The 60,948-nt window shown below is 30.3% G+C and overlaps 3 protein-coding genes and 1 long non-coding RNA gene across 4 annotated transcripts; 1 reads left to right on the forward strand and 3 right to left on the reverse strand.

The window, feature by feature from the left end:
* Positions 1–22,831: 22,831 nt before the first annotated feature.
* LOC131598682 (uncharacterized) lies at positions 22,832–24,536 on the reverse strand. Its single transcript, XR_009282365.1, has 3 exons — positions 24,211–24,536; positions 23,397–23,665; positions 22,832–23,147 (listed from the first exon to the last, which is right to left on the reverse strand). It is a non-coding gene; the product is annotated as an uncharacterized LOC131598682 (long non-coding RNA).
* Positions 24,537–32,722: 8,186 nt separating this feature from the next.
* LOC131594283 (hexokinase-1-like) lies at positions 32,723–36,542 on the forward strand. The gene is made up of 9 exons (XM_058866369.1): positions 32,723–33,188; positions 33,948–34,098; positions 34,188–34,370; positions 34,497–34,571; positions 34,709–34,864; positions 34,939–35,037; positions 35,116–35,246; positions 35,574–35,655; positions 35,837–36,542. Exons 1-9 carry the CDS (start codon positions 32,923–32,925, stop codon positions 36,182–36,184), a joined length of 1,491 nt encoding a protein of 496 aa, XP_058722352.1. The 5' UTR covers positions 32,723–32,922; the 3' UTR covers positions 36,185–36,542.
* A 145-nt stretch (positions 36,543–36,687) lies between these two features.
* Positions 36,688–40,232, reverse strand: LOC131594282 (receptor-like protein kinase 5). Its single transcript, XM_058866368.1, has 2 exons — positions 37,540–40,232; positions 36,688–37,448 (listed from the first exon to the last, which is right to left on the reverse strand). The coding sequence occupies exons 1-2, from the start codon at positions 40,151–40,153 to the stop codon at positions 37,045–37,047; spliced, it is 3,018 nt and encodes a 1,005-aa protein (XP_058722351.1). The 5' UTR covers positions 40,154–40,232; the 3' UTR covers positions 36,688–37,044.
* Positions 40,233–53,926: 13,694 nt separating this feature from the next.
* On the reverse strand, positions 53,927–58,476 carry LOC131594284 (receptor-like protein kinase HSL1). The gene is made up of 3 exons (XM_058866370.1): positions 57,283–58,476; positions 55,607–57,190; positions 53,927–54,569 (listed from the first exon to the last, which is right to left on the reverse strand). Exons 1-3 carry the CDS (start codon positions 58,328–58,330, stop codon positions 54,154–54,156), a joined length of 3,048 nt encoding a protein of 1,015 aa, XP_058722353.1. The 5' UTR covers positions 58,331–58,476; the 3' UTR covers positions 53,927–54,153.
* Between the last annotated feature and the right edge of the window lie 2,472 nt (positions 58,477–60,948).

Consider the following 60,948-nt stretch of genomic DNA (forward strand, 5'->3'; position numbering starts at 1 on the left):
ATAATTGTCGGAGTTAGTTGCGATGCCTCTTTTTCGTCAAATAGAAACCCAAGGATTTGCTATCCCTAACCTCAGAAATGCACTTTTTGTGGTTAAGTCTCATGTTGTATTGTCGGGATTGCTTGGATACGTTGGTAAAGTGGTCATAAAGCAATTGTTTTTTGCTAGATTTTATATATTGTTCATTTATACTTCTAACATCTCACCAATTTATTCTTCAAAAAATTTGTTCATTATTCTTGGGTACATAGCATTCGCGTTCTTCAAGTCGAAGGGTGTGACATTTATATAAATAATTGACGTGCTCCATCATGAAAGCAGTCTTGTTTGTGAATGCTTCATGCATAGGAATTTGTTTGTACCAGATGTAGACATCCATAAATGAGATTATTTTGTACCGTTGGAGCTGTCATTCAATTTATTGATGTTGGGAAGCAGATATAAATCTTTGTGGAAAGCTCGGTTGAGATCTATATAGTTGATGCACATCCTCAACTTTCCTGGCGCCTTTTTAACCAGTTGGACATTAGATAATCGTTCAATGTAATTAGAAATGAAGTTAACTTGTAGAAACCCCTTGACAATGCTACTAGTGGCCTCGACATTTTTGGGGGATTTTCACCTTCTTCTTTGAGCCACATATCTGACGGATGGATCAATGTTCAATTGATGGCTAACCACTGCGGGGTTAATATCGAGCACCTCATCAGGAGAAATCACAAAGAGATCGGTGTTAACTTTAAGGCACTTAATAAGTTCTATTTGTATTGGCACTAGTAGACTTGCTTTTATCTTCTTCATTTTGAATAGATTTTCACCAACTTGCGTTACTTCAATTCCCAATCTAGAATTGGTTGTTTTCCTCTTTGCCTCATTCGAGAGGTTACGCTCGTCGTCTATTGTTGCTTTGTCTACCCATGCGACAAAATCCATTATATTTATGTCGTTCAACTTTGGTTGGGGGACTACAATTCTTCTTGCTTTCCGCTCCGGCCAGAGGGTGATCGTTGTTGGGTCATTAAGTAACATCTTATATATTTAGCAGGCTCTTAATAGGTCAACTTGGATGGTAACTAGCTCCTCATAGATGTTATGGTATTTAATCTTTAGGTGGACAATCAAATCCACTATGTAGAGCGATGTGAGAAAATTCTTCCTAAGATGCAGTTGTAGACTTTTTCGCAGGGGATCATTGTCCTTGCATTCCTCCCTTCTTCGAAGGAGACTGATAGCACTATAGTGCCCCAAGGATGAGTCACATTATCGCTGAATTCCTAGAGATCTATTCCTTTGTAAGGTAATACTCTTCCTTTGTCTAGCCTTAATTTTTCAAAGAGTAGGCGTTCATGATGTCACATGAGCCTCCTTCGTTATTCACAATTCTCGGTAATATGTGATTTATTATTATGGAGATTATCACCAACTTAAGCACTTCGTTAGGGGGACCTAACCTAACTCTTCTTAAGATTGATCTATCGTCTTTTGACATCCCTTTCCTAGTGTTTTTTTAGATCTGAAAAGTCTCTTTTCACAAATATCTTGGTTGAATCTTTTCGGATGGATGATTCATTTGTAATCGAAGAGATAAAAAGATGTGATAATGAGGGGGGATGTTATAATCAGAGCGGAGATATCACTTGTAAAATCGAATGTTGCTATTATCAATCGAAAGAATTATCAGTGAATAACGTAATGGAAAGTATCCGACGAATTCAGCGTAGAAATTCGTAAAAATCAAAAGATGATTTCCACATAAGACGCCACTAATTCGATGTAAAAAAGAAGATTGATGATGTGGTCTTCCGATGCGGTGATGTTAATCTTAGGTACGGTAGAGTAGGAATGTGCCAGAAAGATTCACACTCCAACACTAAAGTCAATGAAGTTAAAGAGATGTAACTTGCAAGAATGAAGAGAAAAGTACATGTCATGATGCGTGAACGAGCTTATATAAGATGAGTGGTTAAAATACTTTCGTTTGGCCCGACGCATAATACGAAACACCGTCTTATCAGATCCAATAATTGATGATGAACGGATGCTACAAATTTTGTGTGTGTTCTTTTGACGAGACTTACCTTTTCATCACACTTTTTGCAAATTATTTTAGATTGAACCTTTGATATTTGACCGGTTGAGCCTGTTCTGAAACAATCTCCTTTACATAAATTATTGAAAGATCTAAGTTTCTTATGATTGGTATTTAGTGTCAATCTGACTTTTTCTATAATATTTTTCTATATATAATGATAAAATTATCTTTTAATTATTATTTTTAGTTGTCTCATCAAATATTGAATTAAGACAAAATATATCATATTGTGCTGCTAATTTAATTCTTTTTAGTAGTTTTATGTTTTTGCATGCCAACTACTTGCTGGAGCTGTTTTAATCGTATGTGGACTTATATGAAAAATAATGATAATCGTGCTTAAACAAAGCTTCGCATTGTAGTCACATACATAGGTTAATTGGTGAGCTAAGAGACATAGGAATAAATTGATTGTTCAAATAGTAATTATGTAACCATTAACTACTTTATTGTAAAATGAATGATTTAATTGAGAAATTTATATATATATATATATATATATATATATATATATATATATATATATATATATATATATATATATATATATATATATATATATATATATATATATATATATAAAATTGTATTAAATAAAATAAATATCATAATATTTTGAAATTAATTACTATGCACTGTCAGCGTAAATTTTTTTACACAATCAGTGCATCACAACCATTCATAAATATTATTTTATAAATAATTAAAATAGAAATTAAATTTCAATAAGCATTTAACAACGATCACAATCTACTGACGGTGTGTTTTACACTGTCAGTACATATCAATTAAATTCTAATATCTTTTCCTAATAAAATTATTATTATAAATTAATGCATTCCTCTTTATTGTAAATACAAATTTGATGTTGAAATGACATTAAAATAAGTATTATTAGTTACATTATGAATTGAAAACTATTACTTATATTAAAATAAATTATTTTTATAAATATGTTATTCTTTTGGAAGAAAGAGAATAGTATTCATTTAAATAGATTAATTAAATACATTATTGAAAGAATAAAAAATTAAACTTATTTATAATAGTGATTGAAGAATATATAAAAAAAAAATGTATGTACAAAATATATTCCATTAAGTTAACAATTAATTGTGCTAAAACTTATTACACTATAACATATCTCAAAAAATAAAACATTAAATATATTCTCACACAAATATACTATAGTTGATGAAAAGATGTTGATGTGGCAATGTAATTTGAGGGTTTGTGTTTGGGGAACAAGGTCATATTTATTTGATAGTATGGTGGGTGGGACCAATCTCCAGAAATGAGTGGGGCATCTTTTCTTGGGTGATGAGCAAGATAACCATATGGTGTGGCAATCCATATAACCACTTGATTTCATATAACAATTCAATTTCGCACTAGTCTTTTGTTTTCACAAAACATTTGATGTATACCTAATCTGATCTAGTATCATGCATGTACACTTTGACAGAAAAAATCATTAAAAAAATTATATGATACATGAGGAAAAATTATATGATATATTAGAGGAATAGGATGAAATAATCGATTTTGCTTTGTGGAAAATTCAAATACAAAAGTTTCATCGTTTACGTATGGATTGTTGAGAATAATGCAAGTGTGAGTGTGGATAATAGTCCCACATTGGAAATGTGTGTGGTGACTTGAGCATATATAAGTGGGAGAACCCACTCACCTATCACCTTAAGGTTTTAGGTGGAGAAGTGGTGTCACTCCCACAAAGGTGTGTTGCTCAAAGGAATGTCCCGGAAATTATCAATGCTCCCGAACTCGACTCCCCCGATGTTGCGCCAACAAATGGTATCAGAGCCTGGTTCGAGAAAGGGACCGGCTAAAACTTGTAGTTGAAAGTCAACAGATACATGTAGTTGAAGAGAGTCAACAGATACATGTAGTTGAAGTCAACGGATACAAGTGTATGTGGAAGTGGAGTTTCCACATGGAGGGGGAGCATTGTAGACTCACACTTGAGGGGGAGTGTTGAGAATAATGCAAGTGTGAGTGTGGATAATAGTCCCACATTGGAAATGTGTGTGGTGACTTGAGCATATATAAGTGGGAGAACCCACTCACCTATCACCTTAAGGTTTTAGGTGGAGAAGTGGTGTCACTCCCACAAAGGTGTGTTGCTCAAAGGAATGTCCCGGAAATTATCAATGCTCCCGAACTCGACTCCCCCGATGTTGCGCCAACATGGATGAACATACGAAAGTAATTGCAAGTATTTTCAATGGTATTGTTTATTAAAAATTATTGGAATCAAGATTGATGATAAATATAAACTTTGAGACTCATATGGCCTCTTCCACCTTCCTATGAGCATAATTTGTTTTGATATGTGAGAAGGAAAATTTGAGTTTTGAAAAAGTTGCTAGTAAAATTATTTTTGAAGAAACAAGATTGAAGGGTGAGATTAATACTTCATTAAACTCAATGTTGTTTGCTAGAGGAATGTCTTATGTGAAGAAAATAATAAAACGGGGGTGATATACTGGAAATGTGGAAAGATTGGGCACATAAAGTATAAGTGTCCTATTATGAGTCAAATGATAGAAATGTTTCCCTCGCTATGGGAGATGATGATTTTCTTTTTGAAAAATTGAGAAGTGCGTCCTCATAGCATTTCCGTTGTCATGAGAAAAAACGAGGTATGCTAGCGGATTAACACATGGACATTGATCCAAAGTGTGTTGTCAGATCATGTCGATGGTTGAAAAAATTTCTACCCAACAAGAAAGTTACACAATAAGTTTTTAACCTAATTTTTGACATGTGAAAATTATTGGAGTCATTTAACTTCAAGTGGATTATATTATTATTTCGGTGGATTATAATAGTTTTAGAACTACGATTGTCAGTGAAGAAAATGTGTAAATTCTTGGAGTGGTGTGACTTCAAAGTGATTATACTCTTTATTGTGGAGAATGATTATTGATGAAGAAAGTGAAATCTTATGTATTATTTTCAACTAAGATGGAGATTGTCGGGGTTGGTTAAAAATATACATGTTAAAAAAGTTCCACATTGTTTAATTTTGTAAATAAAAAGAGAGTCTAAGACTATATAAATGATTCAAGTTCTTCTTTACAAAATGCAACAGTAAAAAATACTTTAATTTTGGATTTGACTTTTTATATTTTCTCCTATACTTGTTGTAAAGAATAATTAAATATTTGTTAGGGTGACTCTTCAGTTTATGGTGGTGGTTGGTGCTTTTGTGTCTTCTTAAAAAATTTGCAAGGGTTTATTTTAAATTGTTGGTTGATGGTTGTGTGTCTTGCTTCTGATTTTTTTTATTCTTTTCAAATTTGTTGAAATATGTAGTTTTCAAGGTGTTTGGATTAATGTCACCACAACAATGATTTTATTTTGTTTTAAGATCTTATCGTCGTCTTGCCTAGTTTAAGATTTTTCGATTATGGTCCATTGTCGTCTGGGTTTGTTTGTCTTGAAAGAGTTGTTAATGACTGTGTTGATTTTTTTTAGGAAATTGTTGATAGGTGAATAAGTTGGTGTTGGTTTTGGTTGTTAGTTGTTAGTTCATTTGCTATTATTTAACACTATGAATATTCTGTTGTAAAGAATACTTAAATATTTGTTAGGGTGATTCTTCATTGGACTATTTCAAACTTTTCATAGTGGTGGTTGGTGCTTTTGTGTCTTCTTAAAAAATTTGCAAGGGTTTGTTTTAAATTGTCGGTTGATGGTTGTGTGTCTTGCTTCTGATTTTTTATTCTTTTCAAATTTGTTGAAATATGAAGTTTTCAGGGTGTTTGGATTAATGTCACCATAACAATGATTTTATTTTGTTTCACGATCTTATCGTCGTCTTGCTTAATTTAAGATTTTTCGATTATGATCTATTGTCATCTAGGTTTGTTTGCCTTAAAAAAGTTGTTTATAATTGCGTTAATTTTTCACAGACAATTATTGACATGTGAATCGGTTGATATTAGTTGTCAGTTTATTCGCTTTTACTTAAACTGTGACGATTCACACAAAACTTTTTTTCTATCTTATTTTAAACTCGTATGCAAGTTTGCTAATAATATATGTGATGTGTATGCTTTTGCTTTTCTTTAAACCATTTTTATTGTAATCTTAGTTGCCCTATATATTCTATTTGAATTTGAATGTTTACTTTTAAACCCTTTCGATTATAATAGCATATTTCATGTTTGAAGATAAGCACATGGTATAGATTCCAACACTGATTTAAATGTGAGATCAAAATTCACTTTTAAAATGGTCGTAAATTAAACATTTTATATTTTATCTTGCCACACTTGCTTTCCTATACTCATGCAAGCTATCTTATGCTTATATGTGTATATATATCACATGCATACAACATTCTAGTGATGCATTATGTGAATAAAATAACAATCACCAACAAAGAATTTTCTTCTCTCAATGCTAATGTATGGGGTTCAAGATATATATTATTTTGATTTAGATAATATTAATAATTCTTCACATACCTTTTAATTCATCATAACTCCATTATTATATTTATTTTAATTAGTTAGTCATTTAATAAAGAACTATATATATATATATATATATATATATATATATATATATATATATATATATATATATATATATATATATATATAATATTAAATTTAGAGTTCTTTATAGGGATTTTGATTAATTCGGATATGCATATTCGAAAATATCTCAAAAATTAAATTTTTTTGGGTTATTAATTAATTCATATATTATTAAATTAATATAATTTATAAATTATAAATAATAATAATAATGATAATTATCAATATTTTTATTCTAATTTCAATTAAAATTAATAAATAAATTTCATATTAATAATTACTAAAACTGTAACTAATACACAATAACTATAATTATATAAAAAATAAATACATTAATAATTATTCAGAAAAATTTTAAAATAAAAGAAGAATAAAATTATTTACTATTTTATTTATAATTTAATATAAATTTCAAATTACATAGTTTTTCAAAATAATAAATAAAAATAAAAAATATAAAAATTATTTTAATAATTAATTATGATAAAAAATCATTTTTCATTTAGTTTAAAAAAATTAAAATAAAATTTTTTCTTAATTTTATTTAATGAATAAATAAATTATATATTTAATTGTATAATAATTTTATATAAGTTAGAATGTTTTTAATTTATATTTGTTTATAAAATGATATTTTATAACCATAAAATTGTTTTTGAAAATTAGTTTATAAAATAATTTTTTTTATGTCTCATAAAAGATAGAAAATAAATATCTTTATTATTATATTATTATTAATTTTCTATATAAAAATAAAATATTAATTTAAATATTTATTAGGTTAATATTATTATTATTATATCTTGATTATAATGATATATATATTTAATAATTTATTTTATTTAATACAATTAATTATGCTATTAATTGTATTGATTCACCTTGATATTAATTTTTTAATAATTATTGAATTTTTTCGAAAATGCATTTTTGAAACATTCTAAGATCAAAATTTAGAATATTTTGGATATGCATCTCCGAAGGCACCCCCTCTCTAAAAAAAAAAGTTGGTTTCGGAAATGCATCTACGAAAATACCTTTTTTTGTGTTTTCGGAAATATATCTTCGAAAACACCATTTTTTTTCAGAAAAAAGTGATTTCGAAGATGTATTTCCAAAATATAGAGGCATTCTGTGAATTTCGCCGCGAGTGACAAAATGGTTAGGGGGTTAATAAAAAAATTATATATATATATATATATATATATATATTTATATAGAGAGGAGAAATATATTTACTCCAAGAGTAAGTATAGAAGACTTACTCCGAATCTTAACCATTGATTATCATTAAACTAACGGCTGTAATTAATTTTTTATGTAGAAAAATATTTTTAAAAATAATTATATTAAATGATTAATTAAAACCGTTAGATTAATGAAAGTCAATGGTTAAGATTCAGAGTAAGTCTTCTATACTTACTCTTGGAGTAAATATATCCCTCCTTTTATATATATATATATATATATATATATATATATATATATATATATATATATATATATATATATATATATAGAGAGGAGGGTTATATTTACTTCAGGAGTTAGTTATTATAACTTACTCCAAATCTAGACCATTGATTCTTCTCAATCTAATGGTTAAAAATAATAAGTAATAGTTTTCTCTCTCCACATTCAATTACTTATTATTTTTAACCACTAGATTGAAAAGAATTAATGGTCTAGATTTGGAGTAAGTTATACTCCTGGAGTAAATATAACCCTCCTTTTTATATATATATATATATATATATATATATATATATATATATATATATATATATATATATATATATATATATATATATATATATATATATATATATATATATATATATATATATATATATATATATATATATATATATATATATGATACAAATAAAACAAAATTCAAGATCTAGAAGTACACATGGCGTCACCCTATGACTAGACATAGTAAATAACTAAAAGCAACAACTTTGATTCTCATATAATCTTTTTTCCATTCTGTGAGATATCACTTTTCAGGACTCATCAGCTTTCATTGCCAAAAAGGTCAATTGAAAGGTGTATCAATGGTTGAACACAACACAGTGCACACCAAACTATATAATATTTATTAACCCTAGCTTGAATAAAAGAGGAAAAATAATGATATTTAATTTAAAAAGTCTATTTTAACAGCTGCACAAGGATGTGTTATAAATTATAATTATTTTCTTTTTCTATCAAAAGAAGAGAAAAATGTAGAATGATTCAAAAGTGGCAACAATTAAGGAATATTGGTTACATAGAAAGTTGGGATGGATGGACTGAAAAGGATGTGTTTAAGGTATTGGCGTGTATGATGACTCATGAAAACTTGGCAGATTATTTTTTAATCCAAGTCATATAAAGTTGTATAATGTAAACTCTAAAGTCTGTGAGATGTAAATATAGTTGTTAAGAATCTTACATCAAATAATACCTTTGTATGATCAGACAGCAATCTTCCACTTTATGATTTAGTTTTTTTAAAATGAGTTAGACTGACACATTTTCTTGAAAATGAGTTAGATCGAATTACATTTTTTTTAATATAGCATAAGAGTTTTAATTAAGATTTGATAGACAATTTACTATCGGTCACCAATCATTTATTTTTATATTTCAAATGTCTAATTTTGGATCCGATAGTAAGTTAAAAATCTCCCATCAAACTATATGTGAGGACAATTTTTGAGTTAAAGTCAAAGCCTATCATGAACTCGGACAACTAGGCACACAACCTAAAGCCTCTAAAAATAAGGCCTCAAAATTATTTTTAAAAAATTATAAATTAAAATAAATTTATAAATATTAATTGTTTAATTTAATATACAATATAAACTATTTAGAATAGTGATAAAGAAACTTGTTTTTGACTCGAAGGCCATTGGCTTAGTGTTTACAACTTTACTTGTGCCTCAGGCCAATTTTTAAAATGGGCACATTTCTTTTGAATAGGAGTTGCTATTTTACCAACTTCCAAATATTCTACAATAAAAACAGTTACATGCATAGTGTTCATCTAACAAATCATAAGTCATAAATGTCAAAAGAATTTTAGAAAAATAAAGCAATTCAAGAATAAAAAAATTGCACGTGATGCATGATAGGATGTCTCAAAAGAGGGTCTTTGCAGAGCCAGCTACCTGCCTAACACTCACAGCTCATTTCCAGACCCCATATATTACAATAGTGACCATTCATTCCAAAGAAAATCAATCTCGATCGCACCGATATTTCAGATCGAAGGCATAGCCAATGTCTAACACAGACGCGATTCAGATACATCTGATCGATCACATTCAAATTATTATTTATATAATCGTGTAAGTGTTGATGTCGTATCAAATATATGTGTCGAAAATACATGTAGATCTTTCAAATATAACTTAAAATAATAATTATAACAAAATGAAATTGTAGTGTTATCTTTGTTGAGATTGGAATAAAGTGATATAGAAATATGAATGTACTTTTATGATTTAACATAAATTGGATCTTGTTTTCTTTTCTTACTTTGTTGTGTGTAAGGCTGATTTTTATAACTTTAGTTTCTAACATGGAAGCTATATGTGTTATTATCAATGTGCTGTATGTTACCAAATTTGTCAAAGAAAAAAAGAACAAAAGAGAACAACTTAGAGTTAATAGAGACCCACACTCATGTCATATCCCACGTGGGGTGTGCATAACATGCACATGGTAATGAGACATTCTTGTCTAAATCACAACCTTCATCAACTAACTCATTTCTTTAATCTATTTTTTCATAGGCTCACTCATCAACTCAAGCCTTCAAGCTCTTTGGCTTGTTTTTTAGCCAACTATCTACATAGACACGAATACACATAAATTTTGTTTATTTAAATTTTATTAAAAAAAACCATAACCATTATCAAATGATTATAAAAATAATATTAGGTTTCCAACATATAATTACCTTTAATCACATCTAGATTCAGATTCATACTACACTCACACCTCTCAAATCGTATATTTTAGTATATCTTAGAGCATTCTAATACAAGAATATAAGATAATATAAAAAAATTTTAAACTGTAGATTGGTACATTTGATAACGATAAATTTAAATTTATTGTTGTATATAACATTGAACCTCTTCTTCATTTACAAGATTTCAAGATATATTTTCAATCTACATCAATAGAGTTTATAATCCATACATTCATATAGTTAATATATCAATTCTTATTTTGAGATGATCTAAGTCAGTGTACCAGGTTGACGCAGGTTACACTTTAAAAATTTTAGTCAAAAACTGAGTCGGTAACTAAGTGCAACTGGTTGACACAATATGCATATGATTATACTCCTTGTAAATGTCAAACAGTAGTAAAGTGCAACCCGTTAACATAAAATGTCAACCGATTACACCTGTAGTATTTTAGTTTAAAATGAAGTCAATAATAAAGTACACTGGTTGACATAATATGTCAAGCGGTTACACCTAGGAGTTTTCAGTTTAATTTTTTAGTTATTTATACCTTATTATGTGTAGTGCATATATATCTTTTAGATATCTTGTGGATGAATGATTGCATATTTTCACCTTCAATTACACTTTCTCTAATTCTCTCTCACTCTTTTCCTGTCCATCCTCAATTACTCAATTATTTACCAACCTTGTGGTTCCAAGTTCTAACATTTGGCATCAAGAGCTTGGTTTGATCCATCAAACACCTAATGTTTAATTATGACTTCTGTCTCCAATGAAAGAATTCATGCAAATCTAGTCATCCTTGATGCGAAGAACTACGACAATTGGTACAAGCAAATAAAGGCGTTGTTTGGCTACCAAGATGTTCTTCAGGTGATCAAGAGCGGTGCGAATCCTCTTGTTAAAGGTGCTACTCCAGATCAAAGAGCATCGCATAAGGAAGAAAAGAAGAAATATTTCCAAATGTTGTTTCTAAAATATCAATGTGATGATACGAATAATTTCAAAAAAGTTGGTGATTTCGAATCGTTGAAGCAAGTGTGGGAAATCTTGGAGAAGGCATATGTAGGGGATGACATCGCGAAATTTGTGAGGTTACAAACTCACAAACGCCAGATTGAGTTGATTCAAATGGAGGAGAATGAGGCCATAATTGAGTTCACGACGAGAATTACTCGGTTCGTGAACCAAGTAAAAGCATATGGAGAAACAATTATGGAGTAGCATGTTGTCGCAAAAATCTTGCGTTCTTTGACGATAAGATTTGATAGCATAGTCATAGTGATTGAGAAATCGAAAAAATTTAACTACATTGAGCGAAGAAGAATTCCAAAGCTCTCTTAAGGCACATAACCAGAGAATGGAGGAAAGAAATATTGATAAGTCAAAGGTGGAGATCGCTTTGCAAGCCCGTTTTGATGACACAAACAAGAAGGCGAAAGGGAAGTTTCCCATAAGCAGAGGTAGAGGAAACTTTCAGAATTTTGGCGGAAAAGAGTCTCAAAGTTCTAAGAATTTGACATTCCAAAAGGGTGAAAACAATGGCAGTGAAGTTGCTAAATCAAACAACTCTAGAGGGGGTAATCTATGGGTATAGATGGAAGAAGAATGGTTGACAAGAGCAGTGTGTAGTGCTATAATTCTTAAAAGACTGGCCATTTTGAAGAAAGAACCTTAAGAAGATAAAGCTAGTGTTACAAGGCAATAGTTTGATGAGGAGAACATATTCTTGGTCATGATCACATATGGAGAATGCTGCAACAAGAGTTCAAAAAACCCTGTAGAATGAAAGTGTAACCAATTGCAGTTTTATACCAACCAATTACATGTTGAAGAAAATGCAATGGTGACTTTGAAGCAAGCAGTGAAGTGCAATGATCTATGGTATTTGGAATCTAGACGTCCAACGCATATGACAGTGGGAAAGATTGGTTTGTTACAATCAACTGTGCTATGAAGAACAAAGTGAAGTTCGCATAAGATACCACTCTAGCGGCGGAAGAGATCGATGATATATCAATCGAGAGAAAGGATGGTAGAAATTCTTTAACAAAGGATGTGTTGTATATTTCCGAAATAAAATTTAATCTTCTAAGTCGATGGTTGAAAGTTAAAGTGGTCTCAAGATCAAAGTTCTCAAAATAGATGGTAGAGGCATAATACATGAGGTAGTACTGCCTTATACATCTCACCAAAATGGTGTTGCCGAAAGGAAGAACCGGTTGATTTTGAACACAGTGAGAAGTATGTTGAATAGGTGACCAACAAAGTAGCTTGAGAACATACATTGGAGGAAGCATGGTCTGGGTTTAAACCAAATCAAAATCACTTGAGAGTATTCGACTTGGTAGAATATCGTCATGTGCCGGGACATCTTAGAAAGAAGTTGGACGATATGGGAGAATTGATGATTCTGGTGGGGTATCACTCCACCGGAAATTACAAGTTGTATGATGCAACAAGCAGAAGGATTGTAATCAGCTGAGACATCATTTTTGACAAGGGGCTGACAAGGCGAAGGTTGTGAGGTTACAAACTCACAAACTTTTGCTCAAGTTGATTTACATGGAGGATAAAAGACCATGATTTACAACGAGAAAATTACAGTTGGTGAATCAAGTAAAAATGTTTGGAGAAACAACTATGGAGCAGTATGTTATTGCGAAAATCTTGCGTTCTTTGATGGCAAGATTTGATAATATAGTTTTAGAAACTGAGGAATCGAAGGATCTTGCAACAATGGGCAAAGAGGAGTTGCAGATCTCTCTTAAGGCACATGAACAGAGAATGGAGGAAAGGAGTATTGATAATTCAAAGGAGGATATCACTTTGCAATTCCATTTCATTGAGAAAGACAAGAATGCAAAAAGAAAGTTGCCTATGAGCAGAAATAGAGGAAACTTTCAAAATTTTGGTGGAAGAGAGTTCCAAAGTTCCAAGAATTCATCATTCTAAAAGGGTGAAAACAATGGAAATAGGGTTGTTGGATCAAAAAACTCTAGAGGTGGAAATCTAAAGGGTAAAGGTTGAAGAAGAATGGTTGACAAATGCAGCGTGTAGTGCTATTATTGTCAAAAGCTTAGTCGTTTTGCAAGAGGGTGCAATTCTAACAAAAAAGAACCTCAAGAAGATGAAGCTAATGTTACAAGGCAAGAGTCTGATGAGGAAAACACACTCTTAGTCATGATCATAGATGGAGAATGCAACAACTACATGTTGCAAGATATCTGCAATAGAAGTTTGAATAATGTTGCAGGCTTGAAGTGTAACCAGCTGCACAATTATGTAAATCAACTACATGATGAAGAAAACGCAATGGTGTCTTTGAAAGAAATAGTTTATTGAAGTGATCAATTGTATTTAGACTCAGGATGTTCAACACATATGACATGGAGTAAAGACTGGTTTGTTACAATCAATCGTGCCATGAAGAACAAGGTTAGTTCGCAAATGACACCACTCTTGTGGCGGAAGGGATTGGTGATGTATGAATCTAGAGAAGTGATGGTAGACATTATTTGATAAAGGATGTGGTGTATATTCCTGAAATGAAGTGTAATTTTCTAATTATTAGTCAATTGCATAAGAAGTATTACAAGACTCATATTAAGAATAAGGCATTACAACTTTTGGACTTAAACATAGTTTTGGTCCTAAGAGCTCCTATGGCTCCTAATAGAACTTTCAAGGTTGAGTTGAAGGTTATAGAGCATAGGTGTATTTCTATATTGGCTAGTAATGAAGATTGGATATGACACTATAGGCTAGGGAATCTTAACTTCTGAGATCTTAATGTATTGAAAAGAACCGAATGGTAACAGGGCTTACATTGATTAATTTACCTGGCTAAAATTTGTGAAGCATGTGTGCAAGCGAAGTAACATAAGGGAAAAATAATAAAGGATACATGGTGTAGAATCACGTGTCACCTTGAGGTGGTGTATTCAGATGTGCACCGACCGAAGCAAGTTTATTCGATTGGTGGAGAAGCGGTGTCCATAATTGCATATTTATTGAATAGGTGTCCAACAAATAAGCTTGAAAAGATAATACCAGAGGAAGCATGGTATGGATTTAAACTAAATATGAATCACTTCTTAGTTTTCAGTTTGGAAGCATATTGACATGTTAGAAAGAAGTCAGATGATAATGGAGAATTGATGATTCTTGTAGGGTATCACTCCACCGGTGGTTATAAGTTTTATGAAGCATCAAATAGAAGGATTATGATCATCCGGTTTTCCATTTTTGACGAAATTAAAGAAGTGCAGCAGGGTGCAACCAGCTGGCATAAAATTGCAACTGGTTACACTGGTGAAAAGTTTGTTTTTGCAATGCGGAAAAGTGCATAACCAGCCCCCGTTTAAGCCCGTATGGAAGAAACTGTGACAAGATCAACAAGGCAAAGAGGTTTGCCTCCAAGACTCCAAGATTGTGAGCTATTATAGGATAATGAAGTCGATGACAATAGTGATTTCGTCTAATTTGCACTTATGGTCGAATCTGAACCCATTAAAATAAGGGAGGCCTTGAGTGATCTAAAATAAACTTGTGCTATGAAAAACAAGTTGGAATAACAACATGACTTGGGAGCTAGTTGATCTACCAGATGGAAAGAAGCCAATTGATGTAAGATGGATGTACAAAGTAAAGGCAAATCCCAATGATGGAATAATCTAGCATAAAGCTCGATTAGTTGCAAATGGATTCTTACAAAGAGGTGGCATATTCTTTGAAGAGGTATTTGCACCGGTGGCTAGAATTGAAACCATTCAGTTAGTTATTGGTATTGCAAATAACAACAATTGATCCATCTAATAAATGGATGTCAAATCTCCATTTTTTAATGGATCGCTTGAAGAGGAAGAAAAGCCCTCTGGTTTTGTTGTGAAAGCCAAGAGTGAAAGTTCTACAAATTGATGAAAGTGTTGTACGGTTTGAGATAATTTCCAAGAGCTTGGAACAAGAGGATATATGATTTATTAAAGGAAATTGTATTCAAGAAATGTGTATCCGAACATGGTGTGTATGTTTAGATTGATACTAATGAAGGGGTGATAAATTTTTGTCTTTATAAAGACGATTTTTAGATTATGGGCCGCGATAAAGAATGCATTTCTAGGATCAAGAGTGAGCTTACATAAGAGTTTGAGATGACATACCTTGGCCTCATGACATACTTCCTTGGTATTGAGTTTTACAAGTCCAAGAAGAGACTGATCATACACCAAAGGAGGTATGCGTTTGAGATTTTGGAGAAGTTTGAAATGGAGAATTGCAATGAGGGTGTTACTCTGTCTGAACCGAGGCTGCAGTTATCGAAGAATGCGGATGTGCAAGATGTTAATCCAACTCAGTATAAGAGGCTGATTGGATCCTTGTGTTACTTGTGCAATACGCGACCTGATTTAGCGTTTAGTGTTAGTATTGTGAGCAGATTCATGGAGATACCAAATGTATCTCACTTGGCAGCAATTAAGAGAATTTTGAGATACATCAAAGGTTTGATTGACTGCAGAATTATATTTCTCACAACAGGTAAAGGTAGAAATTGTAAGTTGCTCGATCGGTTATTTCGAGTCAAACTCATGCAGAGTTAAAGATGACAAAAAAATCCACTGTTGGATACATCTTTATGTATGGAGAAACACCAATCTCTTGTTGTTCTAAGAAGGAACCAATTGTGGCGCTCTCTTTTTGTTAGGTTGAGTACATTGCAGCATCTATGTGTGCGTGTCAGACTGTATGGTTGATAAATTTGATGAAGGAGTTGTTCGTCAAAGAGTGTGAAACTGTGACTTTAATTAATAAAAACGTTTTCGCTATAAACCTTGCTAAGAATCTCATTGCACATGGGATAAGCAAACTTATAAAGATGAGATTTTACTAATTGAGAGAGTTTAAAAGTGAAGAAAAATTGAAGATGGGGTATTGCAAAAGTGAAGAACAAACTGCTGATTTGCTAACCAAAGGAGTAACAATTGAATTGCTTAAGAGATTGAAGAACCACATGAGTATGGAAAACTTTGAGGACTTGAACTTAGGTGGTGTGTTGAGAAAATGGGGTAGTTCAAGAAAGTATAACCGGTTAAGTAAATTTGTAACCGCTTACACCTATTAGTAGTACTAAAATATCAGACTGAGATTTAGCTTCATCGATTACATCGATTGTGTAATCAGTTATACCCCTTCCCGTTTTTGTATTTTTGCGACAGTGATTGAGCGTAATCGATTACACCAAATGTGTAATCAGTTAAACGTTTGAAACATTTGTTTTTTTCATTAGTTAGTTAGCTAAATTATTTTGTATGATTGTTTAAATATCTTTGCTGAATCATTAATGTTAATATGCCATATTTTTACCATAATTATTTTATTCTTTTATTCTCTCCGTCTCTCTATTATTCATCATTATTCTTGTGATTGGGGTTATTACTCAACAAATTACACATGTAATAACACCTATCTCACGGGAGACACTTTAATACCTTCAATGTAAAGTTTCTACTTTTTGTATAGTATCACAAATCAACTAACAAGATGTGTCACCAATTCTTGCCACCTTTTTTCCATTTAAGCTAATAAGAATTTATTAATTTTGAACATTCATTTTCTAGTGACACATATAGTCAACCACAAATTTGATGATTAGTATTGAATCAATATAGTGGTTAGTTCAGCATCAGATCCTTACCAGAAAACATACCCCACCTCAAAAGAAACGACAGAAAATATAACAGTTGATATTCCTTGTAGGGTAGCTTTTTAATTTAATTAAATTTTAGTGTTGTTTTAGATCCAATATCAAAATATAAAAGTTTTGATTCCTTAAACTTAATAGAGTACTAGCGGGATACCCGTGCTATCGCACGGGGCCGTTTGAGTTTAATATTACGTGGATAAGATCTATCTTATAAAGTTATTTCGTATATATTTAAACAATACACATATTAATTGGATGACTATTGGAATAAAAATTAAACATGTAATATGTTAAATAATAGTTAACGATGTAAGAGCTAATAATACATCCAAATTTTAGCTCTTTAACTAAAACAATAATTACACGTCGCAATATGTCATTTGTCCGTTTTTAAATTTGTTTTAAGGATCATAAACATTCACCAAATCACAAATATAAACAAAAAATATGTAGCAATCTTTATGCATTGATTAAAGTAATATAACAACACTATACTTATTTGATCCAATATAAAAATACTTAGAACCCGTTTATAAAAACACTTATTTGATCCAACGCTGGGTAAAATAATTTTATAAAAATAATTAGTATATTTTTCTTGTTTATTAAAATATTTGTAACTTGTTTCCGTTTATAAAAATAATTGTATCACCAATATACTTTTTCTCATTTATAAAAATACTTTTAACTTATTCACGTTTATAAATATAATTGTATTAATAGTAGACTTTTTCCGTTAATAAAGTTATTTGCAATTTATTTCCGTTTATAAAAATAATTGTATCAACAATAGCCTTTTTTCGTGTATAAAAAAAATTGTATCAACAATATACTATTTTTGTTTATAAAAATATTTGTAGTTTATTCCCGTTTATAAAAATATTTGTATCAACAATAGACTTATTTTCGTTTATAAAAATATATGTAACTTATTTCCGTTTATTAAATCAATTGTATCAATAGTTGACTATTCCCGTTTATGCAAATATTTGTAATTTATTCCGGTTTATAAAATCAACTCTATCACCATTAGACTTTTACTTTTTCCTGTTTATAAAAATATTTGTAATTTATTCCCTTTTATAAAATCAATTGTATTAACAATTGCTTTTTTTCCGGTTATAAAAATACTTATAACTTATTCCAGCTTATAAATATAATTGTATCAACAATATTTTTTTTCTAATTTATTTAAATATTTGTAACTTATTTCCCTTTATTAATATAAGTGTATCAACAATAGTATTTTCCCTTTTATAAAATATTTGTAATTTATTTCCGTTTATAAAATAAGTTAACGGTAAACTTTTCTCCGTTTATAAAATATAAAATATTTATAACTTATTCAAATTTATAAAATATTTGTAACTTATTCAACTTTAAAAATATTTGTAACTTATTCAACTTTAAAAATATTTGTATCAACAATAATTTTTTCCCTTTATAAAAATATTTGCATCAAAAATAGATCTTTTTTTATAAAAATGTTTATATCCAAGATACATCTTTTCCCGTATTTAAAAAGAATGTCATTTTAAAAAAAAGGATCAACAACATACATTAAAAAATAAAGTAACAGTTACTTTTAATTTGTGATAAAATAATTTTTTAACTTCTAAATTATAAAAAAATTTGTTTAAATTTTTTATTTTGTTTTAGTATTTTTATAACTTAGAAGATTAAAAAATGTTAAATTTTTTAATTTAATATTTGAACGTGGGCACCAACTATAATTTATAAATTGGTTCATTAATTGAGGCTAAACTTTTTAAAATAGATGGTAATGTTTTTAATTTAAACGTGTTTCATATTCTTATTAATTTTCTCATAAAAATCTAAAACAATAAAAAAATATCTTTTAACCTAAGGACCAATATATGTTATAAACGTATCACATTAAAATAAATAAGTAATAAATTGTAATTACAATATTAAATGATATTTTAACCTTTATTATAGTTGTTATAATTTAATTGCATTTAAGATCTAAACTATTAAAAATTGAAATTGAAACTTAAAAAACTACATTGAAAATTTGCATTTATTAAATGATAATTTGACCATTATTATATTATTAATTATTTGAATTTGCATTAAAAGTAAGTGAATTATTCATAAATATGGTAATTTACATTTATTATTTTTTTTAAAATGCTATAATATTAATAACATTAATAAAGTTTTAATGATATAAATTTCTTCCATTTTAAAATAAATATTTTTCATATTAATTTTTAAACTTATTTTAAAATAGAGTATTTAATATTATAAATTATATATTAATTTTTAATATTTTTATATGTATTTAAAAATAGAAGTAAAAATTTATATTTAAAATTATCAAATTTTAAACTATTTTTAGTAGAGATGTTTCATATATATCTACAAAAGCTCAAAATAAATTAATCAAAGACTGTTTTTGTAAGATTATTTTTTTTATATGATTAAATACATACATAAAAATAAAAAATCATATTTAAACTTCATTTCATAAAAAAGATTAAATTCTTTTATTACAACTTTTATTGTTATAAAAATAATTTATTAAATTTTGTAGGTGTAAACTTGTTATTATCAGTCAAACAAAACAAATGAACGTGATATATAAATCAAAATATTTTGACAATTAAAATTGTTTAAAAAATAATTAAACTATAATTTTTAGTATAATAAAGTCTATATACAAACATCATAAACGGATTGATTTGCATAAAAAAAATAACGCGTAAAATTATCATAATATGATTTAACGGATTGATTTGCATAAAAAAATAACGTGTGAAATTATCATAATATAACTTAGTTTCCAATTCAATAATAATGGTTGAATTTTTATCGTATATAAAAATATATGTAACTTATTTCTATTTTAAAAATAATTGTAAAACTAAATATTTGTCATATCATCTTAAATTTATTTATTCAATAGTAATAAATATATATCTCATAATTAATTATGTTTATAAATAATTATTGTCTATTAGTGATAAATATTGAATTTTTTATATATAAATAATTATCATATATGAGTGATAAATATTGTTGTCAAATAAAACAAAGATTTTAACTAATTAAAGAAATATTATACAAAAAAAAAAGAAGACAAATTTAGTCACTTATATTTTTCATTCTTTTATAAAATTTTATGGATGAAATAAAATATTTGTTTTATTATATTATGAAGATAAAAATACATTTTCATATTTCATTAAAATTAAATGTTATAATTATTGTAAGTGAATTTAATAAATTAATTTAAAAACATATAAATAAGATAATAAATTAATTTAGAATCACTCTAAGGTCGTACCATTTTTTTAATTATTCATTTTTCATTTTTTACATTAATGTGTGTTTTTAAGAATATAGTATTTGAATATTTCAATTATTTATTTTTAATTTATTATAAAATGATTTTTTAATTCTAAATTATAAAATCAATTTGACTTTTCTTTTGTATTTTGGTTATTGTTTAAATTGAGAAACATTTTCCAAATTTTAATCACTTATTATTTTAATTTGTGAATACATTTATCTATTGAGAAAGTATGATTAATATTGGAGAATAATAATTTTAATAATACATTCGGTTTTGCTTTAATATAAATTTATTATAGATAATAAAAAATTACATTATTAAATAATAATATAATATTTATTATTGTAGATATCAGTATGAAAAAAAATAAAAAATTAGCTATAAGAATGTCAAAAAATAAATTATAATATTAAATAATAATTTAACATTTATTATTGTAGATATTAGTAGAAAAATCACAAAGTAGATTTAAGAATATCGAAAGAGAAAACGAAAGAAAAGAGAGAGTAAAATTGTTTTTATTGATTACTAAGTTTTTCTTCTTAATAATGATTTATTATTTATTCTTTATTTAATTTATTTAATTTGACAATTTATTTGTAGTGTAATTTAGAATGGCTCAATTAAATAGTGGCTTAATTTTTCACAATGATTGTAGTATAATTTAGAATGACTCAATTAAATTATCATGACTACCCATTAACATATTTTTAACATTGATTGTAGTATACATATTTAATTTTGAAATAAAAAAAAGTTATAAGTTGTAGTAAAAAGTTATAAATGTTAGATATGAGTTACTACTTTCTTAAAAAAAAAAACACTTTTGCAAAAACTAAATTATTAGATATTTGATAGGATTATAAAACCTTATTTATTGGGAATAGCGTTATTTATTGGGAAGAGATTTTATAGAGTGCCTACTTGTTCGGTTTCAAATACAAATATTAAATGTGATTTTAATAGGGTTTAAATGCATTTAGAAATTTAGAAACAAATCTGGATTAAAAAGGTAGGTAGATATTACCCAAAAAAAATAAAAAGAACAATTTTATGGCCTAATATTATGTATGATATGATTTTTCCCGTCCATAATAATTATTAAATAAAAATAAAAATAAAAATATATAAAAATAAAAATATGAATAGAAATAAAAATTGGATCCTCTATCTTAGTTTTAAGTTTTAAATTAAATTGCTTTTAACAACGAAAAATTAAATTTATATTGAAAAAAATTAAATTTATATTAAAAAGTGAGAAAGATAGCATTAATAGCTATATGAATTTCTATTTTTTATTGTTTCAAATCATAATGAGTTAAGTTTTTTTTTCTTGTATTATGTCATAATATTAGATATAATTTGTTTATCACATTGGTTTAAATAAATATTTTATAATAAAAATCATAACTAATCGAATGAATCAATTTTTATAGTACCAAAACTATCTTGACAAATTTTTATCGTCCCCAGTATTTTTTATCAAAAACAAAAATTTGTAATATTTTTTTGTATAACTAATTATATTTTATAAGAAAATAAGATTATTATTGTCGTTCAATTAAGTTTCCCTTTCTCATAAATACTTTTTCGTTTTTATAAATATCAAAAAAAAAATTTAAGTCAACAAAATATATATTAAAAGATAAATTAATTATTGAAGGAGATATCATAAAATAATCTATTATTGAAAGATATATCACATTAATTATTGCAAAATAATATATTAAATTCAACGTTTTTAAATTAACATTATCTCAATTATTTAAAATAATTTGAATTCAAAATTAAATCAATATTTTTATTTATTTATTAGATTTAAAATAAAAATGAATTATCTTAATTAGAAAGGTTTAGGTCAATTTTTACTTCCTGTATTCCATTTTGAATCGATATAGAACCTACTATTTATTTTGAATATATTGGAATGCATACAGTTAGCAAATGATAGCTATAATCTTTTTCGTAGAATGCAGAGAAATAGTAGGTTATTAATTCCAATTATATAGACATTAAGTAATTTATTTAAAACCCGTCAAAAAAAATTATCTATTCAAAAGTAAAGATATTCTAGGATTTATACATAATTAATTAATATAACTATATAAATTAAAAAAACAAATAATATAAGACCCAATACTGAAACGAAACATCCTTGTTAAATAAACATAAAATTAAATAAATAACTTGTTTAATGCCTATAATCAACATAGTGTTAATGAGATATGCTGCAGTAACGAAACGATTGAAAAAAGTGAATTAAAAATGGAGTAACAGATGAAGATGGCCTTGTCGGTGAAGTTGAAAATTTTGTCCGAGTTGGAAGTCTTTGTTGCAGAAAAGGTGATTGCTTCAGCTTTTGGATCTGAAATGATATATTATAGGGTTTCGGTATGAGATAAATATGAAGAGTGAATATGTAGAAGTCTTCATAATATGCAGCAAACAGAGAGGTCATAGCTTTGGCAAACATTTGAATATTGCACAATACCTACATAAGTCAAAAGAGTAAATAACTATTAAAATCAAAATCAAATACAAAGTTAAAAGTTGAACAAAGTTAAAAGTTGCAAGAATATCATGTGTAGAATATCAAAATCAATGAAATCACACACCTTATGACCATCTAAAAACAAAAACAAAGTTAAAAGTTGAACAATGTATAAAATATTTATAGAAATCACTAAACAATTTTCTTCAATTTGCTTATTTACGATAAAAAGGTTTAATATTTTCTTACCTTTTCTTATAGCGCTTGTAAGATTTTCTCATGGCCAATATCAGTAGTTTTCTTCAGAAACTCAAACATGGTTTTGCAGGAGAACTCAAATGTAGGAACCACAGATGTTTCAAAACTGGATTTGATTGTATCCTGCAGCGCTCAAAGCTCTGGATTTGCATATTTTATAATACCGACAATTTCCTGCCAAAGAACGAACAACTCCCCCATTAGGCATCTACGAAAGGATGTGATGTAGTGTCTTGAAATACTGTCTTTTCTGCTGTAAACTGTAGAGAGAAAATCAAATCGAATACATGACCATCAATAAAACAAAAATTGAATAAAATCAGAATGGGTTCATAGTGATTCCAGATCTAGTATGTAGAAGATTAGAATAAATGATTCCAGATCCTAAATTCCCTCTCTTAGAACCCTAAAATTCCAATATCAAAAACATTAGAGCATATGTTAACAGAAAACAGAAATACATTTGATTGAAAGTGAAATTAGGGAAGAAGAAAATGAATATGCGGGGAAAGATGAACTTCACAGTGAAAAGAAAAATTAGGGAAACTGAAAATTGAAACTTTGTGGATTCATCCTTAAAAAACTAAAAACATATCTTCATCCTTAAAAAACTAAAAACAGATCCAGCAGAATGCAGATCTACAATAGGGCCAGCCATGAACTAATATGTTGAATCTACAAAGAAAACGAAGAGATAGTAAGAAAACAGTATTGATATTGCTGCAAAAACGTTTGACATAAAAGGATTTCATAGTGGGTAATACCGAAATTAGGGTTTCAAATTCATAGATTTTAAACTTCATACCGTCAAAACAATGCTAAAGCGTGCTCCAATGATGGCTGAGTCCATATATGCAGTGATATGTTGAATCTACAAAGAAAAGAAAGACATGTTAACAAAACAGAATTGATATTGCTGCAAAAATATTGACATAAAAGGATTTCATAGTGGGTAACAACAAAATTGTGGGTAACCGAAAAATGAGGGTTTCAAATTCTTAGATAAGGGTGGGATTAAGAAGGTGAAGGGTTGATAAGGGGAAGGGTTGAAGGGAGGATTAAGAGCAGACATAGGGAAGTGGAGTTGTGAAGAGGAAGCGTTTAGCGTGAAAAAGTTTATGACTTGGGAGCGTGGCTTTTCATTTTTCAAAGGTGAAATTTGAAATTTGAAATCTAATATTATGTCTTTCAGTTTCTTGTGTATTAAAATAAAATAAAAAAATCAGTAAGAAAATAATGAGGGATTGCCATGTCAGCAAAATTAAGATTACAATCAACCATATTGCAGTATTTAATAAATAGACTAAATTGTCCTTAATAATTAGATTAGTTTAAGTTAAAGTCAATTAGGGTAGACGTGGAATTTCCAGGTACTTTAATCTTTATATATTGTTAATAGATTAGAAATTAATTACTCATATTCCACATAGTGGTCCTCCAAACTAATCAAAGTAATCAATATGCTTCTTTTTGGAATAAAATAGTCCGTGATGAATCATAAAATTAATTCATATTTTTTAATATAATTTCAAATTGTGATTTGCAATCCACATATGATATATAAAATAGATAAAAAAAATTAATTACAAATATTTTTTTATACTTAAAACAAATATTTTGAATTCTGTTTGATGTTAACCATCCTTATGTTGGATCAATTCATACAAAATTTTATTTTGATTTTATATAACCTCTGTTAGTGGACGGTAAAATTGATCCTCTTAGATTAATCTGTAAAAAAAACCGAATATCAAAATTTTAAAATAATATATAATCATTAACAATTCAGCATACAACTGTGAAATCATATATCAAACCCTTTTATCAACGTCAAATTTAATAATACCATTAACTTTTAAAATTTAAAAATACAATTTTATACCATTTAATTTGAGTAAATTTATGTTGGTCTTATTCTTTATATTAGTCAAATAATAAAAAGAATAAAGTCACACCACTCCTTTATAAATGGAGCATAACAAATATTATCTTGTGTGTTGACAATCTAAATATATTCATGAAAGAATCAGGTGAATTTTTCAAAATGGGTGACATAAATTCAACCAAAATGCAAAATGGAAATGATTATAGTCGGATATGGTTGGATTTTGGGGGTCATTTAATTTGCATTTATATTCTAAACTATATTATAAGTGGCCTAAATTATGCAAAATAGTCTATAGTTAGCTCAAGGTCAGATGTCATTACATAATCATTCAGGTTGAATTCCATGAAACCATCAAAAGGTCACAATCACTTCCAACAAAAAAAGTTCTTTTTGCTTTAGTGAGTGATTCCCTCCAATTTATGACCTTGTGATTCAAAACCAACTTTAAAAAAAAAAAGTTTTTGAGTGTTACAATTCAATTGCTTAATAGTAATAAGCTAAGAAAAATTATTCATAATTTTGCCACATTAAATATATGAACTAAGTTTAGGGATTAGCATGCATCACAATTTTTTTTAACTGCTTCCTCTTTGTTTTTAAATATATATATATATATATATATATATATATATATATATATATATATATATATATAAATTTATTTTCTTCTTTATTTCTTTTTATATGATTCTTCTATATTTTCTATTATATTAAATAATAATATAAAGCGAACAGAAAAGAATAAACGGATTTATTAATTATTTAGACAATATTTTATTTTATCAAATGAAGAATTGATACACCAAAACATTCTGAATCTCAAGTAAAGATATTCGAATTGAAAAAAAAAATATATATATATATATATATATATATATATATACTTCATAACATAAAAATGAGTCATAAAAATTTAACCGTTGTAAATAAGAAGAATTTTTTGTCAAGATTAGAGATGTCAAATGGATCGGTCCGGTCCAGTCCGCTTCGGCCTGGTGAGCTAAGACGTTTAAATGAGCTAGTCCGGCCCGGCTCGATTGTTTAATGGGTTACGAAAAATGAGCGCGACCCATTTTTCAAAAGTCCGTGCAGTCCAATAGGTCAGTCCGCCCCGTATTTCAATATTTTAATTTTATTTTTATAAAAAAGATGTAATGGATAAAAGCTACATAACATAAGTAGAGAGAGTCATCATAAACTTAGTTAAGTGATGTTTAAAATATTCATCAAATCAACATCCATATATATGAATATCACAAAAACATCCATGTAAAAGTACAAAGTAACTTAATATTATCACCAATACTTATCAAATTTTCTCTTCATCTCACAATCATTTCCTTGATCACATCATCTTGAAAATATATCTTCATCCTCTTTAAATTTTCTTTATCACTTGAAAACACATTTCAAAATCCTCAGTTCTCCCTTATATTAAATTCTTGCTTACACACAAAAAAAAAACTTGAAAACACATTTATGCAATCATATCTTATCTTAATCTTTTTCCCCAAAATTTATCAAAATCTTTTTTTAATGGGTCAGCCCAAAGTCCGTTTGGCCCAGCCCGGGCCGTCCCAAGAAAAACATAGGCACAATGTGCTGGTCCAAAAAGACTAAAGTTGTGAGCTTATGGGCCGATCCAATGGGTCAAGCCCATTTTAACAGCTCTAGTCAAGATCCTTCATTGTCTCTGTTTGGCTATGATCGGTTATGAATACAAGGAATTCAGAAGATCAAAATTTTAAATTTTCAAATGTAATTTTGATAGATCGACTCATGATCTTGTTCGGATATTCAAATTAAAATTTTCTCTTAAACAAAAAAAAATTGTAAAATAATATCAATTTTAAATAAAAAATTTATATTATTGTTAGGTTATTTAACACCCATAAAAATTCTTTTATTTTTAGAAAATAATAATATTTAGGGTTACTAAGAGACATAAAGTTGTTTGATTAGTAGCATCAGAACAAGCTGTCAAAGAATAATTAGGGACAAATTTTCATACACTAATTTTCATGAAAACTACTTGGAAATATCCCTATCAAATTATTAAAGTTGAAAGCAATTAAGTTGAAAAAGAATGATCATAAGAACAGTAATTTGAGGGGCTGCAAAACTTGGTCCCTTCTCATGCATGAACAGTAATAGATTCATGATAGTATTGTGAAGCTTATGGTTCATTCATATTTAAGTGTTGCTTTCACCAACTATCAATAACTAATACTAGTGTGGTTTGGTCCACACATTATGCTACCAATAATGGTAGCATTTTGTTGCTTATATAAACATGATCCATTTTCAAGTTACTCTATCATTATTTGGTAACTGTCTAATCAATTTCATTGTAGAAAGATAAATGATGATATCAATTGTGGGGTGTGTGAGAATAATTGTCAAATCCTTAATAAGATATTTAACTTACTTTTATTTTTGAGTCACTTAAATTATAAAATATTATTAATTATGATGATAATCTTATCACATTGAAATAAATCATAATCATGATAAAGAATAGAGTGAGGTCAATGTGCAAAAATTACTTATGCTAAATCTTGATATATCTAACTTTCACTCAAGAAAATGAATTAAAGAATGGAGTTGACAATCCAATGAGATCTTTAACTAGTAAGTGGTGCATTCTCTTTTTAATTTCTATTAATTTATTTTACTTATTAAATAAGAAAATGAATTTAAGAATGGAGTTGACAATCTAATGAAATCTTTAACTAGTAAGTGGTGCATTCTCTTTTTAATTTCTTTTAATTTATTTTATTTATTAAATAAGCAAAAGGAGTTTGTTGGTGGCATGGTTAGTGTGGAAGTATACACTCAAAATAATTATATTTCATTTTTTATTCACATAAAAAATAGTTCTTAAAAAAATAATTCAACATAACATTTTAAACATTAAAAGAAATTATTCGCCTAAATATAAAATTTTAAAAATATAATGAATTAAAGATATTTTTTTAAAATGTTTAGATTTAAAATAAAATTTTAAAAGAAATATAGATTTAAAAATAAATTTTTAAGATATTTATTATTTTTAACATATCTAAAAAAATCATTAATAAATAGAAAAAATGAATGATGCACGTGTAAATTAATGTTACAATGTCCATCAATGACGACCAAGTATTCCGTTAGATCATATTAAAATTTTTAATTTATTTGTATGATATGACAGGATGATATATATATATTTATTGGCTGATAGTGTAAAATATTTTTACACTGTCAGTGAATTTTTATTAAACCCTAATAAATATATGCTGAATTAATAGCAGAAATTCAAAAAATTCGTAAAATCTTAGAAATATCATAAATAATCTATGTAATTTCTCAAAAAATTTATGAAAATTTCAAAAATTCAATAAACATGATTTTTTTTTTAAATCATAAAATTCACAAAGGATATTAAAGTAAAAACACTATTTCAGGGGGTACATGTTTTAAATGTGGGGTGGCAGGTAAAAATCTGATAAAATTCCACATTTGGGCCCATTACTTATTTTTGATCCAGCCCAATATAATACCAATGGGCCTTTCATTGTCAGCCCAATTAAAGGGCTCGTGTGGGCTTTCAACCCAAACAACAACTACTTGAACCTTTCTTCCAATGGATTCTCTCAAACATGGCATCGGAACCAAACAAGAAGAGGAAAATCGATGAAGCACCATTTCTCGGGTAAATATCTCATATTCAACGAACCAACCCTATGATTTTTCTCTTTGATTTCACTTCACAATCATAACTCTTTTCTACAGGTCTCGAGTTTCATCAAATGGGAAGAATGTTATAACTTCAACAAATGCAAATACATCTATGGTATTCTTTTCTTTTCTATTTTTGTTAAATTTCTCTTTTGTTCTAAATTTTAGGGTTGAGTCAAACATGAAAATTAGTATAAACTACTCCGGTCATAATTATAAGCAAAAAAAATTATTTTTAAGTTCATTGAATAATGAATGTAACTGATGCATCTGGTCTGCATAAAAGACCAGATACATTCATTATTCAATGAACCTAAAATGGTCGGAGAGAGGACTTGTTTAATTAAGTTCATTGAATAACTTAATATAGAGTATTGAATTTGAGTGTATGTATTGTGTGTGATGGCATGTGCAGGTTGCATCCCAAAGTAGTGGAAAATATTTTGCAACAACACAAGCACAACAAGAAGGTTGTACTGGAAATTATAAGATTTTTGATTCACCATTTGGAAACTTTCTATTACCTGTAATTCCAACTCGTGCAGAACTGTCCTAGTATAATAGATAAATACTATGCAGCAATGAGTCCAATTTGTGTTGCTTTTGTTTTCATACTTCATGATGCGTATTGTTTTTGCAACTTAGTACATAAATTGCTTAGAAAATATTAAAGTAATTTAAATAAAGGTTTTCATAGTGCTGACGAAATACCTAATTCAAATACATTGTTATTAACACTAAATCCAACCATAAACAATAAACAAATAAGTTCAAATACCATTGAACATATTTGACCATTCTCTTGCTCTACCAAATTCATTATTCAATTTGATTTTTTTTTTCTTTTGCCTTCGATCTTCATCTAACCACTTAAAAAATTATAATTTTTTATTAAGTAATCAACTACCATAATAAGAAATTGAAGTTGGCTAGATGCTAGGAGACAAGGTTCGAGAATGTCCATACCCTATTCTTAGAAAGGTTAAGCTGATGTCACACGTGCAATTTGGGCGGAGGGGCGTTGTGGATGTCCCTATGCTTCGGGCATTGGTCGCATTTATTCACGTAGTTTTTGTCATCCTAAACCATAGACGACTAATAATATCCAGCTCAAAAGACTTTTTTGGCTAGAGTCCGGATACTCAAATGTTGTTCAATTGTCCTTTCATGTACTTTAGCAAGGGTGTAGGTGGCTTCTTCCCCTTCCGGCAGGTTGAAGGAGATGCCTTAGCGAAGATTATTATCGTCAATATTATGAAATTCTTCAAGAGCAACATTTTAACTAGGTAAAATCCCTCAATCCATAGTAACAGGTGACATGACATGATTCATAGATAAGATTTTGAAGAAACGATTGAAAGATTTGAAGGTCAAGCAACACTTCACTTTAGTGGAACATCATTAGACGAACAATCAGACCAAAGTGGTAAACCTAGTTTTGTTGAGAGGACTAAGGAGAACAGCGGAAGCGATTAAGGGAATTCAGACATATGAACTTCCATATGTCCTTGGCAGTATCAAACCACACCCCACCTGTTGACAATTGAAGCACTATTTCGACTTGCCTATGGAACCGAAGCTCTCATCCTTGTTGAAATATGGGATCTTAGCTGAAGAACGACACATCCATTGTTGGAGGAAGATAATGTCTAGGCTATTATGGAAGAGGTTGGCCTTTTAGAAGAAAAAGGGCATTTACTTCCCTTGTGAGTTTCGTATGCAGTTGAATGATGAAATAAAATCATGCGAGACAAAATAAAGAGGCACGTCAAAATACTTAACAAAAAAGAATTAATGAACTGTCCAAGAAAAGTCATAAATTGTCTAATACAAGTTTGTTATAATTGTCATGAATGGCAACAAAATTACAAACATTCATTATAGAGGCCAAGAAGCTTACTACTCATTAACATTATCTTCTCGTCCATGTCTTCCTTCCATCGACTCCTATATAATATGAATACTTAGGCACAACAACTCTACCTAGTTGTTGACAGTGTTTTGAAAGGAATAAAAAACAACCAGTATGCTACTATCAACATAGTCCTTAAACTCCTTCCTCACCTCTACCAAGTTATTCTCACATGGATTCATCATATTCTTCTTCCCCTTCAGGGCATCCTCAACTTTTGATACTTGAGAAGTTAGTGTTTCCTGCGCCGTTTTGGAGTTGTTAAGGGAAGTCCTCACATCTTCGAAGGCGTTCTCCTTCTCAGCCAGAGATGCCTTCAAAGTAATAACCTTTTAAGCCAACTCAGAAGAAGCACCATGGGTTTCCACATCCTTATGGAAGCTAACTGACTTTTCCAAGAGTTGATTATGCTCATAAGAAACGAGGTAATATTAACCATTCCAGTGCTTCTTCTCCTTCAAGGGGTTTCCATGAGCCATTACCTCACCACGACCGGTCACCGCTAAAGATATCAAGGAAGCACCTCGATACATATCGTAGGTCATCTTCGCTCTCAACTCTATCTTATTTGTGTTAGTGAGGCTCTAGACATGGACATAATCCTCCTACGAGGTGCAACACCATACATTCTTGGAATAATGAGGCCTCTTAGATAACCGAAAACCAGTCAAAGAAGTTGCGGATTCACTTGGAAGAAATAACGTGAGAGACTGAATAGTTAGAAGACGATCTCACATATGTGTAGGCGCCTTCCAAGCGGGTAGCACTTTTTAAGTACAAGATCGTCCCCAGCGATGCTGCATCGACCCAATTGTACTGAGCAACATCACTAGGAATAAGGGTGGAAAAACTGGCCTGACTCGTTGGGCATGTCCGTTTTACCGATACTTTAGTGCGGGGCAAACCAAGTGCTTAAACTAATGTGTCCTCCCCGTCCCACCCCATATTTATGGGTTTTTGCGGGCATGGACTTTACATGAATTTTGTGTATTTTTAAGCTTAAAATATGAAATGCCCGCAGACACCCTGCCCCAGCTCAATTTTAGTGCGGGGCAGGCCAAAATTTTAGGCCGACACCCTAAAATATGCCCGCCTCATCTCTTTTTTTTTGTGGGCTTTTGCAGAACGGACCTTAACCTAGCGGGCATGCCCAAACCTAACTAGGAAACACCAAACCTTGACACTTCTTTCAGACCATGACTTCGCAGTTGTCTTGAAAAAGATAATGTTAGTCATAAATTTGAGAATGGCTTCCGAAGTGTTATGTACTAGAACCATAATTTGTACTGATTGATGATGTAGAACTCTTGAAGCGATGATGCTAATCTCTGATACGGTGGCACAGTGCGGACCTACAAAATTAATACTAAAATGCCTAAGTTAGTTACAGAGTTTAAGATGAGTGAAGTGAAAAGTGAAATTCATAAAGTTCACATTTAATCTTCATATGTGTTCATATATAACTGTTTTTGATTGGGCTAGTTATTTGAATCTTACTCGTATTGAACCTTTGGCTGACCCAGATCAATTTCCCCCAAAATTTGTCATGTAATTTCTAACTAAAAAGTCTTTCAAAATTGCCGTCGACAAAATAAATCTTTTTTTTTGAACTTTTATACAAACACAAATCAAATTTACTTCTATTCTTTCCAAATATTCAAAATTAAACTAATATTCATATTTACTAATCTTCAAAATTGTACAAACTAATATTCAATTTTAATTTTCACTAATTTTGACTTGTCATTTAGCTTTATTCATTACATTAAAAATACATTTTTGTTTCAGTGCTTTTGTTTCTCTCTCTGTAAGCTGTCTTATTCAGACCATAGCACACAAAATAACAAGAATTTCTGTAATTTTCAATTAACATTCGATCCGACCCACTTTTCACCTTCCTCCACCGAATCAAAAGTTTATATCTTTTTGTCCTTTCATCTCAAATTTCAACGACCAACTCGTTTTTCAACTCACTGTGTCCGTGACGTGACTCAGTAATGGCAAAGATCATCCTAGGAGCTACTGCGGCTTTGACGGCGGCGTTGGCGGCTGCAGCGGTGGCGGGACACCATTTGAAAGTGTCTGGAAAATGGGGTCATGCTGAAAGTATCTTGAAGGTGTTTGGTGAAGAGTGTGGAACCCCAATTGAGAAGCTTAGGAAAGTTGCTGAAGATATGGTTGGTGAAATGCATGCTGGTCTTGCTTCTGATGGTGGTAGCAAGCTCAAGATGTTGATCTCTTTTGTGGATAATCTTCCATCTGGGTTCTTCTCTTTTCTTTTGCTGCATAAGTTTCTATATTTCTCAATTTTTTGTGCTTTCTGTTTTTGGATTTTGTTGAGTTACTTGTTGTTGAAGAGTTTATGTGTTTCTGTTCAATACTTGAGAATCAAGCTTTTTATGATGGGTGAATTTCTTTTGTAGCTGAACTTTTTAATGATCATTATGCTGGATAGAGCTATACCTATATGTGAATGTTTGTTTCCCTCACTTGTTGAATAATGAATAGTCATTGTCAATGTTTCTAAATTTGGTTGTTGTTGCTATTGATGATTTATGTCATGATTCATGAAGCGCGGATACGCTATACAAGTATGGTACGATATGACATGGCCTAGATATTTGAGTTTTGTGTTTTTGTTTTTGGATGTTTGTTGAATTTTGTTTGTTGCTATGGATGATTTATGTCAGGATTCACGAGGCGCGGATATGCAATATAAGTTTGATACGATGTGGCCTACATATTTGAGTTTTGTGTTTTGGTTTTTGGATGTTTATTGAGTTACCTTGTTCTTTAAGAGTTTAAGAATTTCTGTTCCATAATTGAGAACCAAGCTTTTTACATGTGTAGTGAATTGCTTTTGTTGTTGATTTTTTGTAATGATCATTATTGTTGGATAGCTCCATATGTGAATTTTTATTCCTCACTTTCCATCAATAGTTTGTTGAGTAGTCATTGTCAGTGTTTTGAATTATGGATACGCGGATACGAGAAATTTTTGACTTTGTGGCACTGTCAATAGGGATGAGAAAGGACTCTTTTATGCATTGGATCTTGGTGGCACAAACTTCCGTGCCCTACGTGTGGAGTTAGGTGGAAAAGAGAAAGGTGTTGTCAACGTAGACTCTGAAGAAGTTTCGATTCCTCCTCATTTGATGACTGGTTCTTCACATGTAAGTTTCTAATGAGAAAATCTATAAAAGAATTGAGCCTGCTTGGTGCCTACAATACTCCTGAAACATGTTAAATTTTTTCACTACAGGATTTATTTGATTTTATAGCGACGTCTCTTGCAAAGTTTGTTAGTTCTGAGCCTGAAGAGTTTCGTCCTCTTCCCGGAAGAAAAAGGGAGTTGGGTTTTACGTTCTCGTTTCCAGTGAGGCAAACATCAATTTCATCTGGGACTCTAATAAAGTGGAGTAAGGGTTTCAGTATCGAAGATGTGGTAATTCTTGTTACCATGATTCTGTTATATTCAATTTTATTTGTTCCATCCACCGTTTTTTTCTCGATATCATTTGTATCATATAATAAACACTTTCCATTATGGATTATTTTCGGTTGTTTGTAGGTCGGAGAAGATATAGTTGGCGAACTAACCAAGTCCTTGGAAAGAGTTGGCTTGGATATGCGCGTTACAGCTCTAGTCAGTCCCTCTCACCATTCTTCACAATTTCCTTATCTTTTACCCTTTAACTTAGGCTCCGAGAACGATTTTAAGTTTGTGTCTGAAAGAAAATTTTGATTAACGAAAGTTAATGTTTTAATGATGTGGTGTTGTAGATCAATGATACTGTTGGAACAGTAGCTAAAGCCAGATTCAGCAATAAGGATGTCATCGCCGGAGTAATTCTTGGTACCGGAACAAATGCGGCGTATATAGAGAATGTTAACGCGATTCCAAAATGGGAAGGTCTCTTACCAAAATCAGGAGAGATGGTAAGTCGCATATGGATCATTTTGAAATTTTGATGATGTTACAAAGCATGCTGATTATTATTACTTCTATATAGGTTATAAACATGGAGTGGGGTAATTTTTGTTCTTCCGATCTTCCTCTAACAGAATATGATCGAGCTCTAGACGAAGCGAGCTTAAACCCTGGAGAACAGGTAACGGTTACCTATAGTTAGTTGCTTTAACTAGTTATTATATTCATCTATGATTTACTTTTACACTGTTATTTGCAGATTTTTGAAAAGATTATTTCTGGTATGTATTTGGGTGACATTGTAAGGCGAGTACTGCTGAAGATGGCTGAAAAAGCTGATTTTTTTGGAGATATTGTTCCTCATAAGTTGAGAATTCCTTTCATACTTCGGTATGTATGACAGTAATTTATCCAACCTAATGCACTTTAATTCCTTACATAATAACAATGCTGAATACTAAGGACTTGTTTGGATCGACTTATTTGAGCTTATCTAATAGCATAAATTTTGTGAGACCGTTGGGAGAACTTATGAAGACAACTTATAACTTGTACAAAAACTATTTAACTTTATTTTATCTTTTGCTATGGAAATAGCTTATATTTAAACCCTTATCATAATAAGTGTTTCTGCTATAAGCCGCAAATAAGTTGTTTATTCATTACCCTTAACTCTCTTTGTATAGAACTTTAACATCTTTTTTATGGGACGTATAGGACACCTGACATGTCTGCGATGCATCACGATACATCTTCGGATCTAAGGGTGGTTGGAAAAAAATTGAAGGACATATTGGAGGTATGTCCGCTTCTTTGACCATGCGGAAAATACAAATATGCTTGTTGTTTTTCTAGAATTCGATAGAAAAGGTAGTAAGTTTTGGTGAATCTGTTTGTAATCTTTCATCACAAGTTAATTGTATTTCTCCTTCTCGAAAAAATGTTGTTTGGTTTGCTCATTTGTTTCCTTCATTTTTTAGATCGAAAACACATCCCTGAAAATGAGGAAGATTATTGTGGAACTTTGTGATATAGTTTCTGTTCGGGGGGCCCGCCTTGCTGCTGCTGGTATTTTCGGCATCCTAAGGAAACTGGGAAGAGACACGGTTAAAGCCGGGGAGGAACAAAAATCAGTGATAGCATTGGATGGAGGATTGTTTGAACACTACATGAAATTCAGAACATGCATGGAGAATACACTAAAGGAGTTGTTGGGAGATGAAGTAGCCGAGACAATCGGTGTTGAACATTCCAACGACGGTTCTGGAATCGGAGCAGCCCTCCTTGCAGCTTCTCAGTCCCAATATTTGGGAGTGGAAGATTCCTAATGATGCGATTAACACCATTGCCAAAAGTAAACAGGTGTAATACTAGTTTCGATTTTCTTCAACCATATAGATCGTTAGATTGAAAAGGAAAAGCTTTAGTTATCGGTCCTTCAGAGGGTTCAACTGGAGTGCGGCCGAAGTTCACTTTGAGGTTATCAGTGTGGCTAAATGTTCTTGCTGCGACCTCACCGCATCTTGACTAATCTCCCACTTTAACAATAATAGGGGAGATGTAAACTTTTGAGAAGTCATGTTTTGGTTTGGCCAAATGTAACATGCTTACAATGAGAATAAATCAGGATTAACTTATTGGCAAAGGTTAAAGATTTTAATTCAAAGCTTTTGAGTTACCAATGAAGAGTCCCTTTTGATTTTTATGATGTATTCATTCCTTGGAAACGTTTTTTGTAATTTTCGTTATCCTCGTTTACTTTCGAGCTATCTTGTTTGGAACCACTCATTTGCCTAAATTCGAAATGTTTTCGGATGATTCTAGTGCCTAAATTGTGTTGCAAAGTGTGTTCATCTCATGTTCGAATCACTCAATTCAGAGTTGTGTAGCGCGAGACATCGTCTTCTCTAGCTAAACATGGTTTGGTTCCAATTTGTGAGTTTCCAACATAGAATGGTTTTGAAGTGATTCATATTCAAAACTTGAGAAAGAGGTTTATTATCAGATAGATAGCATATTCAAAACTTTGGATTTATCTTCTTTGAAGTTTAAAGTGAATCATCCAAAACTCATTTTCCTAGTTTGTTACAAATGTGCATGTATTTTATCACATCATCAAAGGTTACTTATAATCTAAAGTACACTTACTTCCTAACTTTAGAGAAACTTAATGCAAACTTCTTAACAGTTATTCTGAATATTCCACCTGCTTTTCCCATTTCAAATTCTTAAGAAGTGGAGCATCATCATAGATATCGACAATCTTCTCCGCATTGGCTTGCGGATCCTTGCAGCCGATCAATATCTTCAAGACTTCCTTCATTGATGGTCTGCTAGCTGGCAGCGTTGACGTGCACATAACCCCGAGTTTGAAGATGTTGATCATTTCAGTCAAGTTACTAGGTTCCACAGCGTCTTCGTCCAGAAGCTCTTCTATATCGGTTCCTATCTGAATATGGCGCCACGACCATTCTGCAAGCGACGAGTATTCGTCTCCATGATTAGCTTCTTTTCCAGTTGTCAGTTCCAATAGAACTACTCCAAAGCTGTAAACATCTATCTTCTCATTGACTCTAATTGTTTGAGCATATTCTGCAATTCATACACAAAATAATATTGAGATTTAAAATAACTTAAGATACTCGAATATTGCGCGAAAATGGGAAGTTGGAATTATTTTTACCTGGAGCAATATATCCAAATGTGCCAGCCACAGCTGACATGGTGGCAAGTTCTTCAGGCTTGATCAGTATCCTGGCGAGACCGAAATCAGCAACTTTTGCGTTGAATTTAGAATCCAAAAGAATGTTACTTGTTTTCACGTCTCGGTGAACAATAGGCGGCGAGCAATCGTTATGCATGTAGCACAAACCTTGTGCAGCTCCAATGGCTATATGCAATCTCTTCGGCCAATCGATGATGTCACGATGAACCGCACCGGACACAACCGATGTCTTATTCTTTTTGTGCAGCCACCTATCAAGGCTCTGATGTTCATGATACTCGTAGACAAGTAATAGAGATTCGTCACTTGAGATACAACACATCAACTTCACAATGTTGTTATGCCGAATATTGCTAAGTATTTCAACTTCTGCAAGAAATGAATCCACAAGCTTCTGGTCTAACTTTCTGCTGTTTCCCCTTATCTTTTTCACTGCAACATAACCTAAACCGTCGTCAAGAGCAACGCGATACACTGAGCCAAATCCGCCGCTACCAATGATATTATCTTCTGACATCGACAACACAATGTTTGATTTTGTGAAACTGAGCCTCTGAAAGGAAGTTAGCTTCCATGTCCTTTTCAGTCCTCTCTTTCTTTTTCTGTAAAAACTGATAATCGAGAACATACACAAGAAAACCGTTAAAGAAGCTACAACCACCAAGATTATGATCATAGCCTTAGGCGTAGATGAATCACTTCTTCTCCTTGCAGTTCCAGAATTGCACAAATTAAGGTTTAGTACTAATGTATCAGCACATAAACCAGAATTGTTCAGAAAGCTTCTGTCATACACAGGGTTTTCGAACTCACTCGGAATCCTCCCTGTGAAATAATTACAGGAAAGATTGAGATTTGTGAGTCTCGTGAGTTGAAGTGGAATTCGGCCAGAGATTTCGTTTTTTGATAAGTCCAACATGTTAAGAGATGGTAACCGACAAATTGCGTCTGGTATTTCTCCAGAGAGTTGATTGTGGCTCAAGTCTAGACTTATTAGAGACTTCCATGATATTATATCCGATGGAACTCGACCGGTGAGTTTGTTATTATCGAGAAGAAGAGTTGTTAGCTGAGGAAGCGATGTTAACTCCGATGGAATACTTCCATTGAAAAAGTTGTTACTAGCATTAAACACCACTACATTCTTCCAAGAAGTAATTCCATTTGGGATTCTACCCGAAAACCGATTGTAACTTACGGAAAGTCTGGAAAGACTCGGCGACAATCTTCCCGGAAGCTCACCAGTGAACTTGTTCTCACTTATCATAAGTGTTGTCAAGTTCACAGATGTCCATAAACCATTAGGAATGTTACCAGAAAGCTCATTATTCTCAACTCTCAGAATTTGTAAACTGCTACAACTACCTAACGATTTCGGTAACTCGCCGCTTAGACTATTGTCATAAGCAGTTAAACCAACAAACCTTCCATGATAACACAAATTCTGTGGTAGTTTTCCTTTGAAATTATTAGATCCAATCTGAAAAGTTTCAAGTTTAGAAAACCATCCAAATCCTTGAGGAAGATTACCCGACAAATTGTTCTGAAAAACCATGAAATCAATCAGACCCGGCAACCGACCGATGCTTTCTGGAACCTCCCCGGATAATTGATTCACAAACAAACTCAAGTTGCTCAGCTTTCCGAGGTTTCCAAATCCATCCGGTATTTTACCAGTGAGATAATTCATCGAAAGATCCAAGTTTGTTAACTCGAACGCTTCAATCACATCCGGTATCTCTCCAGAAAGATTATTCTTGTACAGATAAACTATACTCAAATTTTTCAAACTGAACAACCCATTTGGAATTTTTCCACTCAAAGAATTTCCTGATAAATCCAATTCCTCCAAAGCCATCATTTCACCAATTGTTTCAGGAATTTCACCAAACAAGTTAGAGTCATACATATAAAAAATCTTCAATTTTTTCAACTTGGTAAAACTAGATGGCAATTTTGTTCTAGGCAGCATACCATTAGAGAACAATAACAAAGTTTCAAGATCAAACAAATCACCAATTTCATCAGCAATAGTACCATTTAACTGACACTGATAAAGTTGAAGATTTTTCAAATTCTTCAACTTCCCAATACTCCTAGGAACATCACCTGAAAAGTTGTTTGCCCCGAGGCTAAGAAACTCCAGACGACCCAACCGATCGATATCGTCCGGTATTTTACCGACGAAGAAGTTCTGCGAGAGATCAAGGTATTGAAGCTTGGAGCAATTGTAAAGAGACTTTGGAAACTCATGAGGAAGGTAGTTATATTGAAAATCAATGTGAGTGAGGTTTTTGAGGTCACAAAGAAAAGGTGGAAGTGTTTGAGTTATGTTTGTGTTGATCATTGAAAGTGAAGTGACTGAGTCATTTTCACAAACAATTTCTGGCCATGAACAATGTGAAGAAGTGTTTGATTTTGTCCAGTGAGATAGAAATGATGGATTTTGAAAGTGGTTTTTTATGTTTAATAGGATTTCATGTTCATGATTGTATAACTGAGATTGAGATTGAGAATTTGCATAGGTGAATAGGAAAATGAAGAGGAGAATGAACATTTTTGATTTTGTCATTTGTTTGTTTCTTGTTCACACACACAAATGCATGTGTATGGAATTCAATGAAGAGAAGAAGATAAATCTATGTGTGAAAAGAATCTTTCACTAAACAAGTCAAAAAGCATTAAAGTTTTCACATCATTTTAGAGGTGGACAAAATTCTTAGAATTCAAATCTATTTTTGGTTCTAAGTAGATAAAAATTTAATTTTAATTGTTTTTATAAAATTAACTTTCGTCGTAACGTTCTATCAAGGATATATTTCTCTCCAAATCATTAATCTCGAGATCTTTTTTAATAATTTCTTTTATAGTCTTTTTAGATCTTTCATTTCTGCGAATTGTTTGTCTTATATCCATCTGATCTACACTCCTTACTATAGGATCTAGATGTCCTCTCTTTATATGTCTAAACCATTTAAGTCTGTCTATTTTTTACAATCTTCTCTATTATAGGTGTTATCTTGATACTCTCTAATATTTTTATTTTTTAATTTTGTTTGTTAAGTCTTATCACACATTCAATGCATGACCCTCTTCTCTGCCACACTTACTTTATTCTCATCTTGATTATTAATCGTCCAACATTATGTCTCGTACAAAATCGCAAATCTTACTGCAGTTCGATTAAAAAAATTTCTTTCAGTTTGATTGATACCTTTGCATCACATAAAATACTTTATATATTTTTGTAATAAAAGTGAGTTAAATATAAAATAATTTATATATAAAAACATTTACATAAAAATAAATTAAATAATAAATTTTATTATAAATATTATGTTTGAATTTAAAAACTACAATATTTTTAATTTTGAAATAGAATCAATTTTGGTGATAAAATTAATTATATTTTGAATATAAAATCAAATTTAATATAAAAAGAGGTGCATTATTGAAAAAAGCAATCTTATGATTCTTTTAAAGCAACTACTAGTTTTTAGTCGTTGAGTGTGTGTTGAATACATTAAACAATGATTGGTTTCAACTTGATGGCTTGCTTTCAAAATTGGAGTTCCAATTTATAATATGTTCTATTTTTTGAGGCATGTGTTTGGAATTTGGATGATTTGTGTCAGCAATTTCATGCATTTACTTCATTAGTATATTGGTGCCCATTGGATAGATTTAAACTAAACTACTACATATTATGATGGTAAAACGGGTCCGGTGTATTGGGCATGCCCGTTTTACCAACACTTTAGTGCAGAATGGACTTAAGATTTAGATCTTCATCCTTTAATGTGTTCGTCCAGTTCTGCTCCACTTGTTTCGCGGATTTTGCAGATATATCATTTACATAAATTTTTGTGTTTTTAGACTTAAAAATTGCAGTACCTGTGGACTTTCCCCGCCCTGCCCTCATTTTTTTGCGAGATGAACATACGTTTTAGACTCGCATCTTTCACTATGTCCGTCCCGCTCCACCTTATTTTTTTGTGACCTTTTACGGGACGGGTTTAAATAGAGTGGATATGCCCGTTTGCGACCCCTAATCCATATCAAATCGGATGGTGAGGTTTGTTAAGATCTTGCCAAAAAGAATGTCTAAATAAATTACTACTTATATAATTAGTTTGTTTTCAATGAATATTAAACACAAATTATACTACCAAACCTTCATAAAATTCCAACATGTATGTATCTTTGCTATGAATTCAAGTTTGGAAACTTTTTTTTTTGGTGAAGTTGCTAAGTAAGGTGTATCCACTAGATTACATTTCTTTTGACGGGTCTATTTAATTACTTTTTTCTAAAGTTATAAACCCACTAAATTACTTTATTAGCAACTAATTTTGAAGAGTTGGTGAAGGTTTATGATTTAAAAAATGTCATCTTATTGAATTTTTATATTAAAATCCTATTAACGTTCATATTAATATTAAGAATGTTAATTTGCATTCGTTAATGTGAAATTATCAAAAATTAGTCCGTTCAATATAAAAATTTCGTTTATTTAGAGACATGAATGAAGAACAGGGCTCTCCAAAAGCACCGGAGAACATATCTTTTATGTGAGGAAGTTTTCTCCCGTCTTAATTAAGATAAATAACATAATCCTTTAAATTTATATAATTTTTATATTAAAATATATATATGTAATGTTAGAGAGAGAGAAATTTGAATGATCATTTTAAATTTTATCAAATTTAAAAAGTTTAGTGCTCAAAATTTTGATGAGAATTGAGTATTATAAAAAATAATAAATATTTGATAAATAACTACTCTATTATGTTTATGGGGAAATGAAGAAAAATAGATGAGAGGAAAAAAATTTGTGATTGAAATCTATTCAAAGATAAGAATAATTGTATGGATGAGGATGAGTAGAGGTGAAAAAATGGATCATGTTAGTCGGATATGTCTATTTTATCTATATTTTTTAAAGGATAAACTAAGATTTTAAGTTCACACCTTCTAACGCATATATTTTTGTAGATTTTTACAGACAAGATCATTAACATAAATCTTTGTATTTTTATACTTAAAAAATGCAATGCATGCGGATCCACTCTACTCCACCCTTATTCTTTTACGTGACGAGTCAAGATTTTATACTTGCACTTTCAACTATGTCTGCTCTCCATATTTCTTACGAACTCTTGCTAAATAGAATTAAACAGAACGAGTATAGCCATTAACTATTCTTAGAGATAGAGATGCATTTCCACCCTTACCCGTTGTATTGACATCTTTAAACTTTGAATTTATTTAGATTACTTACTCTTAAATTGGATATTTAGTGTGTTTTTTTTAAAAAAACTTTATTATTAGTAGCAACTAACAATCCACTAATTTGTACTAATCAAGTAGCTAGCCCAAAACTTTGACTTTGATCCACTTGTGACCATTGAGAAGACAAGGAAGCATTGTGACCACATGCTTACATAAAATTATAACCATATTATATGGTAGGCTTCTAGAAAGATATCACACCACATTAAATTTGTATTCTTTTTTGTCACTTTCTTCGTTGCTTCTACGCACACTTTTTTACTTATGGTCAAATTATAATATAAGCTCGTAAAGATAAGGAGAAGTTGGAAGAATATCCGGCTTTTGTCTATTTTCATGTGGCATTTTTCAATAATGTATCTACTTTTTTATAATACAATTGCTTTGATATTGTTACTAAAATATTTTTATAATTACCTAGGTTTTAAATATTGAATGAAGATGTGATGTGAGCATTTTATATTTGAGTATACATTATGGTCATGTTAAATATTTGATTAAATATGCTTTTTCTTCTAAATATACATTTTTTTAAAATTCCTTCAAATATGATTTTTAAAATTTCTATTATTAATTTTATTTCATGTTGTTTATAAAATTTCGATAGTTGAATATTCAAACTATTTTTTTTATGATATAATTTTAAGACATAAAATATGATTAATTTAAAAATTTAAGTATTTAATTTTAATTAATAATATCCTAAAAAAGTTGAATCCTATTATGCATGCTCAGTTGATAACAGAGATATTAAATAGAAGAGCGCAAGTTCAAATTCGCGACATTCCACTTTATTTATCTTCGTACATCTCAGAATTTTTATCCTACATTATCGGTTCTCATGTGTTAGAGTTCAGTCTTGTCATCCAAATCAGCTTCATAAGCAAAAGAGATTGTGTCCAATAGAAATCCGGTTTGATACCCGGTGTCGGGATGGTAGTAGTATCCTAGGTGGACATTTAAGCCGATTTAGACCTGGTGACGGGATGGTAGCTCATCTGTAATGACCGGGGTTAAGGATATGTCAGCAATGATGGTTAAGGAGTTGGAATTGATTGGGCAATTCAAAGATATAAGTTTGGTGTGCGAGGTGACACCTAAGAGTGTTCGATTAGGTATGTTGAAGATTAACAATGATTTTCTGGATAGTATCAGAGAAGCTCAGAAGTTGGATGTGAAATTGGTATATTCAATGGTTGGAATCGATCAAGTTGAGAATAGTGATTTCAAGTTGCATCCGTATGGTGTGTTGAGATTTCGTAATCGGATTTGCATTCCTGATGACGTGGATTTGAAGAGAGCTATTCTTGAGGAAGGTCATATGAGTAATTTGAGTATTCATCCAGGAGCTACAAAGATGTATCAAGATTTGAAGAATTTGTTTTAGTGGCTTGTAGTTTTATTGACATTGGTATGCATATTACAAAAAAAGATTCTTCATTTTCTACGAAAATTAAGGCATGAGTAACTTAGGCTCTTTGACTCACACACAGGCATTCATGTATTCAAAAGTTTCCAATGCTTAAATACAACTCTTTTTTAGCTATAATTTACGACCCATCAAAGGTAGGGAAGGGTGATTATCAAAGTGGTTTTTGATCAGGGTGTAGTAGTTAGTGGTACTCCATGTCCAAGCATCAATACATTGGTAATTCCATGATGATATATTGATATGTCTTATCTAATGGTAGCACAAATTCCTCTTTTTATACCATTAGTCTAAGTGTAAAAACTGCTAATTGTTTCCAAATGAATGAGGCTATTAGTATTTTTTCCCAACTAAAAATTTCATCAATAAGTATTTTGTTAGGCATGCAATGGCAAAACTTTTCATGAGCTTTTAACATTGTGTTAAAATCCAATACACCTTGGGTCAGGGTTGTTTTGTTGGATGGCGGTACTCAACTCTGACCTCATGTTTCTTCTCTAAACATGAGTTTTTATGATTTACTTCAAAAGAGAGTAATATTTTGCTCAGATAGGCATTGGGTGGCAAACTGGCATGCCCGTCCCGTTTAGGCCCTCCCCGCAAAAGCCCGCGAAAAAATGGGGCGGGGCAGACTTTTTTTAAGAGTACGGGTCTAAAACCTTGCCCCTCCCTGCAAAAAAATGAGGGCGGGGCAGAAAAAGCCCGCGGGCATTCGACTTTTTATGCCTAAAAATAGTAAAATTCTATGAAAAACAAATGTCCGCAAAAGCCCAAAAAAACGGAGCGGGGCAGGGCGGACACATTAAAGAGAGCGGGCCTAAAATCTTGTCCCGCCCCACAAAAAAGTGCGGGTAAAACGGGCTTTCCCCGCGGGTTAGGCCTGTTTTGCCACCCCTAAATAGACATAAGACTTTGGGTTCTAAGACGATGAGTGCGAAAGGCCCACAAGTTTGTTTAAAGTAATATTTTGTCTAAAGTTAAGAGCAAACTTCTTTACCTTTAATTGACTCCATTAATTAATTGAAAGATGAACATAAGAGACCATAAAAAAGAGTAAATTTAGCTTATGAGAGCTACATATTACTTTAAAAGTTTCTAGAGCTATTTACATCTTTTATCAACAATTAATAGATAAGATGTATTAGGAAGATCCTAAAATTTTACATTGGTTGATCATAGAGCATTGAAAGAGTTTATATAGAGTGACATTCTTCATCTTACTAATTGATTTTGTAAGAATAAGTTAGATCAAAATCTTATAAGATGTGTGTGTTGAACTATTATAATAAAATTTTATGTGGTGTTTATTTATTATTTTATTTATTAACTATCTTTTTAACACTGTGCATATACTATATTTTATAATCTTATTATTTTCTTATATTATAACACACATCTCTACATTTTCTTTCTTAAACTATAAATTTTTTTAATCCTCTTGTTTTATGTCTCATTTTATTAATATTTGTATTGAAGTTAATTTAATTCTTTTTAGTTAATAAAGTATTTATGATAATACAACTTATATAATTAATTAAAGAATATATACAATCATATAATAATTTTATTTTTGTGATCACAAAATAATATGAATTAATCATATTATCATACCATTTTAATACAATTTAATTCATACATATTTTTTTTTGGTCGGATTATTCATACATAACTTATGTATCTAAATTCAAACTACCATACAATTTATTTGTGTGATCATACAACAACAATTATGAATGATTCATAACATCTATCCAAATAATTTATATAAATTTCATCATTTACCTTCTAATATTTAGGAAGTTTTTTAATTAAAATTTTACATTTTTATCTCTTCTACTTTTAATTTTATATATATATATATATATATATATATATATATATATATATATATATATATATATATATATATATATATATATATATATATATATATATATATATATATATATATATATATATATATATATATAAGTTGTCTATTTCATTTATTTATACATGAAATAATGCTACAAAATTTAACGTCATTTAAATTTGAAATATGTTTTTTTTATTAAATTTGTAAAATTGTTACATAAATGCAAGATGATTGTCTTTTCTTGAGTATTAAATATAGTAATCTTAATTATAATTAAATTTTTTGAAAATGTGAATTTAAATATAATTTATTTTAATAAATTCTCCAAATTTTCTATATATCAAAATTGTTTTGTTATTCAATTCCTTTTTATTTTGTTTTACTATTTCTCAATATTAATGGAGATACGGACTATTAAATTGAGGAATCAATTTTTTGGGTCAAACGTGGACTTAAATATTTTAAATGACTACCTTGTAAAGTTTGTTTCAGGTTCATTTTATAGTTTTTTTTCATTTATTTTAAATATTTTCAACATAAAAATGGTTACTTTTCCATAATTTAAAAATTAGTAGTAAAATATTATTAATTTTTATATAAGAAACAAATATGAAAAAAAAATTCATATTTATATATTATAAATTATTTTTTAAAATTATAATAATTATTAATATTAATTAAATAAAATTTACTCGCGCATCGCACATGTAAAAGTCTAATTAAAATTTAAATTCAATAAGTTAAAGAGAGGTGCTAATGAAAGAAATTTTGAATTTAATAAATTTAAAGAAAATTGTTTATAAAAGAAGTTTTATAAGAGTTTTGTAACACTGTGGTATTATTTAAAAATTAGTTGTTATGCACATACGGTATAAAATGTTTTTACATAAGCATTCAATAAAATTATATTATAGTTTCAATTTTTTAAGTTTGTTTTTAAAATATAATTTCAAATATCTATATGTCATAATTTAATAATTTTATTGATAATTTGATAATTTTATTGGATGCATGTGTATGAATATTTTGAGAGCCAACAATTATAAAACTAACAAATTTAAATAAAAATTCTCGAAAGTATTCTTTGTTTAAAGTCTTAAAGTGAATTATTATATGAAAATAAACAGAGCATATTAACTATTGATTAAAATAGAATAGTGGAAAAAGAAAATACATTACTCAAAAGAACTCTTAGATCCATTGCTTACCTCACCTCTATTAAAAGCAAACTTATAACTAATCAAACTTATAACAAATCAGACAAAATTGCAGTATTAAGTTTTGATCTTTTCCTTATTTCAATATGAGTAAAAAAAATGTTTGAAAAAGACTCTCCAAAACTTACAATCGAGCAACAAATAAGCCGGTAAAGTTAGAAAGATCCACTCAAAACTTTGAGGACAAAGATGAGTTTTCATGATGTCAAAACTTGTCACTCAAGTATGGGTACACCTCTAAATCAACATGTCAATGAAGGAAACAAGAAGAATCTTCAAAAATGGAGATTTTGGTGATGAGACATGCATAGGTCGACCTACAGAGGCTCTAGGTCGACTCACAGGTTACATCCTTAACATTCTTGACATTTTGTGGAAGCCTCTAGAAGCCTCCAGTCGACCTTGAGGTCGACTCATCAACATCTACAGGGCGACACACACTTTTCATAGGTCGGCGCATGGTTCATTTTTCTTCAAACTTCTGACGCCCAGACTTAGGTCAGGTCGACTCCCTCCTCTGCATAGGTCTACATATCGCTGAGTGAAGCTGTTTTTTGCAAATTTTGACTTTGCTTTAATGTGAGATAATACATAAAAATACTTTTTGATCATTTAATTTGTTAGAACAAGAAAAGTAAAAATACACACAAATCTCTCATCATCTTCAACCTTTCACTCATCAATTGATAATCACACATAATAATCTTTATCAATCAAGGTGAGGAACGTGCGTTGATAAGGTTTGACGATAGATTCGATTCTTGTTCGAGTTGAGAGTTAGTGGATTTTTCTTGAATAAAATCTTAGGGTTTTATCCTCCAAGATAGTGTGGTTTGGAGATTTTTGACGATTTCTTCGCTTCACAATTATTCAGCTATGCTTAAGGGTTTGAGGGATCGGTGATTCGCTCAACAAGCTAGCAACAACCGAGGGAAGAGAAGAGTTTAATTTCAATTTTACTGCATAAGTGTAGTTGGTGATTGGTAACTTCTTCTCTTGTGAACAATTTGCATTCAATACAAGTTATCTTAATTCTATTTGGAATTAGGGGCAGGCGTACCCTACGCGAGGACGACAAGGGGAACTGCCTAAACAATCTCTTGTTCTTTTTCATTATTGCAATTTACTTTCACTTTGTGCGTGGCAAGTTTTGTGTATTTGTGTCGTGTTGAAAGATGGTGAAAATTCGCTCACCAAGTGTTTGACAAAATACCAGACACAAACCATTGCCATTATTTCTAACAAACGGTAATCGTAAGTAATTACGGCTATTGTGTTGGGTGACTAGTTGATAATTTCGTCAAGTGCTATAATAAATTTCATCGTTTTTTTATTGGTTTACGTATATCCGGCTTCCAATAACTAAGGTCGTTCTAGACGATATTTTTCCTTCCGGGGCAATAAATTTTTAAATACAAAAATTTGTTAAAGTTGAAAACGGGGATCTATTCACCCCCTTTAGATCCACCTTATCGTCTAACAAAAACCAACGGTAAAGATTGTTCTACCAAAACTTTGAAACTCGACAACCTCCAAAAAGTTCTCTAAATCTTCTTCATGCTCGAAACATAACCGAAAAATAAGTAATGTGCCCCCACTAAAATACCCGATATGTCAAATTCATCTTAGACCTAAACCTATTTAAAATCAACTCCCAACCAAAGATAGCAATTTTACTCGACACATTTGCATTCCAAAGACCCTTAAACACATTAGCTCGGTTATGATCCAACAAACCATCCACATTTTTGGCCGAAAAAATAAAATCATAACAAAGTTTAACTGAATAAGCATGCTTATGCCACTACCACACATACCAATCTATCGGACCCGCATTTTTTCTTTTAATTTTAACATATATTTTAATTAAAAATATATATAATTAATAAAATATACAATAAAATTATCATTTTTTTTCTTTGAAGCCGTTTGTAAAAATTATTTATATAAAAAAATTAAAAGTTAAATTTTATTCAAATGATCCCTTAATGTTTTGTAAGATTGAAAACTTAAACGTCATATCTTTATCTCAGTGTAGTGATTTATTGGACATTCCTTTTGAACAACACACTTTTGTGGGTGACACACTACTTCTCCACCTAAAACTTTAAGGTAATAGGTGAGTGGAAGGTAATAGGTGAGTGGAATCTCCCACTTATAAATGCTCAAATCACTAATCTATATCTAATTCTAATGTGGAATTATTTTTCCTAAACTCACACTTGCATTATTCTTGACAGAATTTATGTTCTTTGTCAAATCCTTTAGTTTTTTCAGCAGCTGATTTTTCTAATTGATTTTTCTAATAGAGTGTTAGAATGTTATGTTGATTTCTACTTTAATTTTTAACCATTGTTGCCCATAGTTCTTTTTTGACAAACTTTAAATTTTGACACTAACATAGTCCTGAATTTGATGAAAATATAAATTCCAAGAAGTCTAGTGAGATATTTTCAATATCCAATCTTACTTGGGTTGCAAGTTAATCTAGCTACTATCATTATCAATATCCAACTTAGACTCTCTTTTTGAATTTCTAAGAAGTGGAACAACATCATTGTTATGTTCAATATTCCTCTCTCCATAAGCAAAAAATTCACCACAATTGAGCAATACTTGCAACACCTCTTTCATGGAAGGTCTACTAGATGGAAGTGTTGAAGTACACATAACACCAAGTTTGAAAACTTTGCACATTCCATCTATGTGAATTGGTTTCGTTACTTCTCTGTCAAGCAACTCTTCAATACTGCTTCCTGCTTGAATGTGTTGCCAAGGAAAAATTGATATTTTCTTATTTTCGAAAAAAGTGACTTTTCTAATTTGCGGAAAAAATCAACTTTTTTTAATTTTCGAAAAAAATTGACTTTTCTAATTTGTGGAAAAAATCAATTTTTTTAATTTTGAAAAAAAAATTGACTTTTCTAATTTACAGAAAAATCAACTTTTTTAAATTTTCGAAAAAAATCGACTTTTTAAATTTACGAAAAAACGGCATTTTTTATTTTCAAAAATAATCAAATTTTTAATTTTTTGAAAATTTATTTTTTATTTTGAAAAATATTAAATTTTTTATTTTTCGAAAAAAATGACTTTTTAATTTTTTTTTAAAACCGACTTTTCTCATTTTGGGAAAAGATCGATATTTTATCCGAAAAAATTGCCTTCTTTATTTTTAAAAAATAGACTTTTTTATTTTTGAAAAAACCGACTTTTTATTTTTATTTTAAAATCCGACTTTTCTCATTTCGGGAAAAAAATCGATATTTTTTCCGAAAAAAATTGCCTTCTTTATTTTTAAAAAATAGACTTTTTCTTATTTTTGAAAACAATCGATTTTATTTTCTTCGAAAAAATCGACAATTTTATTTTCAGGAAAATCGACTTCTTCATTTTTGTAAAAAATCGAATTTTTTTTTTTTTGAAAAAAATCAACGATTTTATTTTGTTCGAAAAAATTGATTTTTTAATATTTAAAAAAAATTAATTTTCTAATTTTTCGAAAAAATAGACGTTTTTATTTTTGAAAAAATCAACTTTTTTTTTTTCGTAAAAAAGTGACTTTATTTTCGAAAAAAATAGATTTCATTTTTTTCGGAAAAATCGACTTTTTTTATAATTCGAAAAAATCAAATTTATTTCTTTGGGTGTGTGGCTACTCTTCATTGTTGGAAGGCGGCAGGTTTGTACGATATTATTATACCCCGTCTTCATTCTTTACATGATGCTAAATCTATTATTCTTGATATTTGCACCAATGAGGATAGTCGGACTGTAGGGCATTTTGTTGTTATGTTAGATGTGATTTTGGCATAATATAAACAATGTTATTTGGAATAATGAGCGGGAAGAGGCATCTACGCTTGATATGCTAGCGTTTTATAGATGGTAGGATTGGTTTTCAAAGCAAGATTGGAATCATAACGGAAATACCGATCAACCTCTTTCGGTTTGGAATCCGCCAAACACAGGTTGGTTGAAGTGCAATGTAAAAGCGGGTTTTCATTACAACTGTGGTACTACTAATATGAGCTGGTGTGTGAGAGATAACTTTGATAGATTTATCTTAGCAGGTATAGCTTGGGATTCGAACCTTCTATCCGTTGTCGAAGCAGAGGCTTTGGCCCTTAAGGAGGCAATCCATGGAGCTATAGCCAATCATTTTGATAAAGTTATTTTTGAAAGTGACTCTCAAAGGGTGATTCAGCCGATTCATTCAAACGATTGTGGAAATTCTGAATTTAGTTTAATGATTTTATCTATCCAGAGATTGTTACAATTTTATTCCAACTTTGAAGTTAAGTTTGTTAAACGCCAAGCGAATATGGTTGCTCACTCGTAGCGAAGGCGGCCAATTTCTGGTCTAGGCGTAAGTTTTAATATATCTCCTCCTTGTATTGAGCACCTTTTGATTAATGAAATGTGTTAATTTTGCTTTGGTAAAAGAAATGTGAGTGTTTGAGAGAGTGTCAGCACTCCTCAAGATTAAATGAGTAACTTTTATTATCTATTGAAAAAAAGTTTTAAAAAATCAATTATGATCCTTTAATAAACAATTTTGTATTTTTTCCCAAAATATAAAATTTAATAAATAATTAATTTTACAAAGGCCTAATTTTTAATGTTGGCTTTAAACTTCAATATTCTCTTGATTATAGTTGCGGGGGATCGAACCGCAGTCCTCCCTACCAAGTTCAGTGTCAATCACCACTGAACCAACTAACGATAGGTTAAGAAGAATTATCTTTGTTGTGATGATTGCTGCATGAAAATCATTTTTCTCTATTATGATTTTTATTAGTAATTTACGAGAGTATTAATTGCTAATACCCTTTTAATAAAAACACTTTGTATCGAGTAATGTTTTAAAATATATTAAATTGATATCACGAGGGTTTGCTCAAAATAAAGGTCAAAAGATTCAAGATAATTGAATTAAATCAACAATGCACCCATTATATTATGTGCTTGAGGTCCTTGGCTTGAATGATCCACTCATATATCTATTTGATTTTTTTTTTCAAGAAAAAAACAAGTTATTTTAAAAGTTATGATTTCTATTAAAATTTTGGAACTGAGTATTATAGGTTCCATATTCTCTAAATTTTTTGGAACATGTTTATTGAATTTGAATTTGAATTTGAATTTAAAAGTGATCATGCATATAAAAATTTCTAAGTGTACATTTGATACAGCATCACGTTTCTTAAAACCACATCAAAAAGTTGCGTTTTAGTTAAAACTACAAAAGGTAGCTTATCGCTTTTCATGTTAGAAATGCTTTGAGACGTGAAAACATGCCTCCAAACGTAGTTCCAAACTGACACTAAGTAGCACTGCACTCCAAACAAATTAAATCACTAATAAAATTAAAATGTATAAGATGAAATCTATTTGAGTAACGGGAACACAACCCCATAGCACATGAAATCATATTTGAATACGATGAGGTTTGTGTTATTTTGGCAAGGTCTTCCAATCACCCTCTAAACTAGATGATCTTGTCTTTTCATTAGGTAAGCATTTTGAATTGTTAACTAGTGAGTGTTACTGATAGCCCTTGGTTCATCTATGATCACTTTCTCACGGTCATGGAATGGAGTGTGGTAATTTATTTATTCAACAACTTTCAGAAAATATGTGCTTGAAATCGACATATTTTTGTTTGTTGTCGTTGGTGGCCGAGATTTTATATGTTTGAAACCATGGGCGGTTTTATAGCTCAGCGAGTCTGGGCACGTGCCCAGACTCAATCCATATTTTCTTTGTATTTTTTCCAATCTAATAGTCGACTTTTAGACAAAATCAGGAGCAAAATTAGTAAAAACATGGTGTGAAAACTAAAACAGATGAATAACCAATGTTAGTTAGGCTAAAAATTTTGCTCAGGCTGCCCTAAAATTCTTGCGGTTAAAATTTTTGCCCAGACTATCTAAAATTCCTTGATTCCGCCACTGTTTGAAATGATCACGATCTCCACTATATATGTTTATGTTTATAGAAAGAAATGTGCAGAATATCAACATATGCCTTGTCTTATTTTTGTAGGTTTTTCTTTTGTCGAATTTATATTGTTTGTGGCATCTTTTAGAGCATCTCCAATGGTGGTATTTTTCAATGAGTTCTCCAACTAGACATCAATATAATAATTAAATATTGAATCAAAATGCCATGTCATAGTAGAGTTGCATTGCAATGCAACTAGTAAAAAATTGTGGTACCCAATCAAATTAATTTATGAGGTAAAGTTGTGGGACCCATTTGAATTACACTAATAAAATAAATATTAAATAAATTATTTTGAGATGATATGGCTGATGGGACCCATAAAGAACTCAAAAATAGGTTGCACCATTGGAGATGGTCTAAGTTTTTTCAAGAGACTCGTATTTTTCAACAGCTAATTTTTCTAATAGAGTGTGTGGACCATTGTGTTGACCATTGTTGACCATAATTTTTTGACAAACTTTAAATTTTGTCAATAACATGGTTATGTATTTGATGAAAGTATAAAGCCACCAAATCAATAAGGAAAAATAAAAAGATAAATGATTAAAATAATACCTGAATTTTAGTTAAGAGACCGCATTTTTTTTCTTGCCAATCACAAATAATTTTAACCAAATGGTGGTTGAGTTTTTATACCAAAAAATATACAGTGGTTGAGTATAGTAGAACCAAGGACTCAATGTACAAATCACAACTTGAATCTGAATTGGTCAGTAGAAACATCTAAGTCTACATCCACACATGAATCTTACTTGGGTTGCAAAGTTAATCTAGCTACTATCATTATCAATATCCAACTTAGACTCTCTTTTCGAATTTCTAAGAAGTGGAACAACATCATTGTTATGTTCAACATTCCTCTCTCCATAACCAAAAAATTCACCACAATTGAGCAATACTTGCAATACCTCTTTCATGGAAGGTCTACTAGATGGAAGTGTTGAAGTACACATAACACCAAGTTTGAAAACTTTGCACATTCCATCTATGTGAATCGGTTCCGTAACTTCTCTGTCAAGCAACTCTTCAATATTGCTTCCTGCTTGAATGTGTTGCCAAGACCACTCTGCAAGAGATGAATGCTCATCCCCATAATTAGCTTCTTTACCGGTCGTTAGCTCCAATAGGACGACACCGAAACTGTAGACATCAACCTTTTCACTAACTCTTGTTGTTTGAACATATTCTGCAATTCAAACATGTCAAAAACACATTCAAGGTTAAAATATTTCTTTTCTTTTTTTCCATCTTAACCTTTAAGATGGGGGAAGGGAACCCTGGTAATCCAAAGGGTCAATTGGCAATTAAGAGAACTTGAGATTTCTATTTATGTGTCCCTAAACATGATCTTGTTTCAATAAACAGATTAATTAATTAAGAGCTTATAGCATAATGTATAATTTATTTCTATAATAAAATATAAAATAAACTGAAACGCTTTTCGATATCTATAAGTTGCTTTTAAAAGCTATTTTGAAGAGTTTATGGAAATAAGCTGAAAACAGCAAATAAACAAGTCGTAAGTGATATCTAGGGCTGTTCAAAAAATTCAAGAACTGAACCGAACCGCCGAATCGAACCGAACTAAAGTTAAAAAAACCGAACCGTTATGTTTGGTTAATGAACCAAACCATAAAGCATAAACCGTTCTAGAACCGAACCGAAACTGAAACTAAACCCGTACCGAACCAAAACTGAAAATAAAAAATACTTAAAACAAGTTAAAAAAAAGTTTTGAAATTGAAAAATAGCTTAACGATTCAGTTCCTTAATAAACGGTTCCGTTTAGGAAAAGTTGTCTTCTAACGGTTCGGTAAGATTCGGAATTCCGAAACGGCATACCAAACCAATAATTTTGGTTCGGTTCTTAGTAAATTGAAACAATTCGGTTCAGTTCCAGTAAATTTTTACTATGGTTTAGTTCAGTTCGGTTCAGATTTCTTAGAGACTGTACCATGAACAGCCCTAGTGATATCCATAAGCTCTCCTGACTAGTTTGACTGGTACTTATGCTAGTAGAAAGCATGTAAAAAAATTATTTTAGACTTTAGAAGGAAAATATTTTTACTTGAACTCAAACTTATAATTTCATATTAAACAGGATCAAAGCCAAAATCAATTCAATTTATATGGAGAAAAAAATATATATAACCTTGAGAAAAATATTAAGATATAACTGTTAGCATGAATGAAAAATGATGAATGGAATGTCATGAATTTTACCTGGAGCCATATAGCCAAATGAGCCAATAACAGCCGACATAGTAGCAAGTTCACCCGGCTGTATCAACATCCTAGCCAAACCGAAATCGGCAACTTTTGCATTGAATTGAGCATCCAAAAGAATGTTACTTGTTTTCACATCTCTATGAACAACAGGTGGTGAACATTCATGATGCATATAGCTCAAACCTTGAGCAACACCAATAGCTATTTGCATTCTCTTTCTCCAATCAAGAACAACACGATGAACCGAACTTGACAGCATATTTGAAAACTTGATATTATTTTTCTTCTGCAGCCATTTATCAAGACTCTGGTTTTCGACATACTCGTAAACAAGTAGCATTGTATCATTATTAGAGATACAACACAACAGCTTCACAATGTTTCGATGTCGAATGCTGCTCAATATTTTAACCTCAGTGTGAAACGATTTCTCAAGGTTATTGTCTAGTTTTCTGTTTTCCCAGATCTTTTTCACAGCTACGTAGCCTAATCCATTAATAACAACTCTATAAACCGTTCCATATCCACCACTTCCGATAATATTATATTCTGTCATTGAAGATACTATATCTGATTCGGTGAAATTTAGTCTTTGAAATGAAGTGAGTTTCCATGATGAGTTATCAAACCCCTGCTTTCTTTTACGGCAAAGTTTGATAATCATGATTGATATCAACGAAGCCGCTAAGATGGAAACTACCACCAAGACTACAATCAAAGTAGGAGATAAAGACGAGTCTTTGCTTTGCCTTTGAGTGTTGGAATTAGAGTTGCATAAGGTAAGGTTCAATGTTGGTGTATCAGCACATAAACCAGAATTGTTCAAAAAGCTTCTATCATAAGCTGAATTTTCAAATTCACTAGGAACTTTTCCTCTTAAATGATTAGACGATAGATTGATAACTGTAAGTCTAGGAAGTATAGAAGGTATTTCGCCAGATAATTGATTTTCTGATAGATCGAGAACACTGAGGGAAGCTATATGACCAATTGAAACCGGAATTTCTCCATTGAGTTGGTTTTGGCTCAAATTTAGTGTCACTAATGAGTTCCATGATATTACATCAAATGGAAGTGACCCTTTGAGTTGATTTTGATCAAGCAACAGTCTTTCAAGATTAGGAAGTGCCGTTAGCTCTTGAGGAATACTTCCATTAAGATAATTCTTGCTTGCTTTAAACTCAACCACATTAGTCCAATTAGATACTCCATTTGGAATTCCACCATAAAACTGATTATAGCTTATATCAAAAAATGAAATACTTGAAGACAAATTTTGAGGAAGTTCACCGCTGAACTTATTATGGCTTACCATAAAACGCTCCAAATTTTCAGCTTTCCAAAGACCATTAGGAATTTTACCATAAAACTCATTATTGTAAATTTTCACCTCCAACAAGCTACTACAACTTCCAAGTGATTCTGGTAACTCACCACTTAGATGATTATCATAAGTAGTTAAATTTTGTAACTCTCCATGACGGCACAAATTCTCCGGTAACCTTCCCTTAAAACTATTTGAAGCAACATGAAAACTTCTTAGTTTTGAGTAAAGGCCCAAATCAGGAGGAAGTGTACCTGACAAGTTATTGTTTCATGTAAAAATATACTATCAATAAAAATATACAAAATCAAACGGAATCAAAACTCATGCAAGAACTCAAACGTACCTGAGAAGTTGTTCATAAAGACCTTAAAATCAATCAGAGATGGAAGACGACCTATGCTTTGCGGAATCTCTCCTGAAAAATTATTTACCGGCAAAGACAAGCCAGTTAACTTTTGAAGCTTTCCAAAATCACCTGGTATTTTTCCCGTAAGATTATTCTCAGCTAGATCAATGATAGCCAAATTTAACGCGTCAACAACATCAGGCATATCTCCGGAAAGACTATTTCTAGAAAGTAACAATCTGGTTAGATTCTTCAACATGAACAAACCACTAGGAATTTTCCCAGTCAAACCATTTTGCGACAAATCCAAATCCTCCAAAGAAACCATATTTCCAATTGGTTCAGGCATTTCACCAAACAGATTGCATCCATACATATAAAACACCTTCAATTTACTCAACTCTGTCCAATTCATCGACAACTTAGCCGCCTTAAATGGATTCGACGACAAATCCAACGTTTCAAGGTTCAACAAATTCCCAATCTCATCAGGGAAAGTTCCATTAAACAAACAAGCTTGAAGTGCAAGAAATCTCAAACCCTTCAACCTTCCAACACTAGAAGGAACATCACCAGAGAAATTAGCATAACTAAGATTAAGATAGTTCAAATTAGATAAACTGGAAACATCATCAGGAATGTTTCCAACAAAATTGTTCATAGACAAATCAAGATACTCAAGATTGGAACAATTGTATAGAGATGTTGGAAACATCCCAGGTATGTAGTTGTTGTTGAAATCAACATGTGTGAGGTTTTTAAGGTCACATAGGAAAGAGGGTATGGTTTGAGATATATTGTAGTTGACCAAAGTCAACCATGTGATGGAACCATTGGTGCAGGTGATCTCTGGATAAGAACAGTGAGAGGTGTTTGATGAAGTCCAGTGAGAAAGGGTTGGTGGATTTTGAAGGTGTTGTTTTATTTTCATTAGGGTTTCATGTTCTTGATTATTAAGATTGGAATGAGATTGAGATTTTGCATGGCTTAGAATGATGAGAAAAATGGTTAGAATATAGTGAAATGAAAATGTTGATATTTTCATTTGGGTGTTTAGAGTTTTTTTTTAGTGTTTGGATTTGTGGTGCATTGGATTTGCAATGAGGAGGGAAATGGTTTGTGATTTGCATTGCCTATAAAGTTCTTCATCCTCTATCATAAGAGAATGACTAGTATTTCCATGCAATAAATGATATTAGACTTTAATTTCTATAAGTCTTTAAGACTTTTTTTTTTTTACCAATAAATCTTTAAGACTTTAATTTTTATAAATCTTAAAGACAGTGTACTTAGACGGTTGAGGTTTATGTAATGGTTTATTATTTTGCAGGTTTAATGGTTCTTATTATGATAATAGATGATCGAGTTATATTGGTGGTTAAATTTCTACAGTAATCTGTATCATTAGCAAGTGCAACAGTAAAAACTAATTTTTCTCTGCAAACAATAGTAGAGACTAATCTCTCAAATCGAGAAGAACTACACAACAAACAATAGTAGAGACTAATCTCTCAAATCGAGAAAAACAATAAAGTTATTTGGAGAGGATTACAATTGGAAAAAAATTATTTGCATTCTGTGTGCTGGTTTCATGTACAAAACTTCTGATTAAATCGGAAAAATATGTGTGTCATCCAAGTCCTTTAAAATTACTAAGTATCTATAAAAACATCAAAATATGTTTATTTTGAGTTTTATTTTATCAGGATCCAACAATCACAAATATACGCACGAAGAATACGTGAATGTGTGAAATTGATAATGTGAGTGTTAAATTGAATCGTAAATTCTAAATCCTAAACATAATTAAATATAAACATTTATAAAAACATCTATATATATCCGTTGTATATTTTATCTGATTTCGATCAAACGATCATAAATATACGCACGAAGAAGTCATGAATGTGGAAAATTGATAATGTGATTGTTAATTTGAAATTGAATCATACAAAGAAAATTGAAAAGCATGTGACGTGATTAAAGGGGTGTGAATTAACGTGTCTAAAATGCAAAATTGACTTTTAAAAAAGTTGAAAATTGTTGGTTTTCTAGATTCAATTTTGGCGTGTGATGATAGAGTCAACGAAACCAATCTTTTGGTTGATTGTGACAAAGGTTTGCTCATATAGTTTGCATCATAGATTACATAACCAAAGTTTGAATAACAATGATATTAGAAAAATAAAATAAATTTCAAATAATAATTTATTTTAACCTAAAGTATTCAACTTTAGAATTGAATGTTTGTGTAAGTCATTTTATTTTAGTATATTTTTTGAAAGTAGTAGTATATATCAAAAAGAAACTATGTTCTACTAACAAAGAGACTACCCTAGAAAGAGGCAAGAAGTAGGAAATTGATCACAAGTTGTGCTAGTATGAATGAATAGTTTGGTCAAGTTGACAAAGTTTGTGGTACGCGTCAAATTTTGCAAGGGTTAACAAATAAAAAATGACAACTAAAATAGTGCACGGAAATACTACCCCCGGTCTCATTTATAAGAAAAGATTCTTTTTTTAGATACATTAAATAAATAATGTATCTGGACAATATGTTGTCTAGATACATTATTTATTCAATGTATCTAAAAAAGGAATTTTCTCTTATAAATAGGACCAGAGGGAGTATGAGATAGAAAATTATAAAGTAGGACATCAAATCTGTAAACATCAAATCTTTCTCTGTCCTCATATTATTAACAAAATTTATCTTGAATTCGATAAATCTGAAAACATAAATTTTGCTTATAATGTGAAATAGAGAGAATATATATAATTAATTTGTTTACAAAAGTACTCATATAATCATGCATCTAAAAGTCATAAAATGAATTAAGTCTGTTTATTTAGGGTCTGTTTGTTTTGGTTTTTTTTAAAAATAATTTTTATAGTATTATCAAATTTTGTGAAAAATTTTTTACAAAGAAATTTTTTATAAAGCTTTAAATGAAAATTTTGTTTGAATAGTTATTCTTAAAATGTGATTTTAGGTATTTCATCTATTTATGGAAAAAAAAATTGGATATCAAAATTTTAAAAAATTACTTAATTTTGAAACTATTCCAAATAGATTTTCATAAAAATCATTTTTGAAACTATTTCAAATAGATTTTCATAAAAATCATTTTTGAAATACAACTTTTTGAAAAAAATATGATTTTGACTAAATTTTGGTCTTCAATTATGTATGTTTATGTTATAGGATGTCAAATTAAGTGTTTCATTTTAAAAAAACTTGTAATATTTTGAAAAACGGTTTTAGAAATCTATTTTTAAAAATACAAAGAAAAAATTCATTTTTTTAAAGCTGAAACAAACTGGCCCTTAGTATTACTATTTTTGGTAAATCGCACGAAGATTTTTGTTCGGATCCTTAATTTTGTCTGAACCGCTCTATTTTTAGGTAGACAGAGGCTTAAATGGGACAATTTTTTTTTCAATTTTATGTTTTAGGAGTAGCAGGATCCAACGAGTCTGTCTGTCTCTTTTTTTAAATTGGAGCCAATATTTTTGATTCGCCCCCTCTGCTTTGTATGTTCGCCTATATTTTAGCGAATTTTGACCAATATCTGACTTACAGATCAGATCAATTAGAAAAATACTTGATACTCAAAATGAAATACAAATACACAAGAAAAAAGATTTTTTTTGGAAATTTAT

This window comes from Vicia villosa, linkage group LG4 (assembly GCF_029867415.1).
Source record: "Vicia villosa cultivar HV-30 ecotype Madison, WI linkage group LG4, Vvil1.0, whole genome shotgun sequence".
NCBI lineage: Eukaryota > Viridiplantae > Streptophyta > Magnoliopsida > Fabales > Fabaceae > Vicia > Vicia villosa.

Coding starts and splice junctions, on each gene's coding strand:
- LOC131594283 (XM_058866369.1), top strand. CDS start 32,923: ATGGCAAAGATCATCCTAGGAGCTACTGCGGCTTTGACGGCGGCGTTG. Junction 34,099..34,187: donor TGATGACTGGTTCTTCACAT/GTAAGTTTCTAA, acceptor TTTTCACTACAG/GATTTATTTGATTTTATAGC. Junction 35,038..35,115: donor GCTTAAACCCTGGAGAACAG/GTAACGGTTACC, acceptor TGTTATTTGCAG/ATTTTTGAAAAGATTATTTC.
- LOC131594282 (XM_058866368.1), bottom strand. CDS start 40,153: ATGACAAAATCAAAAATGTTCATTCTCCTCTTCATTTTCCTATTCACC. Junction 37,449..37,539: donor ATTTGGATATATTGCTCCAG/GTAAAAATAATT, acceptor TATGAATTGCAG/AATATGCTCAAACAATTAGA.
- LOC131594284 (XM_058866370.1), bottom strand. CDS start 58,330: ATGAAAATATCAACATTTTCATTTCACTATATTCTAACCATTTTTCTC. Junction 57,191..57,282: donor CTTTATGAACAACTTCTCAG/GTACGTTTGAGT, acceptor ATAACTTGTCAG/GTACACTTCCTCCTGATTTG. Junction 54,570..55,606: donor ATTTGGCTATATGGCTCCAG/GTAAAATTCATG, acceptor TTTGAATTGCAG/AATATGTTCAAACAACAAGA.